Source organism: Leucopleurus acutus (genome assembly GCF_964270905.1).
Source record: "Leucopleurus acutus genome assembly, chromosome: 11".
In the NCBI taxonomy this organism is placed as follows: domain Eukaryota; kingdom Metazoa; phylum Chordata; class Mammalia; order Artiodactyla; family Delphinidae; genus Leucopleurus; species Leucopleurus acutus.
Window position 1 is genome coordinate 92,770,206 of NC_139152.1, and position 70,668 is coordinate 92,840,873.

Below are 70,668 nucleotides of genomic sequence, written 5' to 3' on the forward strand. Positions count from 1 at the left end.
CGAGCATGCAGCTGGGGAGCAAGGTGCCAGCCTCCTCTTCTCGGCCGTCTCGTCTTAGGAGGATTCTCCTGGGGTCTCCAGTGCCTGGTTCTGGGGGGGGGGCGGAGAGGGAGTGGTACCCATCCACCAACACTGTCCACCCTCACTCCCCCCTCCTCTTGACCACTCGATCTTCTTATATAAACAGCAAAGAGCAAGGAGTGGAGAGGCGAGGCACCTCCAGGATGCCCCAGGGAAGGTGTCTGGCCCCAGCCTTTTGTGATCTCTTTAGGAAGTGGGTTTCTTAGCATCTCTTTGGCCACAGCCTTGGGTCCCGGTAACCAATTCTGGGGCAACTGGAAACGTCCCCTCCGTGTCTCCTTGGTTGTTTACTGTAGATCTTCCCTTCCGGAACACGGGCCCAGAGACCCACAGCTTGACGTGACCAGTGCCTAGGAAAATGCCCGGCAAATTGCAGGCCCCTATCTTCCGAAAGAAATGACTCACTGGGAAGATGGCTGTGGCTACAGTGAGTTTGTGCTGAGAAGCAACAGGAGGGGGGATGGGAGGGGCCTGAGGTGGTCGATACGTGGCCGATGCCCTTCACGTGTTATCTCACTTCTCACAGTGACCTCCAGGGGCAACCGAGCCACCACCTCCACTTCCTCCCGGCCAAGCTCAGGCGGACGCAGGGAGGCGGCGGCTGCGGGCCGGGCTCTGGCGTCCATGATCCTGACTCTGGTTCCTCAGTTGTCAAAGTGGGACGGCGAGACTCCACGTTGTAAGGATTAAGTTAGCTGATACGTGTAACGTGCTCAGCTCATGTAGAGACATGGCAGGTCACAAACAGGAACCAGAGTTAATTTCCATTATGACTGCTATCACTGGGACAGACCCAGAATCTGCCTACCGCCAAAGCCAGCACCCTGCACGGCACCCCCACTCCCACCAAGAGGGCGACTGAAAGAGGGCGATGACCCTCTGGGGCCCTGGAGCTGAAAGGAGCTGAGACCCCCGGGTGAGGGTGACAGTCAATGCCAGACCTCGGCCTGCAGCCCTGATGTAAGGGGCAACGAGGAACTTCTACGGGTCTTCAGTCAGGGGAGTGAAATGATGAAAGTGGTGTTTTAGGAAGATTAATCTGGCAGCAGAGACAGGATGGAAAACAGTCAAGCTCAGTGCAAAGAATTATGACCGCTTCCCGGCTTGCTGAGAGGAGGGTCATTAAAGGAAAGTGGCCTCGTTCTTGGCTCCCTGGGTGCCAAGCTCAGGGTTCCCGGCAGCTGGGAGGCGCTGGGTCTTTATCAAGAAGAGGCACCCAGGGCAGCCGGCAGGGGGCACTGTTTTTGCCAGGGACAGTAGCCATCACCAGGGAGCTCTGGCTGAGGAGCAAGGTGGACAGCGGGACAGGCAGCAAAGTCGAATCTGCTAGAATAAGGAGAGGGCCATCAGCCCCCTGGCCACGTGGCAGATTCCAAGCTGAGCACCTCAACTACGGCATGGGGTGGGCTCTTGCGGGGAGGTCCTTCGGGGAGGGCAGGACACCCACTGTCACAAGCACCAGCTCCCACCACCGGAGGCTGCTCTGGAAGCAGCAGCCAAAGTGTAAAGTGGTACCAGGGCTGCCCCGACCAAGAGCGGAATGAGCTGCTGCTTCTCCATTTTTCTCATTTTATTTAAAGCTGTCACGATAGATTGGAAGGGCTCAGGCCACTCTATCTTCTCCCATCTCCCGAGGAGACGGAGCCCGCGGCCAGGTTCCAGCGCGGGGAATGGTCCAGCCAGCCCCTCACACCAGCGCCTGGAAAACCTCCAGCTTCTCCCGGTACAGGTGGTGAAACTGCGTGGCCAGGTAGTGGAAGGGGGCTTTGTAGTTTTCCATCTCCTTCTGGAGAGACAAATTGAAGAAGTCAGTTGGTTGGTTTTAGGACTGTCACAGAGAGCTGGCATCGCCCGCTCTTCCCTCCTGCCAGGTGCTCCGCCCTCTGCCCCAACTTCTCCTTCCCACCACCCCCACCACTCAGGGCAGCTACTACCATTCCTCCCGTTTTACAAGAAGGAAACTGAGACGTGGAGAGGTTAAGGTCACGTGCCGAAAGCCACACACTTGCCCGTGATGGAGCTGGGTCTGAACCTAGACCTGTTCCTGCAGAGCCTGTACTTTTAGCCACTCTCACTCTGTGTGTGACAGGATGTTAAAATGAGACTGTTTCTTGCTTAGTTTTGACTGAGGCCCCAAAGGTCAAAGCAAAACAACCGATGGCAAGGACCTCCACACTCTGGAGGGAGGAGCAGACGGGATGGAGGTCGGGGAGCGCTGTGGCATTTCCCCCAGGATGCGGGCGCTTCTCCCTCATCCTGAGGTCAGTGGGAGGGTCCCAAGAGGAAGCCTGCAGCCCGGGGACTCAGGCCAGTGCTGGACCCGGGCCTGGGAAGCATCAGGGTGAGGCTGGGGTTGGCTGTCTGGATGGCCAAGCAGGAGAGTGCAGACTGGGGATGGGCTGCAATGCCTCCTCTGGCAAACTGGGGCTGCAGCAACGCTTCCCTGGACCAGCGGCGGGCCCAGCGGAAGCCCAGCCTGGAGCTGTCTTAAAGGGACTCTGCGGGGACAGCCTCCAGGAGGGTGATGGGTCCCAACAAGAATGGACGGCCCGGAATTGAGGTCACAGGAAAGGTGAGGAGGTGTCCTAGCCTGAGGAGGTGTCACCTGTGAGGTGGAAGCCGCAGGTGAGAAAGCGCCCCTGATGGGCGCAGGGAGGGCATCTCTGACACCTGGCAAGTCCAGAGGGGCCACAGCAGGTCCCAACAGAAGTGAGCTGGTGGGGAAGCACAGGTCCAGAAACACAGATGCAGCAGCCTGGCCCTGCTTCCCACAGCAGGCTCAGGAGGCGAAGCTGACTTTACGAATTTTGACAGTCACTCAGGACTGGGCATTTTAATAAGTGAAATAATGAATAATTTTGTGACCAAAGGTGACCAAAGGATGTTTTTATTATCTGAGAGAGATCAGAAAAGTTCTGGAACTTGCCCTAGGTTTTCTTCATCTGGTAGGAAGAACCAGCCCTATAGGGTGAGCCTGACAGGCTCTGGGAGAAAGAAAATGGTACCCTCTCCACTTAGCTATCGTTTCTCACTCTCTATGTGCGCATCCACGGGTATTTTCAATTTTTTTTTAAAGAAGTAAGTTGGCAGAAGAAAGCACCCACTACTTTCAAGACAGTAGCTCAAACTATGAATGCACAAGAACATGTGTGTACGGATTTTCGAACAATCCGTAGCTGGCGGCAAAAGTGCAGCCTTGATAAGAGGTAATGAAATATCCCCAACAAAACGGAAGGATTTCCAAACCAAAGGATGGAACGAAGTCGTCAAGCTCAGTGCCTTTGTTTTATAGACAGCGGTCTGGGGCCCAGGGGTGCAGTGGCCCAGCTGTTTTACGCAGAGCCCAGTCTAGAATTCAGATGCCCCAAATTTGAGAAGAGCAGCCTTTTCACTCTGCCAGCTGGGGTGACAGAAGCGCGCAAAAGGAAACCAGTTCCTGCAGAAAGTTACCGGACTTCCTGTCCCAAGGGTGGAGGAGAGAAGTCACCAAGAGCAGAACCAGAGGCGGCAGTGCCGAGAGGGTGCTGAGAAATGAGAGGACAGCTGGTGGCCCAGACGAGTGTCTATACTCAACTCATGACTGCCAAGGACCGGAAGGCTGTCACTCTTCAGCAGGACATAAGAAGAATAACTCAGTTATATTCGCAAGACACTTTTGACTGTACAGAGCATAACGTCCTAGGCTACGCCAAAGTCAAAGAGCAAAACGTTACGTCAGTTGCAAGTATAGTTAAGCACTGAATGGGAAGAGAATGAGGACTGCAAGGCGCATGCACAAGGATTTCTAACCGAGTCTGAAAGCTCTTGAAAGCCAGATCTTCGGAGAACGCAACATAAAAAGTAGGGAATTCAATGGAGGCAAGTCTCTTTATACACATGGAGTGCTCCTGAAATAGCAGATGTAAACAGAACCATTTTCCAAATGCATTAGGAGGGCTTGCTAATGATAGGAATGCTTTTGTTAAATGATGAATCATAATCTTGCTGACATCGTTTGACAGCTGTAGAGTAGGTCTGCTCTGCGTGAAGAATCTTTAGAGCGGGCTCAGACTAGTGCTTAATCTGGCCTAGAATTCTGCCCCTGAGACTCCCAAAGTAGGCTCTGTGGGAGGCCAGAGCCCCTTCTAGAAGGTTATCGAGCTGGACAGGCTGCCCTGTGTTCTAGTTCTGGTTCCACTGCTCATTAGCTGGGCAACCAGGGAAAGCAACACAGTCTTTCTGAGTCTGTTTGTCATCAGTAAGATACGGATAGCAGCAGGACTGCTGGAAGCCTAAATAGATAATGTGTGCAAGACACTTAGCACACAGTAGGTGCTCAACAAACCTCAGTTCCCTTCCCCTCACCTTCCTGCAAGGGAAGCCATCCCTATGGATCTTCCCTGAACTCGCTGTTATTTAACACTGTCCGACTTCTTGCAGTAATAAACAGTGCATTTTAACTGCTGTTTAAAGAAATGCTCTTAAATTTTTTGGTGTGAAAATGCCAAATATTGAGGGGTGTTAGAAAGTCAAAGAGAAACCACAAAGACCTCGAATAGCCAAAGTAATCCTGAAAGAGAACAAAGTTGGAGGCATCACATTTTTTGATTTCAAACCCTATTACAAAGCTATAATAATCAAAACAATACGGTCCTGGCATAAAAACAGACACGAAGACCAATGGAACAGAATTGAGAGCCCAGAAATAACTGCCCCACATATATGGTCATCTAATATTTGACAGTGGAGTCAGGAATACTCAATGGAGAAAAGATAATCTCTTCAATAAATGGTGCTGGGAAAACTGGATATTCACATGCAAAAGGATGACACTGGATTCCTATTTTACACCTCCCAGAAATTAACTCAAAATGGATTAAACAGTTGAACTTAAGACCTGAAACCAAAAAAACTCCTAGAAGAAAACATTGGGAAAAAGATCCTTGTCAGTAGTTTTGGCAATAATTTTATGAATATGACAACAAAAGCACAAGCAACAAAAGCATAAATCAATAAGTGGGACTACACCAACCAGAAAGCTTCTGCACAGCAAAGGAAACCATCAACAGAATGAAAAGGCAACCTGCAGAATGAGAGAAAATATTTGCAAACCACACATCTGATAAGGGGTTGATATCCAAAACATACAAGGAATTTGTGCAACTCAACAGCAAAAACACAAATACTCTGATTAAAAAATGGCCAAAGGACGAATAACAGATATTTTTACAAAGAAGATACTCGAACGGCCAACAAGTACCTGAAAAGGTACTCATAATAATTAACCGTCAGGGAAATGCAAATCGACCACAATGAGATGTCACTTCACACCTGTGAGGATGGCTATCATCAAAAAGACAAGAGCTAAGTGTTGGTAAGGATGTGGAGAAAAGGGAACCCTTGTGCACTGTTGGTGGGTATGAAAATTGGTGCAGCCACTATGGAACACAGTATGGAGGTTCCTCAAAAATTAAAAATAGAGCTGCCATATGACCCGGCAATCCCACTTCTGAGTGTGTAACCAAAGGAAACGAAATCACTTCCTTGGAGAGAGAGCTGCATCCCCATCTTCACTGCCAAGAGAATAGTCATGACAGTAGTCAAGACATGGAAACAACCTGAGTGTACACTGACGAATGAATGGATAAAGACAATGTGGTACACACACACACACACATGAATACTATTCAGCCATAAAAAAGATGGAAATCCTGCCACTTGTGACGATGTGGATGAACCCTGAGGATATTATGTTAAGTGAAATAAGCCAGCCGAGAAAGATAAATATTGTCATGTTCTCACTTATGCGTGGAATCTAACAAAAAACAAACTCAGAAACAGAGAGTAGACTGGTGGTTGCCAGGGGCGGTGGGGACGGGGGTGGGAGAAACGGGTGAAAGTGGTCAAAGGGTACAAAACCTCCAGTTTTAAAATGAGTATGTTCTGGGGACGGAATTATAAAGAAAAAAGAAAGTCAAACGGCCATGTAGGTACCTCCTTTAGGTCTGCAGGACAATTATGGCTGCATTTAGAAAGAGAGGAGGAGATGGGCTTGGTGTCAGGACTTGGCTGCGTTTCAAATGGCATTTGGTTATCTCCTTTTTAATTACAGCTTTCTTAACCAAGCTGCCGGGTGGTGCTTTTGTTGGCATCAACTCAGGGGGGGACTAGTTAACCTGCACAGTTAATACCAAGTGCTTAACTGCAGCCTCGTCAGACATCATTTATACCCTCCCGTTTCAATCGTGTAGTGGCAAACACCTAACCAGAGTTTAAACATGCAGCCCAGTGGCCTTTGGTGATGGAAGTGTTGGGAGTGGGTGTTAATTTCTGAGTTCCGTCAAGAGTTCCACGGAACGTGGGATATTGGGGTAAGGAGGCAACTTCATAAATGTGAATGGAGGAGGACGGAATAGGAAGATGATGTTTGCTGCGGGTGGTACAGCTCACTGCTTTGCTCAGAGGTGTCCTGCATAAGAGATGGGCAACCCTCTATATAGTAAAAGCCTGCTAATTGGAACTTCACTAATTTAGCATTTGTGATCGTTGGACCAGAGGCAAAACTGACATTTATCTCTGCACGATCTAGGAATACAAGGATTTAGTGAGTAATAATAGCATAAATGAGATTACTAGAGGGAATATTTATATTTAAAAAAGCTAACATTGACTGAGCATTTACTATGCCTCAGACCTCGTGCTAAGTGCTTTTATATTCACCATCTGACTTAATTCCCATACCTATTACTCAATGAGGGATATATTTTACTATCCCCACTTTATAGGTGAGGAACCTGAGGCACCAACAGGTTAAGTAACACCCCGAGCGGCCCACAGCTAGTCCCGCTATTCACCATCGGAGGTCAGAGCACCTGCCTGCACTCGCTGCTTTCCCTAAGGAAGCATGCCGCTTTGAGGGGGCTTAAGAAATTCACGTCCATACGGCAACCGAATAGCAGCATTTGTCAAATTTCACAGATGCGACAACAAGGGTGCCTGTAGCTTAAGGAGAGTTTGAGTAGAAAACGACCTCAGGGCTATTTATTAAGTAGCCCACTGACTCTCTGGGAGGACCAAGGAATCAGTCAGGGCCGGAGGCCACAAGGCCAGGAATGAAGTCCACGTTACCACCATGGACGTTTCAGGCTGTGCCGGACATGGCAAGTCTCCCCAGCAACCCCAGGAAGGGGCACTGCAGCTGGCACCTTGGTCCCTGCTGGCTCTGAAGTGGGCGTTTCTGGGCGGCTCCCGCGGGGGGGGTGTCTTCTCTTGACCCCCTTCCATAGTAGCACACGAGTGTTTCTGATTGGTGTAGCCTGGGTCACGTGCCTGCACCCTGGCTGCAGGGAGGCTGGGACCTCAGAACTCCCCACATAGGAGGGAGCTTCCCACAATACTGTGAACATGCCCAAATCATGATTATCGGGTACTGAAGGGGCCGGGAACAAATCCCTCTGACCGTCCCCCTTCCCAAGGGCTCTTGCTGAATATACCAGAGACACTCTATGGCCTGGTGTCACCCTGGGGCTGCGGCACGGTGGGGGCAGGGAGCACGGGAACCAGAAGTCAGGGATCCTAGTCCTGGCTCAACCCTTCATGAGTCAACGTGACTCACGGGCCAGTCACTTCACCCCAACACAAAGTGGGGAACGGGGGCCAGCTCCTGGATCATGGGGCTGCTTTTGAGAGTCTATGAAATAATGTGCCAACAACACTGTAACCCAAGATGTCTCATGCCAACATCAAGTGTCACTGTAACTGAACACAACACACTTGTGTTTCTTCCTAATTGAGATGCAGCTTTTCCCAGGGCCGGCTGGCTGGCTGATCTGCTTGTTTGTAACCCACGAGTGACTCCTGCTATACTGAGAAGAGATCTTGGGCTAAGGGTGTAAACATCAGCTCCAAATTAGGCTCTGCATATGGTGGACTACCAACTCGATGCATGGGAGGTCATGTGAGAAACCGCTTCCAGCCGAGGTCTGCTCCAGACTTGGCTACGGTGCAGGCGGAAATACTTACCACGGATGTTTCAAAACATTCCAGGCCTTGGCCCAGTGCCCATGCCCGGGTCTGGGCCGACTCCACCACTCGCCTGCTGGCCAGGTCTGTCTTGTTCCCCACCAGTACACCTGCTCGAGAGAAACAATCGGAGCGTCGCATTTAACCGTGGCCGTCTGGGAGGACAGCTGGAGAGATAAAAGAGCAAGCAGCCTAATTCCGAGGTGTGTAAAACCTCATCTGAGAGAGGCTCCCCGATCCGAGGTGATGAGCACGACCGGAGACCCCGCACCGGCCCCCGAGGGCCGCAGCGGAGCGGGAGGCCGGCCCTTTGCACCTGCAGCTTTCGCTCAGCCCCTCTGCTAGACCTCCTGGGTACCTGTCCGCCTCCTCTCCCTAAGGCTGCAAACCGCGAAGGCGAGGACCAAACTGATGTGAGCATTTGCGATCACTTCTAGCACATGGAGCAAACTTTCAAAACGGTCATTAACGCTAATCTGAGGGCTGGGCTCAGAGTCAGGCATTCAGAGGTAATTTGGTTCTGTTGCCAGCTGCATCCGCTGCGGCTAATTTTTGAGCCTGTCTCTGGAGATCGCTTTCCCTGGTCTCTAATGAGGAGAATTTGTTGATCTCACATAGGGATGAAAAATAAACTGATTGAGAGCATTCAGAAGTGAAAACGGGCCTTGCATGTTTACTGGTGCCCCACATACAGGAGAAAATGAGGACTGCTTCCCTGGGGTTAGCTTTCCGGAAATAACAACTCATATTCCTATCACAGCACCTTCCCCCTTATTATCTTGAGTCACCCCATAACCCTGCTGGGGGGCGTCAGCAGGCCCATTTTACAGACTCACAGAGGGGGGGCAACTCACTGAGGTTTCCACGGTTGGTGAGGCAGAGCCAGGGTACAGTCTAGACCATCACACTCAAAGACCAGGGCACCCTTTTTCTGCACCCACAGCCATTTCTGCAGTGACCTTGCGCTCTTGAACTTGAAGGTCAGAGGTGCTGCTGGGAACCCCGGATGCCTGCAGCTCGTACCTGGGAGGGTGGCGCCTGGCATCTGTGACCGAGCCTTCTCCAGCCACTTGCTGCAGTTGGTGAAGGACTGCTCGTTGGTCACGTCGTAGACGAGACACAAGACGTTGGGACTCTCCCACTGTGCAAGGGGGACAGGATGGGGACACGTCACTGACAGCGAAAGTGACTTCTAGACTGGGAGGAAATGTGGCCTTCTAAGGGAAGGGACACGTGGGCAGAGGGAAGTGAAAAATTCTAAAGGGGATGTGAATCAGAAAACAGAGCCACATCCACAGAAGAAAAGGATTCACCCACAGGAACGAATGGGAGGGCTGGGCGAAGTGGCGGGGAAGGCCTAGGTCTGGGATGGTGACGGTGAGGGTGAGAGCTCGCATCCGTGCCAGGCGTTTTCTGGGCATCATCGTGAAACCCCCCAACTTTGCAGGGCTGGTCTGAAGATCCCTACTGTGTAGCTGAAGAAACTGAGTTCAGAGAGGGTGACTGACTTGCCCAAGTCACGCGGGCTTTAAACACCAGGGCGGGGCTGAGGCTTTTCTCTACCCAGAAACGCTTTGCCTGCCCCGGTTCCATCAACTCATTCTTCTACTCATTCTCATCGAGGGCCCACTATTACGCAAGGTGATATGTTTTCTGCTTTGCAGGCCTGAAAGAGCATCCTTTTTTCATTAGCCACTCACTGGAAGCTGGTTTGCGTACATTTTCCTAATAAGGGCCGGCTTTTCAAAAGGCAAAGGGCACTTCCTGCTTCTCCTGCAGTGTATCAGCCCTAATCCAAACCAGACCAGCAACTGCACAGGGTTCGCTGTCCCAATGAAGAACCAGTGCTATGCTCTCAGGGGCTGGCACCTTCAGGGGCTGCTCAGACCCCTGGGCCATCCTGCTGCCTGGCACGGGGCCGCGGGGCAGCCCTGCTTAGGCCGTGAGGCTAGTCCTGGTGCGTGTGACTCTTGGCGATGCCCCGGTCTCTGGGGACCCCCATCCTGCACAATTAGAGGCTGGTTCATCTCTGGGGTGTTGTCACCTCCCAGGGTGTGAGGGAGAATCCTTTTCCCTCCAGCTGTCCTTGGAAGGTCAGCCCAGAACTGGCTCTGGAGGCCTCACCCTCCTGCCCCTGAGGCAACACTGCCTCCCCTCCTGGAGGTGCCCAGAATGGGAGGAGCTTGGATTAAATTGATGATCCCTTCACACCTTCACTCCACAGACCACAGAGCTCTAGCTAGAGTCACACTGACCACCCCTGTGCACATGCAGGAGAGATCTCCTTCCTCCAGGCCCCAGTGAGGGGACCCAGCATGGGCAGCGTGTGACCCTGACTCGTCCAGACACATCATCTCTTCCGCTGGGCAGCGCCGGACAGTGTACAAGGGAGCCGCGTGGGAAAACACCAAGAACTGATGTGTGAGGCCAGCCCTGTGTTAAATTACCATCATTAGATCTATTTCTCTTAGGCGAAAAAAAAGGGTGGCAGCAAACAGTTTCTATTAAAATGTAGCTGTTCTTGGAAGGCAGGGGAGGGCTCTGGAGACCTCAAACCTTCTAAGTAGCTCACTGGCCCACATTAGCGGAACCGTTACCTTGGAAGGAACAGCAAGCTGGATCCTAAGAGGAAGGCTGCGCGGGCTGGAGGAGCCTGGGATGGCAGCAGGGGCAGGTCCCAGAGCAATCCTAGGTGGGACCAGGGGGTGGGCTGGGAAGGTAAGCCTCACTGTGGGGCCTCTAGGGCACCCCCTAGCGGGGAAGGAAATCTTTGCTCCAGACCCAGGAGGCGGAGGAGGGCTCAAAGAACACCCTCAGGAGGGGGTTGCTCCAGAGAAGGGAGGCCCCGGAGTGGGGGGCTGCGAGGACCGAGGTGCACGGCTCTGGTGCATTGGGAGTCAGCCATTCCAGGGCCGGGGGGGGGGAAGCAATCACGAATCACATGCAAGAGCTGCTCCTACCTGCCAAGGGGCCCCCAACCCCAAGGCTGGGAGGAACACCCCTTACAGGATGTTGCCATGGTAGCTTCTCCTGGTGGCTGTAGTGAAGTGAAATTTCTGTGAGGGCATTGTTAAGGGGCAAACCTTTGGCGGGAGGTGGTGGTGATAGGAAAAAGACTGAATGCTACTTGCCAGTTTATCCAGCATTTCAGAAAACAGCTCCTTGCCGGCCGAGTCAAGAATGAAGAGTTCCTGGAATCAGAAAGACAGGTCCCAGGAAAGCCTGCACATGGGGAAACCCCTGTCTGCAAATCCCCGCTAGGACTCCCGGCGCACCTTCAGGGTGACACACGCATGCACACGTGCACACACATTTGTCTTTTGTCCGAGGCACGAGGAAGACGGTGGGAGGAGGAACAACGGTTTCCCACCCCAACTGGCTCTTTCTGGGCGGCATCTCACCCCTCCTAACCCCGAGTGCAAAAATACCAGGAACAAGCCGACTTCCCACCTGGCAGAACAGAATGCCAGACAGGCTGACAAGTGCTCTGTTTTCCAAAAGGGCATTCTGCACTTTGTTAACGAAATTGATTTTCAAATCTTAAAATGATCCTTTTTAAAGGAGGTCACCGAGGAGGCCTGGGGAAGGCATTTGAAGTAGGACAGTCTGTCGTGGTTCTGGGTGGCTGAGGTGTGATTCTAGCAGAGGGCGCAGGGTGACCCTTCCTGCCCGTGTCCGAACCTTCACCGGCCCAGGTGAGAGCCCCTCCCCAATGCTGCCATTCCAGGAAGTCTCCCCTAAGTTCCCCGTTAATTTCCTGCTGGCTCGGGCCTCTGGCTCATGCCGTCTGAAGGTCAGCGGCCTCCTCTGCTTTGCACGCTGGCTGCGGTGCATTCATCTTACCCCTTCTCACTGTATCCAGGGTACTTAAAATTGCCTTTTGCTCATGGACCTCCTTAAGAATCTAGCAATTCTCAAGGCTTCTCTCCAGAAAAGCACATGCAAACCTAGCATCTTGCAATTCAATTTCAAGGGTCGAGGCTTCCCACAGAGGGACCCAGGTTAGGAACCTCAATACTCGGTAAGTTCTGAGGGTAAGACCCAGAGCCCAGTCTTCCTCACGTCTTCTTCCTCATCCCTTCCATACAATGCTTCCCGTGTTCCCCCCAGCCTGTTCCTGAATGCTCAGACAAGTCTAGGCCAAGTCCTGGCACTTTTAGGTAGCTAGTCAGACATGAGTGGGTCTTGCCCCACCCTGGACGGGGTCATCTTTCCCTCCCCAACCTGGACACTAGTGATCAGAACCCACCCAGAGATCCTCCCTCTTCTAGTCAAGGACCACCAGCCTTATCAGGACCAAGCAAGATAAACCTACCAGCACAGGTCGGTGCAGGTGCACCAAGACCTAAAAGGTGCCTCAAGGTAACCTGGGGTTCATTATGCCGTATTTGTAATACATTAGCATTGCGGTTTGGGTGCTCGTGCGCAAGCGCCTGTGCACTAGGAGAAAAGTTACGGGACCTAAAGCTGTCAATCAACTTGTCAGTCAAATGACGCAGGACACAGGGAGGGACCACCACTCTCAAAAGCCCAACCCTACCCCACTGCGGGCTGCTTCTGGTTTCCAGACAGCCCACTCTCATTCGTTCTTGGGAGTGCACTCTTGCTCTGCTTAAGAAAACTCTTAGTACTTAAAACCATTCTATGTCTCTCGACTGAAATCTCTCCCTGGAGAAGGCAAGAACTGAGGAAATCACTGCCCTGGTGACAGCACTGCCTCGCTCCGTGACCACGGAGCCCTCGGGCGCAGCTGGGGCAGCACTGAGCCCCCTTGGGGCGAGGGCACCACTCACCACACTGTCCCCTGTGTCAGGGACTGGCACCGTCTTCACCACCAGATCCACCCCTGTTGTCTGTGGAGGAAAAGGGAGAACACGCACGTCAGGGGTCCCAAGGGGACGCATGTCCCCGGCTCAAGTGTCTGTGCTCTGGACTCACTTCTGATGTGGAAGTCAGAGACGCCCTAGTCTCGTCCAACCCCCTGCCCACGAGCGAGCTGTACACGGTGACCAGCCAGCCACCGGCCAGTCTGCTCCACACACTGCCCCGTGCCCCGTGGCTTATGGCCATACGGTCAGGCCTCTTAGGGCTTCTTAAGGACCTTTGGAAAGTCACTGCCCCAGGGTTATCTGATCACTTGTCTTCAAGCCTCCGCCAGGCCTATGATGCCCACATCTCACCAGGGTGTAGTTCTTCTGGAAATGGGCTCCGTCGCTGCGGAAGATCTGGGCCAGGGCGGTCTTGCCCACGGTTGGGTCTCCTGTGAGATCAGAGTAGAAGAAAAACACCGCTTTCATCCTAAGCTGACTGGAGGCTCTCCCATTCCAGAACACTGGTCTAGAAACCGAAAACCTCAATGAGTTCTCAGGGAAAAGGTGACTGATTCTCAAGGGTACTTGCTTCGGGGTCGCTGGCAGGGCAGCGGGTCTGTGAGACCGATCTTCCAAACCCATGATGGCCAGTCTCTTTTCTTCCGGGCTAATCCTTTCATCTACAGAAACCCACCCAGAAGGTAACAGAGCTGAAGGAGGGCTTCTGAGCATTGGAAATAGAACTGACACTCTTCCACTGAAACACACCCGACGGGGAAAACCTGTCCCTTTCAAACTTGAAATTACTTTGAAGTCTTGAAGGTAAGGAAGTGTGACCAGGTACAGACTTACAGGTTCAGCTCTCTAATGGAACCACTTTGAGTCTACAGCGTCCATCCTGAGAATCCTGCATACTTTTCTGGGGTGGGGGGGAGAGGGTGAGAGTTGGGTGGGTTTCTACATTTAGGAGAAACAAAACGTCAGGGGCTGCATTTGCCATCCTGAAGCCCATTTCCAAGTGACATTTTCCACCTCCACCTCCTGGTAACCTGCGACCACTGCGGGCCCATCTTCCCAGGGCCTCTCCTCTAAGTCTATCGGCAACAGCCACTGGTTCCTCTAAGCCCGTCTCATACCTACCGGCTCCATCTTCTCGGCTTTCCTTTGTTAGTGGAGAGCCCCATAAACGGGTACCTGGAAACTAAAGATCTATGTCACAGTTTCAAGTCTGAGACCTGGACCTTTCACCAGGTGGTCAGGGGCAATTTATTCTGGAGTTCTCTCCGGACCCCCAAGGGTGCTGGAGGCTCTCCGTGCCCATCCTTAATTCTCCTGCACCCTCCCCACGTCCCCACCGGTGGCTCTGCGTGGCTTCCTTTGATGCCACACTGTGTTCATCTGCAAGACCTTTTCCACCTTGAGAGTCTCACACTGATTCTCCCTCCATCACCCAGCGCCCTGGCACAACACCTGTCTGCTGCTTTCTCACCCCCTTGATCCTCAGCAAAATCACCACGCTCGCATCCTTCTGCCTTGCGTCCCTCGATGCAATCGTCTCACCTTCACCCCGTTTTACAGGCGGCTTCAACTCGCCTCTTTACTTGACTCCTCGATAGCCTGCCGCCCTGTTCACTTTTCAGTTTTGACTTTTCTCACCTATAATTTTCTCTTGGGAGACAATTATTTGCCTACTCGTGGCATTTCATTTCACGTTAACTCCTCCAGGTCTGAGTGAGCTAGTCAGGTCTTGCTTTTCTCTTTGCCTCTGTCATGGACCCATTCATACAATCTCCTTCGCTCCTTCCCAGCCCCCAGGTCCCAGCCTCCACCCCCTGCCCCCCCCGGGGACTATCATTAACCTCATTTGACAGATGAAGATACTGAGGCTCAGAGAAGTTGGGTAACCTGCCTAGGATTCCAACATGGCCCTCTCTCCCCCAGATCCCACTCCTCTCCTAGAGCTCAGGGACCCTTCTGACCCATTTCTAACACTGCCCCTGCAGGTCTTCATCCCCGCAGCCTTCCGGGACACCGGGGGGGGGGGGGACCGTGGGCTGGACTTTCACTGGGTACCCATCCATCTCAGGGCAAACAGAGCACATCTTGTGCAATGACTGCATCCACCCTCCCGACTTCAATTTTGCTTCTGAATCCGCTTGGAAATTGGCTCTTCCCGCTTGTGAAATTCCCTACAGATTTGTTCCGGTTAATTTCATAACTCTTGCTTCCGACTGTCAGTCAGAGTCACCCACACTCCTGGAAAACCTCCTGTGTCGGCTGAGGAGGGATCCGAGCGAGCCCAGGAAGGCGAGACCACTGAGAAAACACATCTGCAGGGCAACAAGATGACAAGTGCAAATTCAAGGAGCACAAGCTGAGAATCGAGGCGTCTGAGGGTGCAGGGAGGAGAGAAGCTGATGAGGGCTTTCGTCAGCGGGGAGGACTTCCCTGGAGGAGGCTGAGCCCAGGGGTGGCGGCGGGGGGGGGGGTGCTCTGCTTGCTGGAGAGGGTACCATCTGCAAGGGCACGATGCGAGGTCACCTGTGACCTCAGAGTCGCCAAGCCCAGCGGTTTTTCCTCAGCTCTCACGCTCCCCAGTGCCTCTGAAGCAGCATCCCGCCCCCGGCAGCCCTCCGGCCCCGGGGACCCTGCACCGGCCTGGTCCTCCGGCTGCTCTGCCTGCCTCCCAGATGTGGACACTCCTGTGGGCCTGTCCTTGGTCCTCTGTTCCCACCTACTCGGTCCCACTTACTCTCGTTACCTCGACTGTCACTTCTCGTGCCAGGGTCCCTCTCCCAAGCTTTGTGTTTCCCACACCCTATGGGTGTTTCCACTGGAACGTCAGGCTTTCCACCGGATCTCAGCGCCCACAGCCAGGCTGGGTCCCGAGCAGGCTCACCCATTTATCTTCCTTGTTCTCTGCACCAATCTCGATGTCCCCAGACTTCACCCACGGTCACCTCTGAAGGCTCCTTTTCCTTCCTCCCAAGTCCAGTCAGCCTCTTCTTTCCTTGCGTCATTCTCTGTGTCTCCAGCCCGCATCTCCTTTGTTGTCAGGACCAACACTGCCCTGGTCCCCTCAAACTTCAGCCTGGGCCCCGGCCTCAGCCGCGAGCCCACCCACCCATGCTCTGCCTTGTGGCGCTGGAGCCGGGGCTCTGCACACGCTTCTCTTTTGCCAGGGACTTCCCGTCAGGCTCTGCCGATGTGAGTTCAAGAGTCAGGCTGGAAGGCTGGGGGCGGGGCGGGAGGGGGGGCTTGCTCCTTCCCCCTGGCTTTGCTGTTTCTCTTAGTGTTATCCTACTGATGGCCTTGACCCAGCAACAAAGGTTAGTCGCTGCCTCCAACTGGGTTTTGTGTTTTTGCACTTCTGGACCAGCCTCAGAGACACCAGCGTCAGCGGGCAGCGTCCCCTTCTCAGAGATCTGCGGCTCAGCTCCCAGCACCCTCCTGCGCTTTGAGGTTCTGACAACCTGCCGTCTTCCCTCTTGTCCCGCAGCCCTGGGATGAGGCTCCTTCCTGCAGTTACTCTCCGTGCTGCCTTACTGTCCCCTTTGGTCTTTCCAGTCCTCCAGTACCTGTTTAATGAGCACCCCACGCTAAATCCTCACTGTCGAGATACCTGTGTAGTTTCGCTTTTTGCCTGGGCCCTGCCTCGTGTGGCGCTTGGTACCAGGAGTGGCCTCACGACGCAGACCCTCAGGATGGTCTGGAATTGGTTTGGCGGTTTCCCACCCTAAACACGGGGCTGGGCTCCTGGCCAGTGGGCAATGGGTCCTAGTGATGGGGGGCACGTGCTGGCATCACACACTGGGCACCACCCCAGCCAGGCAGTGCCCCCTCCTCAGAGGTCTGGATCCCAGCCCAGGGTTGGGGGAGGTTCTTCTTCAAGCTTCTGACAACCTGACCGCCACCCACCAATTCTGTGTCATCACAACGTTGTCTTCCGGCTTTTTCAGTTCTCTGACACACGCTGAACCAATTCCATACATTAAACTCTCTCTGTTGAAATGCCTAATGTATTTTCTGTTTTCTTGACTAGGTCTGGACTGAAAACACCTCCCAACTGGCCCTCTCTCCTTTTTGTTTTTCTCCCTCCTCTAACCCACTCTGAGCTTGGCATCAACAGACAGATCTTCATAAAACAGTGCTTTCCTCCGGCGACGCTCTCACACAGAGCCTGTCAAAGGATTCTTTCCGCCATACGCCCCTCCCCACCTTCCGACTCTGTCTCTGACTATCCCTTACACAAAATCTGGGCTCTACAGTCCTGTTCTCTTGATCCCTGAAAATTCCTCGAAGATAACCTCCTTTCAGGTCACCCTAATCCAAATCCTAATCCTGCCCAGTCTCTGCCAGGCAAAGCTCCAACGTGGCCTTCCTGCCCAGCCTCTGAAGGTCGTTTCTCGCTCCTTTGTCTTTACCTGCATGGCGAGTGCAGCTCACTGCTGGTGGCATGAGACTTGACATCAGAGCAGCCCTCCAGGGAGCCAGGTTTATCATCCCCATGTATGTCAAGAGGCAGTAAGTACAGCATGGCACTCAGGGCACAGAGTACAGCTCCATCGCTTACGAGCTGTATGACCTTGGGTCAGTAATCTCTCTGGGCCTCAGTTGCCACATCTACAAGATGGGGATAACAGCTTCTATCTCATAGAATTGTTATGAGGATTTAATGAGTTAACATGTACAGTGCCTGATATATATTAAGTAATATTTACGTGATTTGGAAGCACATAAAATATAGATAAATGTTAAGTGTTGTTTTCTCTCCATCTGAATCAGAACAACTAGCAGCTGTGCCTTGAGGTATTTCTCTGGGATCAAAGGGCATTCGATTCCTGTTTCTTGCGTTATAAGCTATTATGCACAGCTCAGCACTTCCTTGAGTGCGGGGGCTGGCCGGGTTCACCCTTGTGCTCCCAGTGCACCTTGCGTGGCAACTCACATATACTAGGTGCTCAGTAAATATGTGGACTGAATAAGCACTTGAATTATCAGGTCCCTCGGTGACTAGTTATGTGAGAGAAAAAAGGCAGATTGACTCCATTTTAAACAGTCGGGGGACTTCCCTGGTGGCGCAGCGGTTAAGAGTTGCGCTCCCAATGCAGGGGGCCCAGGTTCAATCCCTGGTCAGGGAACTAGATGCCACGTGCATGCCGCAACCAAGAATTCACATGCCACAACTAAGGAGCCGGTGATCCACAACTAAGGAGCACATGTGCCGCAACTAAGGAGCCCACAAGCCGCAACTAAGGAGCACACCTGCTGCCACTAAGACCTGGCACAACCAAATAAATAAATTAAATAAATATTTTTTAAAATGTGGTGTTTGTTTTAAAAAATAAGATAAAATAAAGAGTTGGCCAGTGAGGGGGCCTGTGTGGTGAGGGTGGGGTGAAGAATGAGGTTTTGATGGGTGGTGGAGGTAGGGCTGTGTGCAGTGATTCATTCTGCTGAGGTCTTTTGGCCCCTGAAAACTTCCAAGAGGAGATAGATACCCTTGAGGCCTCAAAAGGAGGCTTCAGATTGAGGGCTAGGTTGGAGTTCAGGAATGACTTCCTAGGCAGTGGATGAAATCAGGTAAAACTAGTACCTGAGGGTGTGGGTATAAAGAAGGGCAAGGAGTCTCGAGTTGAGGCCTGAGGATGGTAGAGTGTGGGGCTAAGAACAAAGCCCTGGAAATCATATCACCTGAATCTAGATCCCAGCTCAGCCAAATCCAGCTGTGTGACCCAGGGCAAGTGTCCTAACCTCTCTGGGTCTCAGCTGCCCCATCTGTAGAGGAGAATGACAATAATCCTGACCACATAGGGTTGTTGAGATGACCCGTGGTGAGGGTCTAGCACAGTGCTGACACATAGATGGTGCTCAGTAAGTCAGCCTCGTGATGGGAGTTGATTTAAAAAAGAAATAGGAGAAAGAACAGTCAGAGAGAGAGGCCCATTTAGAAAAAAAAAAATCTAACTTCAGAGAAAAACGATCCCACCTTATCCATGAGGAAACTGAAGCTCAGAGAAGTGCTTTGTCCAAGAGGACACAGCCAATCTGAGGAACAGCAGAATTAATTTTGTTACACAATACTGCCCCCACTGGAAACTAGAGACTGCTCTTGAGAACCACTAATGTCTTTTGCTCAGTATGATACGATTGACTATGGTCAGTCAACTTTCTGTGTGACCCTTTTATTTCCAAATTGGAAAAGTCATTAAAAATACCATCCTTTTTGGTCTGGAAGAGAGGAATCAAAAAAAGGGATCTCTTTCTCCTCTGCATAATTTCTCACTGCTTCTTTCCTGAACTGGTCAGATAAACCAAGAAAGGTCACAAGTTTCAACAGTAACACAAGTTAAGAATTTTGGAGGTAGGAAGTTAGGAATTTTCGGCCGAGCTCGGGGTTGAAATCCTGCCTATGACCTTCCTTCGCTAGGGGGTGACCTTGGGCAAGAGACTTCACCTCAGTGCCTCGGTAAAGTCAGAACAATCCGGCACTTACCCCAGGGTGCTACCTACTGTGACAGGATTAAATGAAATGCACGAGCCTGACAAGCAGTAAGGACTCAGGAAAGTACATCTGTGCTCTGTGGTCCCAGGTCCATAATGCAGGCAAATGTTTTTCTAAATGAGCAGTGTGCATGCCGCACAGGCATTCATTCGACAAACATTTATTGAGTACTTACTATGTTCTACATATATGTCCTGGGTGCTTGGGCTGTATCAGTCAGCAAAACAAACATTCCCACTTTGGGGGGATTCAACACTTATGTCCTGCTGACCATGAGGCAGCACTGTAACTTTGGATCTTAAAGTCAACACACATAGCTTTTTGTAAACTCTGGTCAACTGTACATTACTGTCTCCTATCCCTGTCTGCATAAGACTGGGGTCAGGAAAAAAAATCCCACAAGTAAAGACCACCAAAGTCATGATGCCTAACTTTGGGGTACAGCACCTGGTTTAGTTGAAGCGCTTATGGTGTGCTTAGCCTCATTTTCTTAACAAGTCTACTCGTCCTGAGTACAGCTCTAATTGGTGACGGTGGTCTCAGAGTATGACAGGGAGCGAAGGAAGCCACCTGGAGCTACCAATGTGCTCTGGAAGACAATTCTTCCACGCCTAATGAAATTTACTCTATCAGTAATTGCATTAACTCGCCTTTGCGAGACACAAAGGGAAAGAGGGTAGACGATTTACGTGAACAAAAGCTCTCGACAATTTATGAAGTCTCTGGACTCCGGAGACTGTATTCACCCGCAAGTTTTCAGACTCACCTGCCAGGATGCATTTGGCTGCCAGCTTCACCATGGTAACCAACCACCTCCACGGACCAGACAGAAGAGCGGCTGCTGGAGGCGTTGGTGGCCCTGTCTGGGAAGGAGAGTGGGGAGGGCTAGCGCTCAAGGGGCCTGTGGCCGCGGTGGGGACAAGGACAATGGGGCCTGGACCCTCCGGACAGCCCGCGGGGAGGATATCGGGCGCTAGGGTCGCAGAGGGGCTCACAGGAGCGCCAGATGGGGCCAGGTTTAAGGCCTCAGAAGGCAGCCTGGAAGGTGCCAGCGAGGCGATGCGGCTCTCGTACTCGGCCCAGCCCCTGGCAGTGAGGTCCGGGAATAGTGACCCAGCAACCCTCCAGCCGCAAGCACGGAGACAGACGCGCTCTCCAGGAAACCATAGCCCGCCCGCCCCGCCTCCTCATCGTCGCCCTCCTCCTCGTTGACCGTCGATTGGCTGCCATCAAAAGCTCCCACCCCGAAGGCTCACGGAGACCAGTGGGAGGAGGGGGCGTGGCTAACAACATTTCCTCGCAGGATAATTCGTAGTAGTATCTGCTCTTCAAGCTTATCTCGCTTGACTAATAGTTGTAGGAGATGTCAATCATCTCCGCCTCCCGCCCCCGCACAGCCTGAAAGTTCAGGGAAAAGCAGTTCCAACGTCGTGTATCCAGAGGCGGTGTTAAAAGAAGCTTTCTGATTGGCCAGAGACTGGCTTGGACCATCTTCGGGAGGAATGGGGACTCGTCGTATCCTCCTGCCCTTCTGGAGGTGGGTTCGCCCACGAAGTGGGCCGGTCGGGAGCGCGGGAGGCTGGAGCGTCGCTTGCCCCGTGGACAAGGTGCTGTTGCCCAGGCGGAGCTTTGAGCTGGTTTGACTTCGCCGAGGTTCTTGTCGCTCCCCCAAGTCCCAGATTCCGGGGAGGGCGGCCGTACGGTGCATCAATCTCGCAGGGGAATCTGATTTTTAAAGCCCAGGGATATTATGCGCTTTAAAATGTAAAATATGAAAGTGTTAAAAGTGACGTCTGTGGAACAAAGACAAGTGAGGGATGTAGAGGAGTCGTTGGACTCAGGAACTGGAGGCTGTACTTTCCTCTGAGTCCAGCCCCTCTTGTAAAATGGACGATGTGTCGCATACCACATACGGAATGAAAGCGAGCCTCCAGGACACTTCCCATCCCACAGGGAGGCTCCGGATATATCTGTGGACTTTCCGGGGAGGCCCCTCTTGCTGGCGGTCAGGAACCCCAGTCTGCAGTCACTGCTGTCTTCCTGACCTGGGCAAGTCGCCTCACTCCTGAGCCTGGTTCCTCATTTTTAAAAGAGGCTAGGGGAACCCACCTTCTGAGGTTGTCCTGAGGCTTAGAAGAGAGAACATCTGTAGGTGCCTGGGACATAGCTCAACGGTGACGAATGGATGAATGAGAAGAGATTTATCTGACAGATTGGGTTTATCATCACTGTCATATGTTGGCCAGATGCATGCACCCCTCTTCTCACTCTCGCTGGTTCCCCTGGGATGGCTGGTGCTGGAAGGGAAGAGCAGCCCCTCAGGGAAGACGCCTGCCCCCAGGATTCGCCATCACATGCCTTTCATTTGGCTACCAGCCTTGTGCAGGGCAATGAACACACACACGCTCTATAAATCGCTGTGAATGCTTCAGCCTTGAATGGGGAGTGAAACAGTGCGAGTTGTCTGGAATTTTCTTTCCTTGGCAGTCATTCGTGGTGGTGTGGTTAAGACCTGTCTCCTGCATTTCCCTTACCTACTTGTCTTCTTTGGAGACATCGGGCAAGTCTGTCTCAGACACCCCAGGCCTCGGTGAGTCACGAAGTCTCTGCCTGGTCTTCCTGCCTTCCCCTCCATTCTGTCCTGTCAATCCCTTAAAGGACCTCTTGAGTGAGTCACCCTCCTGAGGCAGCTCATGGGGCTCAGACGCTGAGATCTGGGAGCCTCAGTTTCCTCATCTGCGAGGGGCGGGGGTGGTAATAATCGCACCTCCCTCCTAGGGCTGTCCTCCTCGGCACCACATCTGCTCGGGCCCTTTCCTTGCTGCTCCTGTGTGCGACTTTGGTCAGCACCATTGTAAGCATTTTGGATCTTCCCAGAGAGGTGGTAAACCCCATACGATGAATTCTACTACCTCACTCCACCATCCCAAGGGCCTTCTATACACCATTGATGACGAAACGAAAGCAGCATGACTGTCACTGGGTTCTAGGTGATCAGAGAGTTTGGGAGCCCTGAGGGCCCTTGAGAAATTCTAGTCTCACCCCTCCCTGAGCAGCTATAACACAGCTGGCGTTTGCTGAGCACACACCGAGTGCTGGCCTCATTCTGATTGCTTTAAAGAATTCATTAATTTAATATTCATGTGCTTATTTGATAGTCACAGTAACCCCTGTGAGGCTTGCATCATCCCTGTTTGATAAACAGGGAGACTGAGGCCCAAATGAGGTGAAATCCAATGCCCAAGGTCACAAGGCTAGTGAAGGGCAGAACTGGGAACTGAACGCAGGTAGACTATCAACCTCCTGCCCCTGACAGGAACCTCTCCTGCTTCTAATTCCCTCGCACTTCTTCCCATCCTAGAGAGTAAATATTTATTGAGTTCACTGCACTAAGAGCTCCTGCTGATTGAGCATTAGATATGCCAGGCACGTACTAAACCCTTCACATCCTCTCTCTTGTTGGATGCAATGACTCTAGGAAGTAGAAACTGTCATTCCTTTCATTTCACAGGTAGGGAAACTGAGGCCCACAGAGAGCCCAGGCTCGTGCAACAAGCCAGCTAGAAGCAGAACCAAGCACAGGTCTCCTGATCTTGGAACCGGTGTTTTTTTTCCCATGGCTTGATGTAGTCTTTCCTGTTTCATTAATAAGCTTTCCTTGAGTGCCTACCCTAGGCCAGGTCCTGAGCTAGTCGCTGGAGCCACGAAGTGAAGGTGACAGAGACCCAGGCAGCTCTGGCAGATCATGGACACGTGGGAGTACCGGCCCAGAGCCGCAGGACCCTGCGTTTTCTAGAGGAGCCAGGAATCTGGATTTTTTTCTGTGAATTCCCCTCTCAAATTTTGGCAACGAACTTCAATTTAAAACACCACAGCTGCGTAGAATACGTCTATTGTCCTGTTCACTCTGGGGGCTGCCCGTTTGTGACATTTAGTCAAGAAAGACAAATGTGTGAACAAATCCTCTGACAAGGATCGATACAAGACCCCAAGGAGCACCCGTAACCCTGGTTAGGTGGAGGGAGTTGGGAAAGATATTCTGGAAGGAGAGCCTTGAAACGTGGGTAGGAATTTATGAGGCAGAGACAGGGGAAGGGACTTCTTGGGCACATGGAACAGCACGTGCAAAGGCATGGAGTTGTCAGAGTGAGTTGAGCATTTGGAGAATGGCAGGTGACTCTCTTGTCTTAGGTGTGAATGGGAGACTGTAAGAGATGGGTCTGACCCAGGCCTTTGCTCGAAGCCAAATATACAGCGGAATGGCAAAAGAAAGTGAGGCAAGGCCTAAAACCTTCTTTGAGGGATTCATTCAACAAGGATTTTCTTGAGTACCACTTACTAAGTACCAGGGACTGAACCATCATAGTGGCTGTTCTCAGGAAGTATCCAACCCAGTGGGGAGGCAGGTAATCAAGCAGTGATGATCTATGACTGCTTGTGGTCAGGGTTGAGTAGGAAATGACTAGTTGCATTAAGAAAAAACATTCTATTCTGTGGTGCCTGGACCACACAGTGAGTTGTTAGAAATGCACATTCCCAGGTCCCACCCAGACCAACTGAGCTCTGGGGGTGGAACTCATGATCTGTGTTTTTATAAGATTTTCTGGTGATTCAGATGCATGCCCATGTTTGGGAACCACTGCTCTTAGGTCATGCCAGGACCCACTTTTTTAACAAAAAAAAATTTATTTTCCTGTTTTTTTTTTTTTTTCGGCTGGGTCGAGCCTTAGTTGCCGCACATGGGGTCTTTGTTGAGGCACGCCGGATGCTTTCCGGAACGTGGTCTCTTCGTTGCGGCGCTCGGGTTTCTCTCTAGTTGTGTCGTGTGGGTTTTCTCTTCTCTAGTCGTGGCACGCGGGCTCCAGAGCCCATGGGCTCTGTACTTTGCGGCATGCAGGCTCTCTAGTTGAGGCTCACCAGCTCAATAGTTGTGGCACGCGGGCTGCCCCGTGGCATGTGGGATCTTAGTTCCCCGACAAGGAGGGATTGAACCCGTGTACCCTGCATGGAAGATGATTCTTTACCACTGGACCACCAGGGAAGTCCCTGCCAGGACTCACTTTTATCCACTTTCTCTGGTTGCTTTACTATTTCTTAAACTCCCCAAGACCCTTCCTGCCTCAGGGCCTTTGCACTTACTGTTCTCACCATGACTGCACAACTTTCTCACGACCTTCAGCTCTTTGTTCAAATGTCATCTCCTTGGAGAGGCCGTCCGAAGCATCCAGTTGAAAGAATCGCCCCCAATCTGTCAGACTCAACTCTTCGTCTTACTTTACTTTCTTCATAGTATCCACCACTACCTGGTATTACTTTCCGTATTAATTTGTTTATCTAGTATCTGTCTCCCTCCACTAGAAGGTAAGCTTCATGGGAACAGCGACTTGGTCTCTTTTGTCCTCCCAGCATCTGGGACAGTGCCCAGCATGGCGAGATGCTCAGGAAATATTTTTGAATGAATGAATGAATCTCATAGAGTTTACTCTTCTGGTCATTCATTCATTCATCCAACAAGCACCGATTCTAGAACCAACTCTTGTGCAGGTAATAGGCTTACTGTTGGAAGGGGTGCCGTGGCCATTTGGACGGGGGCAGCCTGATGCCTGGGTCTTCCACACCCCCACCTCCCCCGCACTGCACAGCCAGCTCCCAACCCGTAGAACCTCCAGACCTTCCAGACCTTCCAGACCTGAGGGCTCCGTGGAGGAGGAGGGGTTAACAGCGCTGCTTCCCAAAGCCAGGGACTAGGCTGTTTGGGCTGATTGGGAAGCGAGGGCTTTGGGTGAGAAGGAGGCGGAGAGGCAGCTCCTGACAGGTCATTTCCAGGGAATGTTCAATCATCCTGGGGTTGAATGCTTCCTGACAGCCCTGACAAGCAGCGTGCATCTGAGCTGCGGCTCGGTGCCAGGGACACCTGCAGTATGCCACGCACGGCGCCCTGGCCAATCGTGCCCACTTCAGGGTGCGAGTCCCTCTGCCATGGTTCCAGAGGTTTCTGCGCTGCCTGGGCTGCTCCTCAGAACCCCATGCTTGTAGAGTGTATTAGCAGGACTGTTGGATGCAAAACAATCCCACTGGGGACATAGAGGCTTTAGGAGAAATTAGTGGGGAAAGGCCTCTTGAGGGTTATCCGGCATGAATCCTCAGGAAGACTTGCTCTAATGCCCTCATGTGAGAGGGCAGTGCCAAAGAGAGGGCTAGTAGATGTGTAGGAATTTTATATACTTGGATCAGGCTTTCTTCATCTTGGTACTATTGACATTTTGGATTGGCTAATTCTCGGGTGTAGGGGCCGTCCTGTGCATTATAGGGTGTTTGGCAGCATCTCTGGCCTCTACCCATTAGATGCCAGAATCAGGTCCCTCATTGTGACACCCCAAAATGCCTCCAGATATTGCCAAATGTCCCCTGGGGGGGAAAAAATTAACCATGGATGAGGACCACTGATGTATGAACGCAATGCGTAGGGAATATTGATTTTAAAATTGAAATCTGAAAGGATTGGGACTCAGTCTTTCTGCATTGGAATCCTGCTTTGCCTCTCAAGCTCAGTTTCCTCATTGCTGCACGTCTGGGTGCCACGAGGATCAGCTGAGTTAACATACGACAAGTAAGGGTTCTAGACTGGCACCTGACAAGTCACAAGATTCAGTAAACACCTGCTCTTATTAACAGCCATTGGGATGCTGATGAATCCCCCTAGGGGGACCTATAATGCAGCGGTGGCGTCTGTTGGACAATTCCCTATAACGCACTGTGTCGGAGCTGCCTTCTGGTACACTGCTTTCTCATGGTAATGACCTTTGCTGTTCAGTTTTCCACTGTTCACGTGGGCCTGGTGGTTTATGTCTCCGCTGATGCAGTACCCGGCGGTGGCCATCTCGGCAAAGGGCAGAGGAACTGTGACTGACTCACCTTCTGTGTGCCCAGAATGCAAAGTGGAGCCCTGAGCTGTGGCCTCGGAATTGCACAGAGGCTGCGATATCCCAATTCTGTCAGCAGGGGGCAGCAGCAGCTGGGAAAATGCCCGCTGCTGCAGGAGGGCGCCCAGGGGCTGCCTCGCTGTTTTGACTTACTTCGCTGCTGCAGGTATTTCAAGTTGAGCAAATCATCCCTCCAGGGCCACCCGAGGTTTCCTTTACCAGCCCATGGTAGTTGATCTGCGGGAGCCAAGAGTTGCTTTTGGAGAACATTCTACATTTAGCTTGTCTGTCCATTTCCAGATGGCTCAGTCTGAACCTAGGCCAAATTGTGCTAGGGACAAAGTTAAACTGGTTCCTGTTGTTCTATGTTCCTTTCCCCCTCTGCTCACCGCACCCCATCCTGCCCCTTATCTGAGTGACACAATGCCCTTCCCAGAAAGCACCCCAAGCAGCTGCACCCTATGCTCAGGCGCCATCTTACCTTGTTCCCCATCCTGCCCCCACCATAGAAACTCAGCAGTCCAGAGTCTCATTCTCTCATCATTTCCCTGAGTCCACTCTTGACCTGTTCCATTGCATTTTCTACCCAGCAGCCAGGGTCATATTTAAAATTTTTAAATTTTGAACAGTCTCTTCCCTAACTTTAAAATTTAAAAGGTGGAAAAGAGTACACAGAAAACATTTCCTCGCACCCTTGACCATAGGCCTGCAGTCACCATCCCCAGGGGCTACCACTCTTAACAGTTCCTCGTACAACCTTTCAGAGAGATGTTATGTACATTGCAGCAAATATGCATGAACGTTCTTTCTTAGCCTTTCTCTTCTCCTTTGCCCCACAAATAGAAGTGCCACACACTCTTCTGCACTTTGCTTTTTTCCATCTAACCATATACTTTGGAGAGGTTCCGTGTCAGTACCCACAGGGCCCCTGGTTTTATTTTTTAATCGCGGTGTCCTCTTCAATTGCAGAAAGTGGTTTTCTAAATCTTGTCGTATCGCCACTGCAACCTCCTCAAAGGCTTCCTACTGTCCTGGCTGGGTAAAGTCTGCTTCCCCCATAGAGCTGCCAAGCCTGGGGAGCAGCCACTGCCTATCTCCAGCTTCACCTCACTTTCTGTGCCCTGGGAAGGCTGGCTTTCTCCATCCTCAAACCTGACCTGCTTCTCCTGCCCCAGGACCTTTGCCCCTGCTGTCCCCTCCTAACCTAGCTTACTCCTACTGTGTTTTTCTCAGCTTAAACATCACTTGCTCCATGTGTCCTGTACATTTCATTACAGTGGTGACCATTGTCTGTAGTTATTGGCACTGTAGCATGGTGATTAAGTCATGGGCTCTAAGGCCATACTCCGGAGGTTCAAATCCCAGCTCAGCCGCTCTGTGCCTGGGTGACCTTGGGCAGCTCACCGCACCTTTCTGACAAGTGGAATGAGAGCAGTAGATCCTTCGTCCTGGCTTTTGTGGTGAGGATTCAGTGGCTAGATGAGCAGACACAGAGCAAGACTCCGTGGCTGTGGGGATTGCAGCACATCTCTTTTGTGACTGAAAGTGGGGTCCAGCTGCTCACAGCTCAAAAGCCAATAAAGAGGCAAGGTTTGTGGAAAGGAAAGTTTGCTTTATTTCAGATGCCACCAACCAGGGGCTGGGGGGAAGGGGGAGGGCAGACTCCTGTCCAAAGGCCGACGCCCCCCATCCCCCCCACTGACAACCAGGGGGCAAGAACTTTTATAGGTGGAGGGAGGGGGCTACGTGCAGAAACAGCGCAGTCAGCTCTGACACTCATCTTGATTGTTTTAGGTACAGTTAATCTTCAGTTCCAGGGTCAGTTTATGCCCATTTCTTTGAGGCCAGTTCTCGGAATTGTGGCAGCTTGTGTCATGGCTACAGTCTGGTCATCATGCAGTTAACGTCTTCCATCTGGTGGGAGTTTCAGTATCTATAAGACAGCTCACAGGATATGGCTCAGAATATTATCTATAGCCCTTGAGAAGAAACTGAAGTTCCTTGACTTTGCTTAATGATTAAACTAGTATTATTTGGTCTCCTTTGACTGTTTTCCTTTGTTTCTGCATTTTCTCACTTCTCTGATTAAACTTATTTTTTAGCTAAAGTTTTTCCACAGACAAAAGGCAGGTGGAGGACATGGGGGGCAACGACCATAGGGTCCTGCTCTGTTTCACTTTCACCTGCTGCATGCAAACCCTGACAGTGAGGGCTGTGTCTCTTTTTCAGGTGTCAGACCCCAGTGCCTGGTGCAGAGCAAGAATTGTAGAAATATGGGCCAAACCTACGGGGCGTATTTACATATTAGAAGGAATCTCTGGAGGAATTGTTGTCTTAACCCACTAGTTTTTGAACCACGCCTCTTGTGATACTAGTTAATAATAACAGCCAACGGTTGTTGACCCTGGTGCCAGGCTCATCCTTAGATTATTTCATCTCTTCTTTACAACAATCCTGACAGGTAGGTAGCATCATTAGCCCTATTTTCCAGGTGAGGAAACTGAGGCACAGAGAGGTTTAGCAACTTGCCAGAGGTCACACAGGAGCAGAGCTAGGAGTCAAACCCAGGAAGCCTTCTAGGAAACAATAAATGTTTATAAAGAACGTTGCCTTCACTCAGAGATGGCCGTCTCTGTGACTGAGTGTGGGCTGTGCTCGGGGTACCCTTCCCATCCATCACTGCCTGTTTCAATTCTAGGCAGGTTTCGAGGCCCAACTCCAGTACCCGCTCCTTCCTCCAACCTGGCAGCCCATGTCCTGATCTACCTCTGGACTCCTGGAGAGAGAAGGTGGCCAGTCCCTCCACCTGGGTTCAGGCCTCCTGCTGTCCCCTCTGGTAATTATACCCTCTTTCTCCTGGGCCCTCTATTTCCTCTGCCCACTCTGCCCTACCCGCCTCCCCCCATGCTGCCTACACAAGCTCAGGCCGTTCCTAGCTCTCCAGAGGAGACCATCCCTCAGTCCTGTGTTGTCCACACCTCCCCTCCAAGGTCACTCATGGCCGAGTGGTCCACTGCAATGCCAAGGCTGCAGGAATGGGGGACGCTGTGCCCTTACTATGTGCCAGGCCCGCGATAAGCACTCAGGCCTCATGGTACCACGTGAGGTGAGGATGAGAAAACCGACGCACAGGGAAGTAGAGCAGCGTGCCTAGGATCACACGCTTGAAACAGCGGGGCCGGCTTCGAACCCAGGCCGGCGTATGCCAAGAGCCATGGCCGCTGTCTGCGATAGGGCACCTCTGCCGGTTGGCAGGCCTCTCCTCCCTCCTGGCCCTCTCTCCGCCTTGCTTGGTGACACCTCTTCTCCTGGCCCTCCACCTGCCTCCCCAGTGTCTTTCTCCAAAGCACTGGCAGAGGCTCTGCTCCCTGCAGCGAGACGGTGGCCCCCAGGGCTGTCAGCCTGCCCTCCAGGCGCTCCCTGGCGAGTGTGCTCAGGCCACGGCTTAACTCCTACCACAGGCCACATGATGTGGCTGGACCTGGAGTCACGATTCCTCAACCCTTGCTCTCAAAGGGTTCCTGTGCGGCTCAAAACTGACTCTGCCTGTTGCCTCAGACATGCTTGGCAAACTGTAAAGTGCTGGACAAAGTTAAGGGCTGTCACTCTTACCATGATTGGCTCCCTTCCGAGGTCGATTCCTGATCTCTTGCTCCAAGGGTTCACGGGACATGTCGTCAGCACCCGAATGTGGCATCCGTGGGTTGCCATCTGGCAGCCTTCGAACAGACTGGAAATACCTGACAGCCGTTCAGAATTCAGCGTTGAGGGGCCTTTTCTACATGGAACCACGGGGCTAAACATGGGCTGGTGAGCGTGTTGCCCTACGGGGTGGCCTCCACGTCCACCTGCCAAGCCTCTGGTCGCTGTAAACAGGCGTGATCGCCTGGAGACACAGGCATCCCTCGCTTTAGAAGAGGGAGCTGGCAGGACACGCGCCACCCAGAGCCTCTTGCCTTATGCTGCCCAGGGGCTGTGTGCCTGATGGTGCCGGAGTGACAGGGGGATGGACTTTTAAGTCAACAGATCTGGATTCAGAGTCTGATGTGAACAAAAAGACGGCTCTGGTCTCGCCTCTCAGTGAGATGACCCTCAGTTTTCCCAAACATAGTTCTGACGCCCTGCTTGCTGGGAAAGATTTTTAAGATCTCATGAGGAGAGAAACAGTTTGGGGGTATTTGAAATGAACAGTAGATACCAAGTCATGTGGAGTCGCCCTTCAAAGGGCTGGCGCTTCAAAGCTCAAAGCTCTGCCCTGTCGTCTCAAACTTCAAAAGTCAGTGCGTCCATTTTCCAGAGGAGGAAACAGAGGCTTCAATAAATGATTTCAAAGACGTGTCTGACGCCGCATGGCTAGTGAGAAGGGAGAGTGGAATTAGAATTCATACCTTCTCTCTCCCAATCCAGCTCCACTGCTTACTGGCCTTGGGAGAGCTCAGGAACTCGGCTGAGCCTCTGTTTCATCATCTGTAAAATGGGACCAATGACCTACCTCAGAGAGCTGTGAGGATTGAACAGGATAATGTAAACCACTTGACACAGCCACAGAGTACACACCCAACAAATACCGGCAGTTATCACTACTTTAGGACTTGCTCTTATTAATGAATGAATGAATGAATGAATGAATAACTTTAATGTACTTCTGCCCTCTCCCGGGCCTAGGAAGCTTCCCTTGCAAGAAACCCAAAAAACGAAGGAGATTTCCTTTAGATGGAAATAAAGGCCCACTGAAGCCGTGTACGGTGGCAGAAGAATTGGCCCTCATTTCCTCTATGTCATTCACCTTCTTGAAGGACCTTTCCCAAAGCCAAGAAAGGGCTGGCCCGCTGCGCAGGCCATCCGCGATGATCTCTCCAGCGATGCTGACAAGGTGGCCTTTTGTGATGATTATGCAGGAAGCCTTCCAATAACTGACCCTCCGCTCCAGCAAAAAGCTTTGAATTTTGCAAGACTGCGGCGTAGCAATTTCTCATCTGACCCTGGCTCACCCTGCAAGTCTCACAGCCAACCCAGAATAGTCTCTGAAGCGCTCTGCCCGACTGACTGCCCTCTGCTCATTTCTCAAGAGTTAACAGGTGTGAGATTTAGAGGAGAGGGTGACAAGTGGCCCGGGACCTGGAGAAGCTGGAGTGGTAAGAGAGGGGCCGGCTTCTCGCTGGAGCACATCCAAGTTGGCACTGCGGGGACCGCAGTGAATACAGAAAATGCTAGAATGTTCAAGGGCCTCCGCAGTCAGAGCAGCTTCCGCGCTGGTCCCTTAGCTGCTGCTTCCCTGCTGCATCCTGCTCTTGGTGGCAGGTAGCCAGCTACTTTTTAATTTGTGTCCCTAAATATGGGACACCCATCATTTACCTATCCCATAGGGCAGAGGACTGTAGTGGATCTGAGCTGGGGCTCTGGGGTCAGATAAACCAGGGATGGTTTTTGTTTTGTTTTGTTTTGTGTTTTGGCTATGTTGGGTCTTCATTGCTGCGCGCGGGCTTTTCTCTAGTTGTGGCGAGCGGGGGCTACTCTTCATTGCGGTGCGCAGGCTTCCCATTGCGGTGGCTTCTCTTGTTGCAGAGCACGGGCTCTAGGCATGTGGGCTTCAGTAGTTGTGGTTCACGGGCTTTAGTAGTTGTGGCTCGTGGGCTCTAGAGCGCAGGCTCAGTAGTTGTGGCTCACGGGCCTAGTTGCTGCGCAGCATGTGGGATCTTCCCAGGCCAGGGCTCGAACCCGTGTCCCCTGCATTGGCAGGCGGATTCTCAACTGCTGCGCCACCAGGGAAGCCCAACTCCAGCACTGTTTTGGTTTGGGGTTTGCCCAGAAGCAGACCCTGACCAAGGACTTGAGCACAGTGTTTTATGGTGAACAGATTCCCAGCAGTACCACTCGGGGGGTGGGGACATGAGACAGGGAGGGAAGAGGAACCAGGAGGGCTCAGCACTAAGCCACCTGCCGCTGTGGGCAGCTCAGCCCCCTGGGGACTCAGGGACGCTGCGTGGAGCATGCCTGCAGTCACCCCAGCTCGGCTGAGGGACCTGGCGAGTTCTTATCCACCCCACCGTCCGGCACTGGTCGGAACTGCACAGCTGTTACCCTCCACACATCCGCCTTGCCCTGTGCGGGGGCTGGACGTCCACAGCCAGGAACCAAAACCCCTTGGACAGCGAGTCTCGGGTCTTCAGGGTGAGAGGTGAGGGCACTGCAATAACTGCTGTGACCACTGCCCCCACCCACACTCCTCTAACCTGTCTCTGCCTCAGTCTCCCAATCTTTTAAAAACGGATAACAATACTCACTAGGGAAAGGAGATGCAAAGCGTGCAGCAGAGGAAGTGCTCACTACTGTTGCCATTCTCATTATAGTTTGCCGCCCGTCCTTCTGGAAGGCCCTTCTCCTCTTTGTTAACCAACGAACTTCTATTTATCCTTCAAGTGCCCAGCGTAGGTGTCCCATTTTCGATGGCACCTCCTTTTCTGTATGTATTAGCATCCTGGGGCTGCCATAACAAATGACCACAAACTTGGTGACTTCAAATGGCAGGGATTTATTCTCTCATAGTTCTGGAGGCCAGAAGTCTGACATCAAGGTGTCAGCAGGGCCACGTTCCCTCCAAAGGCTAGGGGAGAATCCTTCCTTGCCTTTTCCACTTTCTGGTGGCCGCTGGCATTGTTGGCTGCAACCAGGGACGGCAGAGGTCTCCATCCTCTGCCTCTGTCTTCACGTCAGCCCGCCTCTTCCCTGTGTATCTTCTCCTTTTCTGTCTCTTATAATGACACCTGTCATTGGATTTAGGGACCACACTAATCCGGGATGATCTCATCTCGAGACCCTTAACTTAATTACATCTGCAAAGACCTTTATGCCAAATAAGGTCACATTCAGTGGTTCCAAGTGGACATGCAACCCACTGCACTACATTTTACAAATTTTCTTTAATTACGATTGCACTGGTTTGAGTTATATTTGCTGCATGTACTAACCACAGCAACTTAACCAATAGGGGTTTATTTTCTTCCTGTCACAAGCACTCTCAGGGTTGACAGCTTCCAGCTGGTACGATGGCTTCAAGGAGCCATGAGGGACCAGCGTCCTAGCTTTCTGAAGGCACCGTCACCAGCTGCGTCTTTAATCTCCATGGTCGTAAGAACGCAGCTCTGTCTTTGGACACCAAAGCTGCGTCCTAGACAGGGTGAAGGAGGAAGGCAAAGGCCAAAAGGTTAAGGGGATCTGCTTGTCCGGAAGCTTCCCTGCAAGCCTCACCCAGGGATGTCTGTTTATATGTCATAGACCAAAACCGTGGCCCCAGGTCAGGTATTTTTCTCAGGGTACGTTGCTGTCCTGCCCCCAAATGGGATTGTGATAGAAAGAAAGAGGTGAGAATTAGTGAAAAGTAGGCAACTATAATGATGAGTAGGCAAATTATAGTATAATATAATATAATATAATATAATATAATATGATACAGTAAGTCCCCTATATATGAACCTTCAAGTTCTGAACTTTCAAAGATGCTTCGAACTTTCAAAGATGCGCGTTCGCATGTCCAGTCACGTAAGTTAGTTCATGTGTCTGGCATACATTGTCAGGTGCACGCATCTGACAACAAGTGGTTGTGCTCTTGTGTACTTTACTATACAGTACTATATAGAGGACAGTAGTACAGTATCTTTATTTCAAGCCCAGGAAGTCCAGAAGCAAACGTAAAAGCCAAGGTGATGTAGCTGGTACTGTCCTTTTCAAGGTACTGTACTGTAAGACTTTAAGTGTTTTCTTTATTTTTTGTGGTTTTTTTATGTATTATTTGTGTGAAAAGTATTATAAACCTATTACAGTACAGTACTGTATAGCCGATTGTATTAGCTGGGTACCTAGGCTAACTTTGTCGGACTTACGAACAAATTGCACTTACGAACGCACTCTTGGAACGAAACTCATTTGTATATACGGGACTTACTGTATAATATAATATAATATAATATAATATATTATAATATAATATAATATAATATAATATAATATAATATAATATAATATAATATAATATAATATAATATAATATAATATAATATATTGCCCGTAAGCAATTAAAATTCACATCACAGATCTCTCCCCATGTTATTATGGAAAATCCACAATATCTAGTTTAAAGGACACATATAGCGTGCTTGTGGATGGCCCATAATTTTCTCAACCTCGTCCCTCCTGGTGTTGCAGCAATCTCCTTTCTGCACCAAGGCCTGGCGCCAAGGGACAGAGGGGCCAGGATGTGAGCATTCTGGGAGGGGCCAAGGCGAGCCCTGTGGAGTGGCATCAGGCACAGCTGTATCTGGCAGCAGTGCTGTTAGTGGGAGTCGGCACCAGGGCCAGAAGGTGGTGAGCACACCAAAGGGACAGCAGAAATCTGCAATGGACCTGGTGACATCGGCATGTCACCTTCCCGAGGTGGCGTTCTGAACACTGGGTCAGGTCGGGAGGGAGAAAATAAAAAGAGCAACCTGGAAACTTCTCTGCTTCTCTAGGACATGGTACCCTCTTTGGATCCAGCCGCCTGACATCTGTGCTCAATAAATATCCAGTGGGTGATTGCTTTAACAAGGTAGCAAGCAGCCAGCAGGAGATTAAGAGGATTTTTAATGCCCCATACGTCAGCTTAGATCACAGCATCTCAGAGTTGGAAGGAACACAGTGTCTAGGGAACTCTCCTGCTGATGCATGACTTCTTTCAGCCTGTTCCCTCCTCTCCACTTGCATGCCTCTCATGACAGGATGCTCACTGCCACACAGGACAGCCGGCTTTACTGCCCAGCAGCTCGAAGGGTAGACGGGGCTTCCTGAGTCAAGAGTTGTTGCCTTGTAAACCCCCCTGGTGGGTCCTGGTTTTGTGCCTGCGGAATCACACAAAATGAACCCAGTCCCTCCGCAGCCTTGGATGTAGGGGAAGCAGGAGAAGAACGTGGGCTCTAGCTCTGGATCTGGGCCCCTTGTGGTGTGAATCTTGGTTCTGTTCCCCGTCAGGTGAAACGTGAGCGAGTGGGGTCAAGCAAGCGGGTCCTGCAGCCCCAGCCGAGATACTTTCCTCCATCTCCTCATCTACAAAACAGGGATAATGAGGGTCATCTGGCTCGGGTGCCACCACGCACGCGGCAGCCTGCCCTCGGCCCTTGGGAGCCTCAAAGCTGATCCCCATACAGCCCCACGTGCAGATACATCTGCTGCTGCTTCCCCGAGAAGGTACAGGAAGAGCAGAAACAGAGGCAATACAGGTGAGGGCCCGTTGTGATGCCGTTTGGTGTCCAGGCTGGCTGCTCCAATGGAGAAAGGTGCAGAATGGGCAGAGAGTCCTACTCTGCCCTTCATTGAGAGCCCTTCCCAAACGACGTCCTGATTCCTATATAAGCCCTGTAGAGTGGGCTAATGTCCCCGTAGAGTGGCAGCCAGGGCACTGGGGGTCCAGCATCTTTACTGTAGGAGACAGGGCCAGGAGACTGAACATTTTGGGAAGAGTTCTCGCAGTTACTGTGATGACTTAACAAGGTAATGCTTCTAAAGCGCTTAGCTGTGCAGGGCACAAGTAATGATTCAAAAATCATTTGTTGAATGGATGAATAAGTGTTATCAATTTTCATTTTCTGTTTTCATTTTTATTAGCTGTGTGGTTTGGACAAATTACCTAACCTCTCTGAACCTTAGTGTTTTTCACCTGTTGTCTTCCTTAGAGGGTCACCGTGTAGATTAAGAGATGGTATATTATATACAAAACGTCTGGCGCATATTAAGTGCTCAAAGGAGCAAGAGGCAGATGTGGACGGAGGCTCTGTCCAGCCCCAAAGCTGGAGCCTGGCACAGTCATATTCTCCAAGTCCATGGCTGAAAGAGAAGAGCGTCTCCAACCCCAACTTTCCCCATCCATCCTTCTCCACCTCTGGTCCTTCCTCGCTCCCCCCACCCCACCCCGCCACCATCTGCATGCTTTCCCTGCTCTTGGCCATCCAGTCCATCATTCAGCTCTCTGCCCAGGTGCAGGCTGCTCCCGCTCTTATCAAAAGGCACTCAGGAGGGCTTCCCTGGTGGCGCAGCGGTTGAGAGTCCGCCTGCCGATGCAGGGGACACGGGTTCGTGCCCTGGTCCGGGAAGATCCCACATGTCGCGGAGCGGCTGCGCCCGTGAGCCGTGGCCGCTGAGCCTGCGCGTCTGGAGCCTGTGCTCCGCAGCGGGAGAGGCCACAGCAGTGAGAGGCCCGCGTACCGCAAAAAAAAAAAAAAAAAAAAAAAAGGCACTCAGGAACCCATTTGCCGGCTCCTCTCCCAGCCCCGAGCTCCCTCCTACCTGCTCCCGGCCTGTCCCAGACAGAAGGGAGACAGAGATCACAAGTGAAGCTCCTCTGAGCATAACAATGAAGAAAAGGAGTCGGTTCAGCTGATGAGCAAACGAGGAAGGGGGCTCAGAGCGTGACGAGGTGTTGGGGCGATGGATGCTGGGTGGTCAGAGGCGGGTGACACTCGGCCTACAGCAGGGGATGCTGGGCAGGCAGGACTTCCCCTGTGCCCCTCCCTCCTTGCTGAGTTAGAAGGTCCCTGTGGATGAGGCACCCTTTGGATGGCAGGGTGGGAAGGCAGGAGACAAGTTCAAGTCCCCGTTCTGCTCTGCACTTCTGCGTGGCCTCGAGTGACTCACTGGCCACGTTGGGCCTCTGTGGCCACATCTGCGTCATGCCACCTTTTTGTGTGCCAGGCCCTGGGATCCATCAGGGAACCCCACAGACATGCCCTCGGCATCTTACGATCTCTGGGACACATGGCTGGGAATTAGCTGGTCATACTCCCCCTCCTTTTCACCTGTGATGGGGAGAGTTTCTGACGCCAGCTGGGTGCATCGTCCAGGTGGCTTTCCTGAGGATGAAGAGGGCTGAGCCAGGGAAAGAGGGGTGAGGAGGGCAGGGAGGGTAGAATGGTCCAGGCTGAGGGACCAGCTTGGAGGGAGAAGGCAAAGATGGAGGATGGGATGGGGGAGTGGGAGGTCAGGCCGTCCCTGGGGGCAGGGAAGGCTGGGCTTGGCTTTTTTTTTTTTTTTTTTTTTTTTGCAGTACGCGGGCCTCTCACTGTTGTGGCCTCTGCCGTTGCGGAGCACAGGCTCCGGACGCGCAGGCTCAGCGGCTGTGGCTCACGGGCCCAGCCGCTCCGCGGCATGTGGGATCTTCCCGGACCGGGGCACGAACCCGTGTCCCCTGCATCGGCAGGCGGACTCTCAACCACTGCGCCACCAGGGAAGCCCCTGGACTTGGCTTTTTATCTTATAAACTGATCTATAGAGTACTTTATTATAAATATATTACAGAATTATAAATAAAATAGGTTTATTTTATTCTATAGAAGGGGCAGTCACTGGGTAGTTTCAAGCAGAATGATGTGACCTGGTGTGTTTTGGAAAGGGCCCTTGGTGGCTCTGGGTGGAGAATGGATCGGGGAGCGGGAGATGAGACCAGCAGACTGGGTAGGAGGCCGTTGCAGTGGTCCAGTGGCCGGGGCATCTCCCACCAGCGTCTCTCAGAGCCTGGTTGAAGCCAAGTCATGCAGTAAACTGCCCCGTTTATAAAAATGCCAAACCTGAGTTACCAACAGCGACGGGCAGAATCACCTCACTGGAGGAGATGCCAAAAATGCTAATTGGAGGCTCTTCACAAGTGTGAGACCCAGGCCGCGTGGCTCCGTGGAGTAGGGCCCCTACCAAGCCCACGGTCAGGCGTGGCCGCCAGGGACGAGGTGGACTTGGCAACGGATGGCTGGGGTGTTACTTGTCATGACACCTCCTCTGACTGCACCACTGCTCCCCCCGCCCCCGCAACGTACCCCTACCTTGTCCTGCCCAGGCTCTAGGCAAATCCTTTCCCAAACAGGGCCCTGGAGCCAATGTCCTGGGTCCCCTACGAGGTCAAACAAACGCGCTTGGTGATTGCATCATGTGCTGCCCCGGGCCTGCATCGTGATGTGCGGGCTGTCGTTTGCGTGCACGGCGGGAGGCGCTGAAGGCCACCCCAGACCAGCGGCAGCGGCAGCTGTCACCGTTCCTGACCCGTGTCCTTCTCGCGGGGCCCTGTACTGGTTTCTGTGGGAGACGCTCCGGCTCCCCAGCCCCTCTCCTGTAATCCACATGGGCCACACGTGGGTCGGCCCCTTTTCATCTGTCCTGTCCTCAGTGTCCAAAATTGGGCCCCGTTAGACTTCATATGGAAACCCAGGTCGGCCCTGGTCCTGACTGCTGTCACGAGCGCGTGTGCACACACGTGCCCTCACACCCACCAGCTGATACACACCGTCTCTTGCTCACACGTACTCACACGCTCAGGCTCACGCAGGCCCACTTCCAGCCACTTGACCTCTGGCTCACCCGCTGCCTTCTCAGCCCCCGAGGCCTAGTGCCAGGCTGATCCCCGGCAGGGCGGCCCTCCGGGGCTTGCACCTGCTTTGGCCCAATTTCCGGTTCTGGCCCCAAGTCCCCTCCCAGGCCTGGGAGTGCTGGCTCTGTCCGGCTGCTACCATGGAAGGTGGCCCATCCCTGCCTCTCATCCTGGATGCTGGTGGGTTGCCTGCCCAGGCCTCATCCTCAGTGAGAACCTTCCCTGACAGCCCCACCCAGGGCAGCACCTCAGGGCCCAGGGGAAGGGTCAAGAGACACCACTGGGCACGGGGGCTGGAAACATGGCACGGGAGGGGAGAACACTGCTCCAGTTCCCGCCCCAAGGCTGTTGTGGGGAAGAGCAGAAGCCATCCTGCAGGGCCGCTGCCATGCTTGCCCACCCGGCTTCCCTCCCCTCTTCTGATTTCCACGGGGACCCCTCTCCCCTACTCTTCTCCAGACTTGAGCTTTCTGTGTCACTGACCCTGCCTGTGTCCATAGATGGGCACCTTCCAGAATGGGCCAATCAGGGCTCCCATGCTTCAGGTGGCCGTGACTGGTCCAGGGAGGGATGCAGGCTCTGGAGGTGGCTGTGGGGTTGGGGTCCTGGTCCCACCACTTACTCACAATGTGATCTTGGGTGAACGTGTAACTTCCCAAGCCTCAGTTTCCTCATCTATACAATGGAGAGAATAATAGTCCCCACTTCACAGGGTTGTTGTATAGATGGAATCATATACAAGGGCTCGGTGCAGAGTAGGTGCTCAGTAAACCTGAGCTACTGGTATTAATAGGATTAAATTTGGGGCCTTCTGATGGAGTGATTGCAAAAGAGAAGCTCTTTTCTTTTTTTTTTTTAAACTGATATTCTGAATATACACCTTGAGTGGCTGGAGGAATCTTGCCATCAGGAGGGAGAGCCTGCCTGATAATGAATCCAGCACAAAGGAAAGCAGTGCCCAGAGACGGGGAAAGAAGGACTTAATCCTGATGAAATCACTTAAGCTCCTTGATCCAGCTGTTCCTGAAGATCTACCCCTGGACTATTCAGGAACATAACCAAGTCTTTGTTTTTTCTTCCTTGTTTTCTTAAGTTACTTTGAGTTGGGTTTCTGTCATTTGCAACAAAAAGAGTATTAATGAGTATCCATCTGTCCATCCGTCCATCCATCCATCCAACCAACCATCCACAAGTCCTAGCTGTGTGGGCTTAGACACGTCACTTTCTGCAAGACTCAGTTTCTGCACCTGTAAAAGAGTTTCAGCACCTACCTTATGGGTGGTTTCAAGGATGAATGGGCAACCCACGGGCCAAAGGCCAAGGAGGGGCTCAGTAAACTTCCCTTCCATTTCATCTTTTCTGTCTGTATCCTGCCCCATCCCCATGCAAGTGTGCCTGGAATGCCAAGGCAGGAGGCACACCCCACCAGGCCTGGTTCGTCTCAAGCAGCACAATCTGATTGGTACAGCCTTTATTGTTTCTCCATCATTTTACAGAAGAATGGTGTCCTTCAAGGGCCACAAGGGACGGGGGTAGTAAAAATAACATAAACAAACTGAACAGAAAGGCAGGAGGGCAGCAAGTGGGGCTGAGATCAGGTGTTTGGGGCAGAGAAGGACAGACCTGGGCAGTCAGAGCCTCTTAGCTTTCAGCCACCAGAGCAGTGAATTCTGCAAAAGAAAATGACAGAGGTGAGTCAGAGGTGGTCCGTGCAGCAGAGACTGGCCAGGACCTGACTGCGGCCCCCTCACCCCACACTGGTGTTTTCTCTTGATTCTCGAATCTGCTGCAGAAGGGAAAGCTGAAGTGATGGAGCAAGGGAGCGTGGGGATGAATGAATGAGTGAATGAGTGAATGAATGAATGAGATGGGAAATGATGAGCCTACCATATCTTTCGCTTCACGATGTCATGTCACCCACAAATTATTAGTAATAATAACTATAATAATAGTGGTGATGATAGTTTTCTGAAGGTTAATCATGTCAGTCCCTTTTCTAAGTGTTTTATATACAATATCTTATTTGACTCTGACAATAATCCCATATTGTACATTTTATCATTATTCCCCTTCCACAAATGAGGAAACTGAGGCTCAGAGTCCAGCAATGTCTAGGACGTCACACAGCTAGTAAGAAGCAGAGCCAGGCTTCAGACCCGGGTGTGTCTGACTTCGGACCCTGAGCTCTTTCATAGCCACTTGTCTTAGCCCATGAGGGTCACCAGCGGGATCTAAGAAGATATAGAGTCCCCTTGCCTTGAACTTTCTGACTTAGAAGGTCCGGGGAAAGGGATCTGGTGAGCAGCCAGGAACCACTGTGTGTTCCTCCTCATCTGGGGGACGGAGCCAGACCCTGGAGCCCGTGACCTCAGCTCAGAGGGGTGGCCGCATCCAGGTGCTCAGAATGAGCTGGGCTCTGTCTCCTCATTAATCTTTGCAAACACTCAGGGATCTGGGACTGATTGTCCCCATTTTACAGAGGGGAAAACTGAGGCCCAGGGAGGAGAAGTGACTTTTCAGAGTGTCCAGGTTGTAAGTGGCTGAGGATTCAAGCTCTGGGGTCCAGGCCCCCTCCGTGTGGGCTCACCTGCAAGCCACAGTGGCCCTCCCCCATCTCTCCAGCAGTGTCCATCTGCTCTGCTTAGCCTTAATATTAATTAAGGAGGTCAGAGACTGGTGTCAGCACCAGGGGTTGATCAGATGTCCCTCTATTGAACCCAACTCCACAAAAACGAACAAAGGGATGTCCCAACCAGGTGAGGGGAGACACAGGGGAGCCAGAATTGGTCCCTGCACCCCAGGAGCTTCTGGAAGAAGATGATATCAGGAAATGCTCTGTGCTGCTGGCCTTTTCTCTGAATCTCAAGCACGCCGATGGCATTCGCACCGCAGGATATTTGCACCTGCCGTTCTCACTGCCTGGTACACTTTCCAGGCTGCCTCACAGCCAGCTCCTTCTCACTTACCTAGTCTCAGCTTAAACGTCACCCCTCAAGGGGCCTTCTCTGACCACTCTGGCACAAGCAGTGACCCACCCCTACTGCGACCCTCTTTGCTTTCATCATTATTTATTATATTCCCAGCACTCACCACTCTCGAAACACTTCTGAGTATATTCTTGCTTATTTGCTTGCTGTCTGCCTCCCCCATTGGACCCTAAGGCTGCAGCCCCCACTTTGTTCCCTCCATCCCACCTCCTGGCTCCACAGCTGACACCGAGGGGACCACATGTGTTTGTGAAAAGACGGGAGAGGCACAGAGACTTCGCATTCACAGGAGAAGAGGTGCCTTCTATTTAAGGGATGAGCAAAACCTTCAGAGGAAAGGTGGCTTCTGATACAGGCCTGTAAGAAGATGCAGGATTCCCATAGGAGAAAGCAGATGGAGGGTTCAAAGCTCAGAGGGCAGGATGCAATGGGGTGTATTTAGGAAAGACCCAATATCCGTGCTGGGCTGGCCTCTTGTGTGATAAGATGAGCTCAGCTAAAGAGGCCTGGGCCCCCGAATCTGGCTCTTCCCTTGACAGGCTGTGTGACCTCAGACAAGGCGCCTAGCCTCTCTGAGCCTCACTAGCATCGTCTGTAAAAGGAAGGAAAGTCGGCTTTCTTTTTTTTTTTTTTTTTTTTTTGGCGGTACACAGGCCTCTCACTGTTGTGGCCTCTCCCGTTGTGGAGCACAGGCTCCGGACGCGCAGGCCCAGCGGCCATGGCTCATGGGCCCAGCCGCTCCACGGCATGTGGGATCTTCCCGGACCGGGGCACAAACCCGTGTCCCCTGCATCGGCAGGCAGACTCTCAACCACTGCGCCACCAGGGAAGCCCGGCTTTGCTTCTTGATCCAGAGACAGTCAGAAGAGAAGTGCTGGTGCACAGGAGGCCTCAGCCCGCATTGGGAACCCCTCTGCACCCCCTTCCATGTCCTCTCAACTGCGGGGCCCTCGTGTGCTGGTTAGAAGGGGTGCTGCTCACTAGCCAGGTCTTTGGAGACCTTTATTTGGAAGATTTATTTTAGGAGAGTTTTCTCTGTTGTTTTCTCTCCAGGGGACAAGAGAGGACAGAAGGAGCTTGCCACCCTCTCCTGGAGATGCCAGGTCCCCAGTCTGCCAAACACTGGGGGGCGTCAGGTAAGTCACCATCGCCTCTGGAAACGCAGTGTTGTGATGTGGGGACAGCGCAGGTGGGGATCAAGAGCTAGGCTTTGAGGCCCAGCCTGGCCCTGTTTGCTGGGAAAGGTCCCTCTCTGGGCATCTGCTCCCCCATCTGCCCGTGCAGTGAAGGAAGGGGGCGGTAACAATTCCTAGTGAGAGACAAACGAAAAACTGAATGTGCAGAGTCATGTACCAAAATGTTCATTGCAGCTCTATTTACAATAGCCAGGACATGGAAGCAACCTAAGTGTCCATCATCGGATGAATGGATAAAGAAGATGTGGCACATATATACAATGGAATATTACTCAGCCATAAAAGGAAACAAAATTGAGATATTTGTAGTGAGGTGGATGGACCTAGAGTCTGTCATACAGAGTGAAGTAAGTCAGAAAGAGAAAAAAAATACCGTATGCTAACACATATACATGGAATCTAAGGAAAAAAAAAAAAAAAGGTCATGGGGGCTTCCCTGGTGGCGCAGTGGTTGAGAGTCCGCCTGCCGATGCAGGGGACACGGGTTCGTGCCCCGGTCCGGGAAGATCCCACATGCCGCGGAGCGGCTGGGCCCGTGAGCCATGGCCGCTGAGCCTGTGCGTCCGGAGCCTGTGCTCCGCAACGGGAGAGGCCACAACAGTGAGAGGCCCGCGTACCGCAAAAAAAAAAAAAAAAAGAAAAAAAGGTCATGAAGAACCTAGGGGTAAGACGGGAATAAAGACACAGACCTACTAGAGAATGGACTTGAGGATACAGGGAGGGTGAAGGGTAAGCTGTGACAAAGTGAGAGAGTGGCGTGGACATATACACACTACCAAACGTAAAATAGACAGCTAGTGAGAAGCAGCCACATAGCACAAGGAGATCAGCTCGGTGCTTTGTGACCACCTAGAGGGGTGGGATAGGGAGGGTGGGAGGGAGACGCAAGAGGGAGGGGATATGGGGATATATGTTTATGTATAACTGATTCACTTTGTTCTAAAGCAGAAACTAACACACCATTGTAAAGCAATTATACTCCAATAAAGATGTTAAAAAAAAAAAAAAAAGGCCACAAGAGGTATCTGGGGCTCCCCTGAGGTACGTCCCACCCTCCCCAGGCTTCGTATGAAGCACATATTGTAAGAACCTCCCAGTGTAATTTCTTCAATGCACATGGTTATATAAAACGTTAGCATTAGGAGATACCGGGCGAGGGGGATAGGAACTCGCTGTACTATTGTTAGACCTCGTCAACAGAGCTAGAAGTATTTAAAAATTACAAAGTGAAAAAACGAAAACCACCCAAACCAACACGTGCTATCGTCATGGAAATGACCTGCCACTGACCCCCGCCAGGTGGAGGGCTCCTCACCTTTCTGGGCTTTGACCCGGGAAATGGACACCACTCTCTCCTGTCCCCAAGTAGTCCCTGAGGCCAGGAAAGGCAGGTGGCCTGGATGTAGGGGCCTGGGTATCGACTCAAGGTGGGAGAGGGGAAGTGTTCTCCTGCTGGCCCTGAAAACCCTTGGAATCACTGGCTGAACCATCACAGTGTCAGGCGTGCAACCCGAACACGAAACATTAAGAATGCCTCTCACGGGCCAGTGTCAAAGCATCCACTTTCTCAGCCACGAGCTCCTCTGATCCTACAGCACCTTGCTAAGCCAGGTGGTTCTTTTGAGATGTCTTTTATCGGTAGTACTTTGATTAGTATTGCCGATTTTTATAGAATTAACAAATTCCTCTTTTCAAGAATCACTTCCTCCATGGGAGAGACGCTTTTGTCTGTGTTTTACAGATCGGGAAACAGGCCCAAGAATCAAGTAGCGTGACCAAGATCACACAGTGGACGTGATTCAAACTTCCCTCTTTGCCCTGGAGGTTTCCGACCTACCTTGACCTAGGTCTAGAGTGACACAGGAGCTAGCTCAAATATCACCACCCCCATGAATGTCATATTAGCTGTTTTTTATTACTTCATGGTACTTAGCACTCTGAGAATGATCTTATTAATGTACGTACTTACTTTTTGTCAGTTTCCCCCTACCAGAACATAAACTCCAGGAGGGCAGGGGGCGCTGTCCATCTTGTTCACCACTGTCCTAGCAATAGAACACCCCTGGCCCCCAGCAGGTGCCCATAAAAAAAATGTCAAATGGGTGGACAGATGGGTGGACAGATGGATGGACAGATGGATGAATGGATGGCATGGCTCAGGAGTCTTCCTCAGGGTTCATAAAGTACCGACTTACTGCATATAATTCAGCCCCTGGAGGTGAGCGGGATGGTTCCCATTCTATAGATGGGGAAGTGGAGGCCTGGAGAGGTTAAGTGGCAGGGTCACGCGGAAAAGAAGGGGCAGGGGCAGGAGTCGGCCTGAGGTCCCATGAACACCCCCTACCTCAAGGTGGAGAGGCCATTCCTGATGGGGCTAGCATCCCAGATCGGGTGGAAGCATGAACTCTCTCCAGCTTTAACCTGCCATTTGATCTGGAAAACTGGCCAGAGCCAGTAAAGCCTGTCCTTGGGCGCTGAGTTGCTCTGTCCTGGGATAAAGGAGACATGAGTCCGTCCACCAACACCGGCTCATGGGGTGATTGGCAGGAGGGGAAGTTGGTCCTTACCGTTTCCTGACTTCCATCTACCTGCCTCCTCCCCCCAACCCTCACCCTAGAAGTTTCGGGTTCTTGGATACTGCTTAGCAAAGAACCTGACCATCACCTTCACACCGGATGGCATTTGGGGCAGTCAGCATGAAGGGGACCAAGGGACACCAACCAAGGGACTCTCCAGCGGTGGAAGGTCAGACATTTGGGAGCCTGACTATGGGAGAGGTTTTGGACCTGTGGGGTTTTCAAAAGCCTCTAAAAACAGACCCCTGGGATCCACCGTGAAGCAGCCGGGTGTCACAGTGGCACATGCCCTGGCTTTTTGAAGAGAACACAGGATTCTAATTTTGTCCACCCAGAACCTGGAGCAGGGCACTTTGGAGACAAATTGAAGGCAGGAGTCACCTCTTTTGTACCTTTTGTACACCTCTTGGGGCAGAGCTCAGGAACCAGCCAATTAACTAATGCCCTCCTATCAAAAAAAGTCTCCTCTAAAACATCTAGGTCTCTCCTGAGAGAAAAACAAACGAGCAAACATACAAAGACCCTGTAGAGTCTGGGTCAAGTGATTTAGCGGCAGGATGCGGGATGCAGAATGGGCATCAGAGGATGGGGCTCTGGTTTTGCTTCTGCTCTTCACTCGTGTCCCTGGACAAGACACCTCACACTTCCGCGTCTCTGTTTCCTTATCTGTGCAGCCTCGGGTCTAGAAGATGCCTTTCTAGCTCTCCTCCGGAGTTTGGAGCAAGGGAGCTGGGAGTCAACCCTCAACTCCCATTTCTTGCTTCTGTGACCTGGGACTAGATACTTCACCCCACTGTGCCTGTTTCCTCAACTGTAAAGTGGGCCTCCTTGGGTTTTGCAGAGGAACCAGCACTAAATTCCTTGTCGCCGGCCTGACCCATAGCCAGCGTGCAGCGTTTGGTGGCTGTTATCATCAAGATGCTTCTTTAGCTCCAGCCACTTGATTTATTTTTAACATCTTTACTGACGTTTAATTGCTTTACAATGGTGTGTTAGTTTCTGCTTTATAACAAAGTGAATCAGCTACACATATACATACATCCCCATATCCCCTTCCTCTTGCATCTCCCTCCCTCCCTATGCCACCCCTCTAGGTGGTCACAAAGCACCGAGCTGATCTCCCTGTGCTACGCGGCTGCTTCCCACTAGCTATCTATTTTACGTTTGGTAGCGTATATATGTCCATGCCACTCTCTTACTTCATCCCAGCTTCCCCTTCCCCCTCCCCGTGTCCTCAAGCCCATTCTCTACATCTGTGTCTTTATTCCTGTCCTGCCCCTAGGTTCTTCGGAAATTTTTTTTTTTAGATTCCATATATATGTGTTAGCATACGGTATTTGTTTTTCTCTTTCTGACTTACTTCACTCTGTATGACAGTCTCTAGGTCCATCCACCTCACTACAAATAACTCAATTTCGTTTCTTTTTATGGCTGAGTAATATTCCATTGTATATATGTGCCACATCTTCTTTACCCATTCATCTGTCGATGGACACTTAGGTTGCTTCCATGTCCTGGCTATTGTAAATAGTGCTGCAATGAACACTGTGGTACATGACTCTTTTTGAATTATGGTTTTCTCAGGGTATATGCCCAGTAGTGGAATTGCTGCTCCAGCCACTTTAAAACCAAGTCCATGAAATGCCTGGCTGCTTCCCGGCACAGGGGAAGGATGCCACCAACGGCACTGTAACCTTTATTTCCTGGCCTTGTTGTTGCCATCCCCCTCCACTTCCCATCCTGCCTGGTACCTGCCGACGACGTTCCAGTAATCCTGGAGTTGTATCTGAATCTTGTTCCATCACTTTCTGGCTGGGTGGCCTTAGGTCACCACCTGACCTCTCTGAGCTTCAATTTTCTCTTGTGTAAAATGGGTATGATAACGTCAACGTGCACAGCTATTGGGAAGACCAGATGAGAAAATACAGAAAGATGCCTGGCACATAGGAGATGGCTTATAAATGTTAGCTCCTTGGATCTCCTCAGCACCACCGGCACAGGCTGGAACTTTGAAATAATAACACCAATAGCCACAAAAATCCCAAAACGAAGACAGGAAGATGTAAACAGACAGAGGGCACGGGACGCCCAAAGAGCAAGTTTCTGACACTGTCTATCCCATCCGAGTTAGGATTCCATCCCTAACATGCCTGTCCATGGACGCTCAGTCTCTGCCCCTCAGTTTCTGCGTCTGTAAAATGGGGACGATGAGAGTATCTCCTCATACGGCAACAGTGAGGACCACATGAGGTACAGTGGTGCCTGGCACACAGAGGGAGCACAGTTCAATCAAGTCTTACAGTTGAGGTGTGAGGGAGAGTGTTCCTGGGTAGACGGGGGCGGGATCCAGAGTCCTTCCTCCTATAAAAATGCAGGCACACCTCTACCTTTGCCAAGGAAGCCTCACGTGAGGCCCCTGGGGCCAGCTCGCTGGTATCTTCATCATCCAATCAGGAGGAGACAAGGGGTGGGGCTGGGGATGGGGCGCAGTCGGCAAAGGGTCAGAGGATGGGCGGACTCACTCCTCTCCTTTCCCTTAAGATACTGAAATTAGCCTAATGAGGTCTGTCCCCGTTCCGGGCGCTGTGGGAATTGGACAAAATTAGAAGCTATTGACAGGTGAGAGCATGGCCGCTGATAGCCCGAGGTGAAAATGAGATGAACTTTGAGTCAGCTCCTGGAAGACTCTCTCCTCCCCTCTGTCGTGATGACCAAGGTGAAGAGGACCGGCCCCCGGTTTATCACCTCACTTCGAAATAGCTCCCAGGCTGCGTTTCTTACAAATTGGTCTTGCAAACAGGGATCACTTTCCCACCCCAGAGAACGGGGAGGCCGGGTCATTTGGGGTCTAGCCGGACGGCCGCAAGGAGCCGGTAAACAGTCCTGGGGGCACGCTCTGTGCCAGGCACCACCCTGCGAGCTGTCCCATTTCGTCCTCGCCAGCTCTCTTATCCCCATTTTACTTACAGGGAAACTGAGGCCGAGAGTCACTCAGCCAGGAAGATTGTGACTCGGGCCTGGCTCGTGGCAGGATGTGTCTCTTTCTCAGAGCTTGGGTTCTTGAATCAAGCTGTAACCTCCAGAGGCAGGAGAGGGATAAATGGAGAAGGAAAGTCTTCTTTCTGCCCTCACTACTGCTCCTTTTCTCAGGAGGGCAGTTATATAAGGAGGGCTGCTTTCCCTCCTTTGGCTAAATCTTATCTAGTGCAGCATAAGGTCGGGAGTTAGGGGGAGTCCACACGGGAATGAGAACGAGCATCCTGCTAAGCACAGAAACCATTTATACCTCGAATGTCCCAGCTCAGCCTGGTGGAGGGAGTGGTAGACTCAGGAGACCTATAGGTTCCATCTGGCCAAGGACTCGCTGGTGACTTTGGCACGTCACATCTGCTGGGCCTCACTTTCCACGTCTCTCACTGGGGACCACAGCCTCTGTCCCCCAGACCATGTTGGGCTGGGATGAGGATGTAACGAAATAGGGCAAAACACTGCATGACTTGGGGCTCTGCCGTCAGGGCTGCGGGCTGGCCCCGATGTGCATATCCTGCCTTGCTTGGAAATCAAACCCCATAGGGGCTGGAGGGCTGGAATTACAGGGAGGCAGGCATGACTCTCCTTTTGTCCCTCTCAGTTTCTTCCCATCTTAGACTCCATTTCATTTCCTTTGAGAGTGGGTATTCCACTACTTCCAAAGGGTTTTGAGGTAGCTTACAAGAGAAAGCACACAAAACAAGAGGAAAGGAACCGTTTCCAGAACACTCACAGTTCTTGCGACAACCTTTGAAGGTGGTTATTTTTAACCCTGCTTTGGGATGAGGACGTCCAGAGAGAGGAGAAGCCTTGGCCATTCACACTGCTGGTAGCGGCACTCTACAGGTTGTATTTTCTGCCTGACTTCAGGAGTTTCAGCCCGAGGGCTTACTCCCTCCCTCCTGCCTCCCATGTTAAATATGCTACTTAAGGATAAAAGAGAACAGATTTTTGCCAGAAGGAAGCAGAAAAAGCAAATGCCTTCAGGCATGCAGAAACGACTGCAAGGGTCAGGCAATCATTATGACTAAATTTTCCAGCCACGGAAACAAAAGCAAACCACAGGCTCTTGAGTTGGAACAGGCTTGAAGCACAGGAAACGGGATCTGCCACTGGGATCAGGTTTCAGGGAAACTAACTAGGATTGCATGACTGCACGTGTATATGCGGGGTATGCAGTTCCTGTCGACAGCATGGCGGGGCAGAGAACGTCGAGGTTTGAAGCAGCGCCCCAATGCTGAGTAGCTGTGTGATCCTGGGCAAGTCACCCCACTTCCCTGAGCCTCAGTTTCCTTGCCTGTACAGTGAGGGCATGTCTTGTGATGCTCTTGTGAGGACGGAAGGAAATGCCACACGGATGGTGCCCGCTGTTCCCAGCAGCCTGCACGGTCCATGCGGGCAGGTATTGGGTACGGAGAAGCCAGGCTGGGGACACATGCAGGGTGGCAGAGGGTCCTGCCTGGACCTCTGAGTCTCAATTTTGGCTCTGCTACTGAGTGACCCTGGGCACGTTCCTTAACCGCTCAGTGCCTCAGTTTCCTCAACTACAAACCGGAAGAGCGATGGCATCTGTTTTCTAGGATGATTATAAGGCAGTGGTTCTCAGAGTGTCATCCCCAGACCATGAGCACCACGTGGGAACTTTGTAGAAATGCAAACGCTTGGGCCCCACTCCGGACTTAAGGAATCAGAAACTCTGGGGACGGGGCCCAGCCATCTGTGTCGTGAAAAGCCGTCCATGACTCTGATGCCAAGTGCTGTTGGAGACCCGCCGTGGGGAAGGGCAGGTACTTGAGAGAGAACCTGCCACTTACTAGTCTCGCCTGTTACCGATCGCTGGGTCTGGGGGCACCCTCCACCTTTGATCACCTTCTCCCTCCTTTTCTGCTTTAAATCCCCCCTTTACCAGCTCTACACCAGGCTTCCAAGGGTGGCCATCGAGAATCAATCGACCACATCTATAAAAGCCTTTGAGCTTCCTGGAAGTAGTTGCCCAGAAGTGGGAAAGCAAAGGGGTATTATTAAAACTTTGTCTTTCTACCCACTCCCATCAACCTGTGATCCTAAAGGACCTGGTAAATATCACTCACCTTCAGAAGGGCAAACAGCTAGAGACGGAGGCAGTATCCCTGGTTCTAGAATCCCCCAGCACCTGCAAGCCCCAGCCCAAGTGGGTCTCCACCCTTAGCCTGTGGACCTCTCCCTATACACCATACTTCCTCATCATTGCATCCCCAGCACTGGACACATTCATTCATCAAACTTTTCTTGTGCCCCTACTATGTGCCAGGCCCTATTCTAGGTGCTGGGGTCAGAGCTGAACAAAACAAAGTTCCTGCCCTTGTGGACATGACATCCAACCCAGTGGGAGAGAGAGAAGCAAGCAATAAGTCAGTAAATAAAATCGTCTCCAGTAGATGCTCTTTGACTTTGAATGAATGGATGAATGAATGAAGCAGGCGGCACAGGGCACGTGCTTTGGATCTGGACAGACCTGAACTCAGATCTTGACCTTGTTTCTTCCTAGGCAAACTCTTAGCCTCTCTGAGACTCAGTGTCCTTATCTATAAAATGGGGATAGTAATAGTATCCTCAAAGAAGCTGGGAAGACTAAATGAGTAAAATGCTAAGCACAGTGCCTGGCACACAGAGACTCCATGAAGTTAGATGTCATTGCTGTCGTTATTCAAGGTCACATAGCTGAGCCTAGATGCCAACCTGGTCCCCTGTCTAGAGGTGTATGCACTGGGGCACCTGGAGAGTTCCAGGGCTGGAAGGGACCCTAGTGATCAGCCAGTGACCTGACCCCTGATTTTAAAGAGACACCTGAAGGTCAGAGAAGTTCTGTGACTCGTCCCAAGTCCTACCGGGAGTTGAAGGCATCCTCCAGCTGGTGGACAGGGCTCAGCCTCTTTGGCCTTTAGAGGGAGTGGGCAGCAAAGCAGAGAGTCTAAAATAGAAAATTCTGGGCCCACGAAGGGCTCTTCTTCCCATCCCGCTGTTTATTAGGCACCATCACACCCATCCTTCCTGTCGCCCTCCGGATAAAGGACTGTGTTTGGGGGCGGAAGCGGGGAGGGGGCGTGTCTGCATCTTCCCACCTCAGAAGCATGAGGTGTGGGCCCCCCTGCCTCGGGTGATCTGTTCTCATTGCCCATGTCATCTCTTGCCCCCCTGTTTTGTTCTGCCCTGATTTCCAGACTTTCACCAGGTTGGCCTGAGCCTGGACTGTGCTGGCAGACAGACCTGGGTTCGGATCCATGTCACCTTGGGCACTGGAGCTGCTCTTTCTGCATCTGCATCTATGTTCTCTGATATCCTAAGGTCAAATGAGGTGACATGTGTGCGGAGTCCAGCATCGGGCCGGGCGCACGTTACTCACCCTGGTAATAATTCTCTCTCCCCTCCCACCCTCAGCAAACCAACCTTCTTGCCCCTTTCTAAACATGCCCTAAACTTCCCAGCCCTAGTGCCTTTGTTGATTGATACCAAGGCCTCGCCTGGACCTCCCTCCACTTGCCCTCCTGGCCTGTGGCAGCCCTGCCCGTGGTCTCCAGATCCGCACAAGTGCCCACTGTCTCCCTCTCTGAAGAGCTCGTCTGCACCTCCTGGCCTCTGCCTGGTATTACTGTGTGTTTGTGTATAAATCATAGAGCTGTAAACATCGTGCAGGTAGAATAGAAATAGTGTTGCAGCCGCTGTTTCCTGAGCATTTACTGTGCGCCGGGCACTGCACTCAACACTGCCATACATCGTGTCACGAAATCCTCAGAAAATCCCAGTGAGCTCTGTGTTGTGTTGTGATGCCCCGTTTATAGATGAGGGCTTTACAGTCGGGGCTCAGGGGCCCCCGGCCAAGAAGTGGTGCCTCTGAGGGTTGGGTCTCATTCCACTTTGCTTCCCCCACTGCCCAGCACAGGGTTGCTACTCAGTAGCAACAGTAAAGATCTGTCGGGTCTGATGGAAGAGTTGAGTTAGTGCTTTAAGATCTGAGTTGGGCAGTTAGGGAGGCAGGGAAGCAGGCCAGGATCTGGCCTGGTTTTCCTTCACCGTGTAGGTTCCTTCTGAGCTCTAGCATATTGGCTGCAAATAAAAAAGGAAGGAAGGTCCAAAGGCCTGAGCTGGGGTCACAGGGGGAACCGAGCTCGGGGTGGAAGTGTCCGATAAGTGACTTAGTGAGGATGGGGGTGTGGGAGAGACACGCCTCTCACTGGAATCACCTAGACCAGCCACCCTTTTCCCTCCAGCGCCCTCTGCTCCAACTCCTTTAAAACCACCTCCCTCTTTCCCAGCCACAAGAAGGGCAGCTGGCATCAGAAGGTCAGGCGGCTCATTGCATCTAACCTTTCTAGAGTTTCTCCGTTCTCATTTCTGCCATAAAAATTTAATAAACGATGCCCACGTTCAGATTCCTTGTACATTTCCCAAGGCAGTTTTGTGTCTGCAGCCGCTTAATTTTCACAACGAGCCCAAGCAGGTCTTACGATAAAACTGTGCAGCCCGTTTGTCAGACACTGGAACCTAGGTATGGAGAGGTGATGGTCAAGGTCACAGCTGGTGAAGAGCAGAGAGCAAGTGGAGCATGGGGGCTGGACTTCACACTCCAGCTACAGGTATTTATTAAATGCCTGCTTTGGGTTGGGTATGGGCTAGACGCTGGGGATACAAGGATGAATACAACCTAGCCCCTGTTAAAAAAGTAGTTAACAAACATGTATACAGCAATTCTTCTGTGCCACCGTTCTACACACGTCACACATTAACAAACGTAATGCTCTGACAATCCTATAAGAGCAATCGTTATCCTCAGCTCAGAGATGAGAAAACGGAGGCCCAGAGTAGTTACTTGAATCACCCCAAATCACACAGCTAGCAAGTGGCTGGGCTGGAATTTGAACCCAGACAGCACGGGCCCAGAGGCCGAGCACCTACACATAGTTTTCTCTTAAATCGGCAGAAAGGATCATCACGAGGTCCAGCACTGATATGGCATAGAATATTGGACAGAGATATTCAGAACTGGTTCTAAATCCCCGCTCCCCCACGTATGTCCTAGCTCTTTGAACAGGCCAAGCACCTTCAACGTCACTTTGCCCATCTGCAAAATGGATATGATTCCCAAGGATGTTGTGATGCTAAGAAAGATAATGATGCTGGGATGTGAATGCTGGTTAGATGTGAATGGAGAAGGATGTGGGATGGTGGACCGCCAGCCCCTCGTCTGTTCTGAAAGCAAAACTTGAAAAGCAAGGTCAGGCCAGATGTTCCTTTTCCTAATTCCCAGCTCATCCCTGGCCGGCTGTTTTTTCCTGGCTCTCGTGCAATTCTGAAATGGTATATTTGGGTGAAGCCGAAACAGGTTTTGAGGCTAAGTTACAGGACACCCAGGACAAGATGCTGAGGAGGATAGGAGATAACGAATTTCCATCCCTGGAATCTGAGAATGTGAGAGTCAGTAGGTCCTGGCAATATACCAGTTTTTTCTTTGCCTGGCTTACATGAGAGAGCTCTCAGACCTAACGGATTGGCTTTTTTCTTCTAATCTTGGGGAGTGGGGGACGCCCCCCAATCCTTCTCCCCTTCCCAGGGTGGAGGGACATAGCTCTGAGCTTTTAGCCTCCAAACATCCTGAGATCCACCGCGTGCCCAGGCCATGGCTACTCACCATCGACCCCAATCTTGTCATCCCCATCCTTGTCTCCAGCAGCCAGCAGTATTTTGACTTCCTTAGCAGATAGGTCTCTGGCATCTGGGGAGAAGGCTTTCAGAATGGATCTGGAGGAGGAAAGGGAGAAAGTGGGGAGGGAGTCAGGCCAGGGTCGCCTTGCAGGAGCACCGTGTGGGTGGTGGGCTGGCGTCTGCACAGGGGAAGCAGGCGGCCGGGACGGGGGGCGAGCAGCGAGCAGCCAGCACGTGTACAGTTGTGCTGGGCCGGGTGGCCCCGCCACGGCTAGGCTTCGCGGGTAGGCGTGCAGGGAGGGACAGGCTGTCCTCTGCGAAGGGTTGCCCTCACTTCAGCCAGGGCACCTACATTTGTTTAGTTATTCAGGCAGCACAATAAACACAAAAGTGTCTTCTCTGTGCCACGGTCATGCTGGAAACGGGGGGCACAGAGATGATCTTAGGAAGCCACCTGAAAAAACAGGGAGGAGGCCGTGTCCTCTGGGAGAGACCACACAGTGTGATGGATGCAATGATGGGAAAGTGGAGAGCGGTGCTTGAAGGATGCATCCATTCACCTGGGGGTGAGGGGAAGAGTCAGGATGACTTCCTGGAGAAGGTGATGCCTGGAGGATAGGTAGAAGTCAGCATCTGTGTGTGCGCGTGCGTGTGTGTGCACATTGGGCATGGGAGGGTGGAGGAGAAGGTTCTAGACAAAGGTTACCCTTGTGGGATGGTTTCAGGGAGAGACAGGATGGATGGGGAAGTCCCTGCTTGAAAAGTCCCTCTCCACACCCTCTCCCTTCTCTTACTGACAAAATTCGAGGCAGTCTTGGCCAGTGTTACATAAAGCACAGCAGGGTTGGCAGACATGGGCCAGGTGGCCAAGAGGGTGATGGTGGGAGGTTTTTTTGGGGATGTCATCTTGCATTTTCCTAGTCATAACCTTCTCTGTCTTGCTCCTAGGACTCCTGAACCCCCAAAGCTGGTTCTGCATCCCTGACTTGCCCAGAAACTGTTCTAGCTGCTGGTACAGAAGGGTAGGGGTCTGCAGGATGGCAGAAGTTGCCTTTTAGCGGAATGAAAATCAATGAAATTACTCAAGAGAGCGCTCTCTGCCTTGCCTATGGTGCTAGGCAACGAGAAAGCTGCCTCTTGGTTTGTATTCAATTATTAAGTAGCATCATTCCATTAGCAATATTAAGTGGCTATAATTTAATCTCATTAGTTGCACTTTCTGCTGAGGATTTTATTTTCTGGAAGCAACAGCGATCAGGCATGGATGGTTATTTTCTGTGAAGGGTGCAGAGGGACGGGCAGCTGGACAGGAACTCCAAAGCAAGAGCCCCAGCCCCCAGCCCCTCTCCCAGAGCCACAGGCTGGGCAGCCCCTGCAGGTCTCAGTTTACCCCAGTTCCTCCTCCTCGATGAAGCCGCTCTCGTCTTTATCCAGGATGTGGAATATCTTCTTCACCTCATCTGGGCTCTTTTTCTTCAGTCCGACCATTTGGAAGAATTTTTTGTGGTCGAAGGAGTCGACAGCTGTTGGGGGGTGGAGAGAGGAGGTGAAAATGAGGACAGACAAGGGGCCTGGGGAAGGGTGGGAGAATGTGGGTGTCACAGCACTTTGATCACCTCCGCAGGGCCAGTCCTGTGGGATAGCAGAGGCACACCTCCACGGGAGGGCTGAGGGAGCCCAGGCCAGGCGAGGGGGCTTGGCCCAAGGTCGCACAGTGGCAGAGGTGGCCTTGCACCCAGATCACCCTGGCTCTCCAACCGGACCCCACCCTCCACTGTACCCTTCACTAATGGCGGGGGTAGCATTTGAAGGCAGAGGGGCTTCCTGGTTTCCATGAAGCCTTTTGGGTGGCGGCTGAGTCGGGGTGGGCAGGGGAATTGGAGGCAGTGGGAACATGCTGTGTGTATGCTGCAGGGGAGAAGGGAGGGTCGACCTTTTTCTTGGTCATAGATTGTGTCGCCAGAAAATCAACACAGAGAGGACAAATTTCTCTCAAGGTCACACAGTGGGAGAGGGAAGGGGACGACCCAGATGTCCCGGCTTTGCTGCAGAAATCCATTCTGGTGGGAATGGGGGCGGGTGTTGGAAGGCTCCCCAAGAATTCCCAGTTAGGTTTCTTCTCCGAGGGAGCAAGATGGGTCAAGGAGAAGTGGGGGGGCTATCGCAGGGCCCTGGGAGGGTGGCTTCCCAGAGTTTCTTCATGTCCAGGGGAGGGGTTGCCAAGAGAAAGGAAATGGGAGCCCTCCTCACATTTTCTACATCCCGAGCTCCTTTTTAAGGACACCTGAGAAAAGAAACTTTAGACCAAGTAACTTATGTGTGTGTGTGGGACGGGGGTGGCGGGATAGGGGCGATCCCGCGAAAACTCACTGTTCCCTCCCTGGGCTGGAGGGGAGGAAAGCTGCTCTGTCCACCTCAGACACTAGATGGGGAGGGGTGGCATCGGCAGGGACAAGATCCGGAGGTGACCCCCGTGCTAATTCCTCTGCTGCCCTGCCAGGTAACCTTGGGCAAGTTTCTAGCCCTCTCCCTGCCTCAGTTTCCCCATCTGGGTGACAGGAGGGAGAAGGAAGGTAAGCAGCTAAGCGCTCAAGTCCAGGGCAGCTCAGAGACATGAGACTGCCGGCTCCCCTCCCTCCGTGCCTGAGGAGGCTGGAAGTTGCAAGCGCGGAGGATGCTTCTCGCAGGGCTGAGCAGAGCAGAGCGCCAGCTACGGGAAGGTCACCTCGCTCCCTCGCAGATCCGTTGCGGGGGGCTGAGCTCTGAGCCCCGGAGAAGGGGCTTGGACATTCAGGGAGCCAGGAAAGAGGCCTGTCTGGAAAGCGGTCGCGTGGAGAGAAGCATGCGCACCTATAGTCCCCTCCAAGTGCCTTACAAAGGAAGCCCCGAGCGCCCACAGGACCCAGAGATGCAGCTTTCCACCCCTCTCTTCGCCCTTGGTCCGGGACCCGGGTCCTCGCAGCGTGGCCACCCGGCCTTTGGCGCCCGAGAGTTTCGGTTGTCCGGCAGGGCGCACGGCCTCCCCGCCCGTTCCCCGTGCCAAGTCCGGCCCGGGCAGAGTTTGGGAAATGCCGTGGACCCCGCTCCACGCTCCACCAGCGCCCCGCGGGATGCGTGGGCAGAGAAGCGCTGAGGAAGACTGGCCGTCCGCGGGAAGCACGGGGTGCAGGGGCCAGGGTGCTGGATGCGGGGAGAGGGGTGCGGAGGGGAGCGCGCTGCTCACCGGTAAAGGCACCCACTGCCTTCATGATGTCCTCAGCGTTGAGAAAGTCTGTCATCGACATCCTGCAACTGTTTGAGCTGGCAGAGCAAGTGCGAAAAGATTAAAAAGTGCTTTTCTCATCGTTTCTGCTCATATGACCTGCGCTGCAGTGCCGCGCGCCGGGCGCACGCCCGCCGGCCTGGCGCAGAGCCAGGGGGCGCGGGGCTCTGCGCGCAGCCAGAGCAGCTCAGTCCAGCCGCGCCGCCGAGCTGCGCGGTCCGGGCCGGCGGGCTGGCGAGCCGTCGCGCTGCCGCTGCCGTCCCGCCCCGCCGGGGGGCCTTGGGATCCCAGGGGCTGCGACCAGGGCTCCAGGGGAAGGGGCAACCTCTGGAATTTACCGGGCGCCCGAGTCCCCAGCCGGGTCTGGAGGGTTCTCCTGCCGTCAAGGGCACGCAGAAGGCGCCGGCCTGGTGCGGCGCAGGGTCTCGGGTCAGCGCACCTCCGAGGATGTCCCGCCGCTTCCGGGAGGATACCGAGGGTGTAGGAGGTCTACACCCTCCTGGGCCCCTTGGCCCTGCTCCCATTCTCCCTCCACTCCTACCTCAGCCTCCACTCTGTCTCTCCTGGATGCAAATTTATGCTGCAAAATCTGAACGCTGAGGTCTGGAAACCTGACCCACTGGACGGGGTGGCACGGATAGGCCGGTGCTGCTAGGGCCCTCAGCGGGTGCCCCATCCCACATCTGGCCAGGGGAGCACACACGGAAACCGAATTTTTTTTTTCCGTAGTCTGACTTTTCAAAGAACCCTTCTCAGATCCCCACTAACTACTTGCTTTCCTGGTCCCCTGAGCCAAGGAGAGTATAGTGCGGGTCCAGACTCCTGCCCCCATGAACCAACGTGGGTGGGGGGTGGGGGGGAGGGAGAGGCTACTTGGAGTCTCTACACCCTCCCCCCACTTGGAGACCAGAAGACCTATGCCTGGGGAGAGGGTGGCCTCCTCAGACTACACTTTCTAGACAACCGAAGCAGGTTTTATGCCCTGAACTTCATCTCTGGGAAATGTGACACCTCCTAATCTTTATGCCGCCAGAGACCAGTTGCATTCTTTCCCACGGTCTCCAAAGGATTCAGGCTGCAACCAGCTGTCTTGAAAGTGTGCAGAGCACTGGACAGGGAGTCAGGAGGCCTGGGTTCTAGATCTGGGGCTGCGCTAAGTCCCCATGTGACCTTGGGTTGTGACCTGCCCCATCTCTGGGCCTCAGTCTCCCTCTGCTGTGTTGATGGTATGGGAGGTCCCTTGTGGCGGGATCTTGAGACTCCAACTTAAGGTGAGGGCAGGTGTGGGTGGGCTGAGATGGGAGTCCTTGATGGGGGCGCTGGGAAGAGCAGCCCAGCTGCCGTGTAGCTCAGGTTCCCTCGCACTGGCTGCTGTCAACACTGTCTCCCTCAGCTCGGCCCTGGACGGCTGCCCTTCCTGGAAACCTTAGGTTGCTGCTGGCTCCAGCTGGCCCCCTCCCTGTGAGTCAGCTCCCTCAGGTGACAGCCCACCAGCTGGCTTCCAAGGCACCGAGGCTGCAGCTCCCAACCTGATCTCTTACAGTGTGAGGCCTTCCCCGGATCCCTCAGCTGCCCCTGCTGCCCCTGCCCCAGGCTGGGCTGTTAACTTGGAGTTGCTGGGCTTCTGTGCTATCATTTCAACCCCCAGGCTCAGCTCACTCCAGGGACCTAGTTGGAGAATCTGCTTCCCCAGCGGAAGGATCCTTATGCTATGCTAGTGGGGAAACTGAGGCCAGAGAGAGTCAGTGAATGGCCTAAAAACACACAGCAAGGCAGTGGCTCAGAGAGGCCCGGATGTACTAACTTCAAGTTCAGCGACCCCCTCCATGGAGCTCCTCCAGTGCTCAGGACCCAGCCTAGTCAAGTCCCACATGTCTGAGCCAGAGACCGGCTCCTGCAGAGTCCCCAGACACTGACCCCTGTGGCAGAGACTGGAACAGCAACAGAGGCCCCATCCTTCTCCCTCCTTCCTCCATCTCTCCCTGCTGCAGAAGCTTCCTATCAACTTGACACCCTCTCTGGGCTGAAGTCCACCCAGACAGAACATCAGATGATGCCATCAGGTCAGCCCATCAGCCCTCCTACCCCTTCCTCCTGCCTCCTCTGCCCAGGCAGGGGCCTCCTCACCTGAACCCACAGATTTCTGCCTCCACCCCTCTCGTTCTATAGGTGGGGAACCCGAAACTTAGCCAGGGGGAGGGCTTTGCTTCGGGTCACAGCAGGAGTTAGGATGGAGACCCCAGGAACTGTACTCTCAGCCCTAGACTCCACGGCTGCCCGCCTCACAGCATCCACCCCCACCCCAGCCTGTGTTACGGGGGAAAGGGGACGTGTGGCTGTCCCTTCCAGCTGGCCTCCTCCCTGCTGCATACCTCCATCCCCCGCAACCCCAGTAGCTGCCACTCACCTCGGGTGGCAGTGGAGGGCTGCAACCTGCGCTGAAGGGCTGGTCCAGTGGGAGGTCCCGTCAGGAAGTGAGCCTAGCGGTAGGACGGCCACCTATATAAGCTTCTGCTCCGGCTATTTTGGGACGTGGTACTCCCCTCTGCCCCCGGCCCCCTCCCCTTCTGGTGTCGGGTACTCCCCAGCCATGGTGCTGGGTGTCTGTATCACATTCGCCCTCCCTGGGCCCCTCGAGCCAGGCCTATTAATAACCCTTGGTCCCTGACTCCCTCCAGCACCCAAAATTGAGGCTCAGGCAGGGCTCTCCTCTTCCACGAAGGCTTCTGTGACCACTCGAGATGGCAGTAACATCTCCAGCCTCCAAAAGCCTACAAGGAAAGGAAGAGAGAAAGCAAGCAGAAGGATGGAACAGGAATTGTCTTCCATGCACGGGGCTGGGCTAGGTTCCTATTCCTACACCATCTTCTAACTAGAGCCTTGCAGTGCAGGCCTGGTCCCTCTTTCGTGGGTGAGGAAACAGAGATGTTAGGGGTTCCGTGATTGACTACTCAAAGCTATGGACCCGGAGCTGCGAGCGGACCCAGCATTTTCCTAAGATGACCTAGTGCCTCCCAGAAACACATGGTCTGCATGTTCTCTAACAAATTCCTTCCTCTCTTTGCATCTCACTCTCTCCATCTGTAAAATGAGCTCAAACAGGGGTAAACTTGGCTCTATGGATGGACTGCAGGACTAAGAACCGTCTGAAACTATATTCCCAAAGTCACGTGCAAGAGCTCTTTTGTGAAGAGAATGGCCACAGCTTTCATGACACTGGGTCTCTGGGCTGATCTGTCTTGGATTGGAGATGACCATCCAAGGGGTGTGTTTTGGAAAGCGTGAGGGAATGAATGAATTTAACACATATTTACTGAGTATCTACTATGAACACCGTGAAAACTTCCTCTTCTCGTCCCCAGCCTTAAAAAGAATCTTCAGGGCTTCCCTGGTGGCGCGATGGTTGAGAGTCCACCTGCCGATGCAAGGGACACGGGTTCGTGCCCCGGTCCGGGAGGATCCCACGTGCCGCGGAGCGGCTGGGCCCGTGAGCCACGGCCGCTGAGCCTGCGCGTCCGGAGCCTGTGCTCCGCAACGGGAGAGGCCACAGCAGTGAGAGGCCCACGTACCGCAAAAAAAAAAAAAAAAAGAATCTCCAGGCACTGACGTTGTCAGTAGGGCAGTCTAGTTCCTGACAGTGACATTAGGAGGCCCAGCCTCCACGCAGAGGTGGATTGGGAGGGAAGCTGCCCCGGTCCTCCACTGACCACTGATTGGCTCCAAGGTTGGAAGGAGCAGAGAGGGGACTGGATGGGGAAGCCAGTGCTGGACCGGATGTGTAGGACTAGGGATCTGGACTAAGGTGGTGGTAGTGGCATCAGGGAGGGCTGTAGAGATAGGGTAGCATCTCTGAGGAGACTCTCCCAGACTTGGGGGCTGTGATTAACAAGATGGACAAGACCAAGCTGACTCTAAGTTTCCAACCTGGGGTTCATTGGAGAATGGCGGCACTGCTTTTGAAGGTGGTAAGTCTGGGGAGGAAGTGGTGTCAAGCTGGGGGGATGATACATGACAGATGAGAGTCCTAGGATGTTAGGGCTGGGAGAACCTCTGTAATGATCTACTACAACTGTCTCATGTTATAGGTGGAGAAACCAAGACCGAGGTGACAGACCCACATCACACAGAGAGTAGTGAACCAGCCAGAACCTTGTGCTGGGTTTGGGACGCCTGGAGGACATTGTGGTGGACGTGCCCAGGAGCTCTGACCTCTGGAGAGAGGTTGGGCTGGACACAGAGCTTTGGTGGTCATCAGGGAGGTCAAGCTACAGGCACAGCTGAGCTCTGGGGGGCGGGAATGCAGCATCTTGACGAGCCCTGGAGGAAGATCCCTGGCTAGGATCTGGGGAAATAATCACACTCATTTGTTGAGTACTATGCGGTGTACACTGCATCATGCTTTTGTCCTCGTAACGCTCCTTACAAGGCAGGCACTGCTTCAGGATTTTACTAATGAGGGAACAAGTCTCAGAGAGGTTAGGTGACTTGCCTAAGGTCACAGAGCAGAAAGAAAAATTCTATGCCAAAAAAAGGCAAAAGGGGCATTTATTGACTCATGTGACTGATAAGGCCAGGAAGGCTCAGGTATGGCTTGATCCAGACCTCGGCTGCCACGAGAATGCCGTTTCTCTCTATTTCTCAGCATTGTCTTGTGCTGCACTGGCCACCTTCTCAGACTGGCTGTCCCCTGAGGATTACAGCACTGCCCTCCCCTGCAGTGCTATAAACTTTCAGGTCCAAGTCCTGTGGGGAAAAGGGAGTCCAGTGCCCTAAGATCTTGATCAAAATTCCCAGAGTTGAGTTTCACTGGCTGTGATTAGCTTGGTTTGGTCATATACCACCCCTAAACTGGTCACTATCAATTACAAGGATTGCACAGACCTGGGCTGCAAGGCGCCTTCAAGGCGCCACACCATAGGAACTGTGTGGGGAAGAGGTAAGGGATTCTGGGCGGTCAAAGCCATGAACTGAGCTGGTCTCTGGGGTCGGGGGATGCCCAAGCATGCCAGGCACTAAGGAGGTTTATGCCCTAAGTCCTTGGTGAGTTTGATGACAGAATACATCTGAACTTCTCAAGAATGATTCACTCTGGGACCCAAAGTGGCCTTTCTGAACTTGAGATCTCCAACCCCACCCTGATCCTTATGAGGCCTGACAGGCAGCTACTCCCACCCCCTTGGGCCTCTACTTAAAGGCAGCAGCAGTGCCCAGTGGAATTTTCTTCTAGCTTCAGTGTTTCTTACGCTGAACAGTGATGAGGTGGGCTGGGTAGATAGATGGATGTCACATCCCCACCCTGACCTCGCCTCTTCCATCCCCTTGGTCCCCAAACTGTGTCTGGCCTTCAGCTGAACACTGCCATGTATATATTACTGAAATCGATCCCATTATCTTCTTTTTATAGATGAAAAAGCTTAAGTTCAGAGAGGTCAAGTCACTTGCTCAAGGTCACACAGCATGCAGAGACCAGAGCCTGGTGTGTCTGCCTCCACCCCTGTCCAGTGTTCTTCCTAAAGCCCGCTCTGGCCTCCCAGTTGGTGGAGGGAAAGAGGCCAGTGTGGGTGTGTGTGGGTCAGCAGTCTCCTAGCTGCCATCTGCCAGGAGACGAGCATTCAGCTTTTAGCTTGGCTGGTGATATTTCATTAGCTCACACTATTTCCACGTGCTGTGGCTGGGAACAGGATACAGAGTTCCTCACGTCCAGGGCCCTGGCAGGCTGGGTGGAGGCTGCAGGATCTAATGATATTTATGAGGTCAGCCCTGTGAGATGATGTGTATTAACTCGAAGGAATCTTGGCCCCATTCCTGAGAGCCAGATCTTGAGCGTGTGGCCTTGTTTCCCCTCCCGCCTTTCACCTGTTTTTAAGTACAATTTCACCACTGAGAAAGAGGCCAAGGGGTAGAGAGTCCCAAAGGTGCTAAAGGCATGCAGATAGACAGCCCTGGGTCCCTGCCACTTACCCACTGTGTGACCTTGAGCCAGTCGCTTCGCCGCTCTGGGCCTCAGTTTCTTCATCTGTAAAATGGAGCTGAAGAGGAAGCTGTGTTGAATACTAAATGAGACCCTCTCTGAGTAAGGGCTTTGGAGGATACAGAAATGATAATCAGGGTCGTTATCATTGTGAGGAATTTACCCTTGACCCAGTCCTTCCACTGAGAGGACCCTAGAGTGGCTTTGTGAATGGAAACGTGGGGAACCAGGGAGTGCCAACCCTGGCTTTCCCAGGATGGTCTCTGAGGCTGGACTCAGTGTCCTTGCTGGGGAAGTCAGGAGCTACCGACAAGGGAGAAGGAAAGGTGGAGGATGTGAAAAGTGCAAGGGGCTGAGAGCGGGTTCTGAGAGCCAGGGTGATCCTAGATGGAGCTAGGACTCTGACAAGTAAGCCAGGGTTGGGGGTCTGTAAACCCAGGTGATTAGGGCTCTTGGCCACCTGAGTTTGTGTCCCTCCCTTGAAAATTCCGTCCCATCTCAGTGGTGCTCAGAGAAAATCAGGAAAGGGTTTGGTCCCTGTGAAGCTGGAGTTATAAAGGGAAGCAGGACACCCCAAGGTCATGACTGTGAAAGTCGGAAAATCTGGTAGAAATTGGGCAGCACCTGGGACTCTCCCTTCTGGGATCGTGCTGGAGGATGCGTGTGGACAAGCAGAGAGAGGTTGGTCTGCAGAGTGTTTAAGGGCTCTCTTGGCTCCCAGACACCTGCTGACATCAGGGGAATGGACAACACCCTGTCTTGAGCCCAGCTCAGATGGATAAAGCCATCCTAGGTTCTAAAGGCAGCAGCTTTTCTCACATTATCATCTCTTCCTCAATCCATTTCTACCTGCATCTGTCCTGGCTCCCAGCACCAAAACAACCCACATCCCATAACGAAGAGTTAGAATGATCGTTGAAAGAGCTTGTGTATTTCTGTGTGTATGTGATGTGTGCGTTTGTGTGTTTGTTTATGTGGTCTGTGTGTGTGTGCGCACACTCATGCATGCACGCAGGCGCACCCACAGGAGAAGGGTGATAAATTTCCATGTGTTTTTCCAGGACTCCCATCCGGTGTGCTCTTAACTGGCTCTTGGGATGGACGGTGGTGCCTGGTACTTCCCCACAGGTGGGCCCAGGAGCTCTACCAACCCACATGCGTCCTCTCCAGCATCAAGCATCCTTGCATAAAAATCAAGTAAATACTATCGTTCTGAACTCTCCCACAGCGATGGGGGAAAACAAAAGACTCATCTTGAACTATTTATCTGTACCCCAGTGTTATGGACTGAATTGTGTCCTCCGAAAATTCATCTGTTGAAGTCCTAACCTCTAGGACCTCACACTGTGACTGTTTTTGGAGATAGGGTCTTTATAGAGGTAACTAACATGAGGACACTAGGGTGGGCCCTAATCCACTGTGACTGCCGTTCTAATAGGAAAAGGAAATTGGGACACGGACACACAGAGGGAAGACCATGTGAAGACGCAGGGAGAAGATGGCCATCTGCAAGCCAAAGCGAGAGACCTCAAGAGGAACAACCCTGCTGACACCTCGATCTTGAACTTGTAGCCTCCACGACTGTGAGGAGGTGAATGTCTGTTGTCTAAGTCCCTCAGCCTGGGGTCGTTTGTTGTGGCAGCCCCAGCAAACTATTACGCCAGCAACAGAGAGGGGCTGCTGGAAGGGGTGCAAGAGGGAAGGGGTCTCCGTTTCCACCACCAAGACATGGACCACGTTCTCATGAAAACTCTCCAAGTCTTTTGAAATGGTTACCTTTACTTTCTTAAAAAATGTTTTTATTATAAAAGCGATATATACTCTTTATAGAAACAATGGAAAATAGAGGGGCTAGGGTAGGGGAGTCACCCATATCCATTGCTACCCAAGTACAGCCACTGTTACCATTTCTGGAGGCTTTTTTGCCTTCCCATTCCTGCCAGGTCATCCACCTGCCAATCACCCTTGGTGACTCAGCTTGGATGCCACCACTTACTGGAAGCCCTCCTTGGTTTCTCCCCCCTGACCATATGCCACTCCTAGCCCCTGCATTGACCTCTATCACTACCTTGGTAATGGCCCCATTATTCCACTTGTTCTCTCTGTGTTTCCAGCTGCCGTTGCAGCTGGGAGTTTGAGGCACAAGCACCGGCATCCAGCTTCTCCAGGAGGGTCTCCAAGGAGAATAATTCAAACTGATGTTTTTATTGTGGGCTATGTGTGGACAGTCGCTGTTCTCTAAAACATTCTTGGATTGCTACTTATAAAGCCATCTAAATCCACGTATTCACCTGTACTTCAGGGGCACCTGCTGGTGTATAATTAGTCATTCAGGAACTGCAGCCTTCCCTTGGGGTTCAAGCCTCATATTCATGGGGCTGTCACTTATAGGCCAAAAACTGTAGTTCATATTCTGATAAGAGAGGGTGCTTTGGGGAACAGGGAACTGGATGTTTGAAACCAGACTAAGCAAATCTGGAATATTTGGTGCCTCCTACACATCTTGGTGTCCCTTCAGCCAATGGGGGGAGGCCTGATGTTGGCCCCTAGTGGGAAAGCCCCTGGTGACACGACCAACGTGTTTTAAGGACATGGTTGAATCATCGCTTTTTCTTATCTGCTCTATATTGCTTTCATTCTGGTTCTGGGTCAAATTCTATTGAAAAGATATCGTAAATCACAGAAGCTGAATCTATTTGAAAACCCTGTGGTTCCCATCTTGCTCCAGTACTGTAGACTAATCCACAGATTGTATGAGAGATCGGACTGGAGTTCGGAGAGTGACAGTGACTGACAATAACTGAGAATCTGGAAATAAACATATGGGCAAAGCAAGGCAGAGAAAGACTGCAGGACAGCCCTCCTCCCCTCCCCCCTTCCCCCTGTACATCTCCTCTCTCCCTCTCCCCCTTCCTCTCCTTCCCTTCTCCTTCCTTCTCTCCCCTCTCCCTCCTCTCCCCTGTCTCTCCTCTCTTACTATCTCCCCCGTCTCTCTCCCCATCCCCCCTCTCTCCATATCCCCTCCTCCTTCCCTCCCTCTCTCTCTCTCCCTTGACTGGACATTTCCTTTCCTTCCTTTGTCTCCTTGGCCAGCCTTTCTTTTCCACGACTCTCAATCATGAGTCCTTGGCCTTATTGTGCTATAGGACTGGGTGGCTTTTAGCCATCAATTGATCAATTCAACCATCTCATTTTTAAAGTTCTTTCCTTGTATTGCTTTTTTAAAAATTGTGATAAAAAAATACATAACATCCACCATCTTAACCACTTCAAAGTGTAAAGTTCAGTTGTGTTAAGTGTGTTACGTTGTTGTGTCAACCATCTCATTTTACAGATGGGAAGCCTGAGGCTCAGAGGCAATGGAACACGTCAAGGGACACAGCAGAGTGAGGACACACACCCAGGCCTGTGGATCGCCTTCTGGCTCCTGAAGGAGGATAGGACATGCCAAAGGGAAGAAGAAGGAGAGATGTGGAGGGAGAGGGCCCAGGCAGGGGCTGGAGACGCTGGGTCATATTTAGACCACGATCCGTGCTCTGTTCTCTCCTTCTTAACTGGAAAAGACATAAATTATCAAATGAAACCTTGAGAACACGCTCAGTGAAAGAAGCCAGTTACAAAAGGCCACGTACTGCACCATTCCATTTATATGATATAAAATCAAGAATAAAATCCATAGGGACAGAAAGTGGGTCGGTGGTGGCCAGGGACTGGGAGAGGTGAGAATAGAGGGTAACTGCTTAATGGATAAAGGATTTTATTATGGTTGATGAAGAGGTTTGGGAACTAGATATAGGTAGCGGTCACACAATACTGTGAAGGCATGAAACGTCACTGAATGATTCACTTTAAAATGGGGAGCTTTCTGTTGTATGACTGTCACCTCAATTAAAAACATGTTTTTCACAAGATTTTTAGTGAATTTGCAGATGACAAACACGACAGCTGGTTTCACAGGTGTAGTCATGGTGGTTCACACTCATCGGAGACACTGCCCTCCGTTTGCTTTGAAGGATTTCCTAGGCCACCATAACAACGGCTTGTAGGAATGGCCAGGCCTGACACCGTGCTCCCTCTCTGGATGTTTCCTCACCCTCTCCCTCCTGCAGGCCCATGACAGCAGCCACTCATCCCTCACGACTTAATTCAGGCGTCACCGCTTTCCAGAAGCCCTCCTTGATCGCTCCCCTCTGCCCCCTGATTACACGCCATGTTCATGCTCCCTGCGTTTACTAGGACAGTTCCTGTGGAGCAATTATCCACTGACTTGCCTGCTCCCACCCTGTCTGGTCCCTGCTGAGGTCAGGGACCTTTTAGCGGCAGAATGCAAAGGAAACCATGTAGATCTTCGTGCCACATCGACCTGGGTTCAAAGCCTGGCTTGGCCGACTTATTAGCTGTGTGACCCTGGGGCAAATTGCTTAACCTTTAGGAACATCAGTTTCCCATCTGGAGAATGAAGTTGATATTTTCCCTATAGGACGGTGCCAAGGTGTCTTGATTATATGATCTCATTCCCTGAGAGACTTTTATCTTTTCCTTTTTCTTGTCCAACTCCTTCTCCTTCTCCATTATTATTGTATTGCTTTTCCCTTAGTTTCAGCTATTTCCGAATATTGTCAGACTATCTCCCTTACCAGACGGACCATAGAAGGGGCAGCCTGGTGTCCACGAGGGAGGGCTGCAGTGGTGCAGGAGGATCGCGCTGGGGCAGCGAGGAGGTGAGTCCCGGGGGTGAGTGTCTGGGGACAGCGATGCCTGCTACCATTGCCCTGGGACAGGAAAGGATAGTATTAGCTTGAGCTGCCAGCTCTTCCTGTGTGATGTGGCCAGAGAGTCACCCTCTCTGAGCCTCCATTTCTGGTTGTGCAAATGGGGACTCATGAGAGGACTTCCCTAGAGTGTCACACCAATGGGAAGACCTAAGGCAGAGAGTGGCCATAGGAATGGGTCATGCACTCGATAGCTGCACGTGCGCAGAGGTACCACCAGGTTGCCTTGCTTGTGTAGCATCACTGTGAGATGGAAGAATGATGTCTTGCACCAGAAATAGAAATATACTCAACTCTTTGCTGGGTTCTGAACAGATTCTTCAGCAGTGAACTTTCAGGAACTCCAAATTCCTACCCAAATTCTTAAAATGATTTTCAGATAAGCAAGAGAGGAGAGAGTCTTTCTTTCTTTTTTTGCTTTTTAAAAAAAATTGAAGTATAATTAATTTACGATGTTGTGTTGTATGTTTCTGGTATACACCAAAGTGATTCAGATATACATATATATGTATATATATATATATATATATATATATATTTTCATATTCATTTTCACAGCAAAGGAAACCATAAACAAAACAAAAAGAAAACCCTCAGAATGGGAGAAAATATTTGCAAATGAAGCAACCAACAAGGGATTGATCTCCGAAATATACAAATATCAATATCAAAATCAAAAAAACAAACAACCCAATCAAAAAATGACAGTTTGATCTAAATAGACATTTCTCCAAAGGAGACATACAGATGGCTAAAAAGCACATGAAAAGATGCTCAACATCACTAATTATTAGAGAAATTCAAATCTTTTCCATTGTAGTTTATTACAAGATATTGAATATAGTTCCCCATACAATACAGTGGGACCTTGTTGTTTATCTATTTTATGTATAGGAGTTTGTATCTGTTAATCCCAAACTCCTAATTTATCCCTCCCCCTCCCTTTCCCCTTTGGAAACCATAAGTTTGTTTTCTGTGTCTGTGAGTCTGTTTCTGTTTTGTAAATAAGTTCATTTGTATCATATTTTAGATTCCACATATACGTGAAATCATATGATATTTGTCTTTCTCTGACTTACTTCATTCAGTATGACAGTCTCTAGGTCCATCCACATTGCTGCAAATGGCATTATTTCATTCTTTTTATGGCTGAGTAATAGTCCATTGTGTGTGTATGTGTATATGTATGTATGTGTGTGTGTATATATATCACATGTTCTTTACCCAGTCATCCGCTGACGGACACTTAGGTTGCTTCCACGTCTTGGTTATTGTACATAGTGCTGCTGTGAACACTGGGGTGCGTGCATCTTTTCAAATTAGAGCTTTAGGAGAGTTCCATTCTTGTTGGCACAGCTGGTACCTGGTGTTGCAGGCTGAGGGGTGAGCAGTTAAGGCCCAGAGGCAGGAAGTGATGCCCCCACTTGAATTCTCTCAGACCACAGGTGTGGGCTAAGGCCCCTCCACTTCTGGAGGGTGAGAGGGAGGGGGGAGGGCCATGACCAGGACTGTCCTCCAGGGCGAGTGAAAGTCAAGGCCCACAGTTAAGGGATCTTGGAGAAGGGGGGAGGGGGGCCCCACTCTCCAGGCTGACGGGGCTACAGCAGGCAGCCCCCTAGAGACTCCAAACGCCAGGGCAAGAGTTCAGTTACAGTCTTAGATCCACACATGACAAAGAAACGTCAGTAGGATGAATCAGACACGTGGGCTGATCCCTGAATGCCCTCCTCTCACTTCCCTCCCTGCTCAATGTGATGGAAGGGAAGGTGTCGCAAGTTCTAGGCTGCCTGAGAACTCAAGGAAATACTCTAGCCACCTGAGCTTGGTTTCGCCGCCTGTCAAATGGGCACAAACCACCCACTTCAGCAGATTCCTGAGATGCTACGTTAAGGCCCCAGTTCGCACGGGCTCAGCAGGGTTGTTCCCTCCGTTCCCTCTCACATGGAATGGAACCACTTGCCTCTCCAGACCTCCATTTCCTCCTCTGGCTAATGGGGTAAGTGTGCTGCCCCTTTTCCCATGGAGGGAAGCCTGTGAGCTGTAAAGGCAGTGATGGGACTCCCCAGTCCCCTCTGAGCCCAGGAAGTGCTGAGGGGGGAGTGCGGAGGGGCAGAAATGTCCCAGGAGCCAACCCTGCCCCAGAGCATGGTCACTCGTCCCACGGCTGCACTCCAGGTCTGCTCCCTGTTCTCCTGTACTCTTGAGCTCTGAGGAAACAAGAGATCCCAGCCTGGCTCCATCCTCACCTGTCTCCTGTGAAGCTCCCTCAGAGGTCCGCAGACTGACTGCCCATCCTGGGCCGAAAGGAGTCTTCTGTGTCCTTCTCCAGGTCCACGTTCTCTGCATTAAAGACAGACCCCAGAACCTTTCTCTCCATGATGGGAAATCAGTCAGTGGGTCCCTAGCAGGGGGAGCAAAACACCTAGGAATATATTTCTGCCCTCAAAGAGTATACAGTTACAGTATAGATAGATATATCAATATAACTATAT

General features: G+C 52.0%; 2 protein-coding genes across 2 annotated transcripts; both read right to left on the minus strand.

Moving 5' to 3' along the window:
• Positions 1-1,651: 1,651 nt before the first annotated feature.
• On the minus strand, positions 1,652-20,567 carry IFT27 (intraflagellar transport 27). The gene is made up of 7 exons (XM_082850361.1): positions 20,165-20,567; positions 13,263-13,342; positions 12,876-12,935; positions 11,214-11,273; positions 9,106-9,223; positions 8,083-8,192; positions 1,652-1,867 (listed from the first exon to the last, which is right to left on the minus strand). The coding sequence occupies exons 1-7, from the start codon at positions 20,196-20,198 to the stop codon at positions 1,769-1,771; spliced, it is 561 nt and encodes a 186-aa protein (XP_082706487.1). The 5' UTR covers positions 20,199-20,567; the 3' UTR covers positions 1,652-1,768.
• PVALB (parvalbumin) lies at positions 20,291-57,455 on the minus strand (the record flags this gene model as incomplete). Its single annotated transcript, XM_082849504.1, has 6 exons — positions 20,291-20,299; positions 20,394-20,484; positions 20,547-20,649; positions 54,158-54,267; positions 55,562-55,694; positions 57,395-57,455. The coding sequence occupies 6 exons, from the start codon at positions 57,453-57,455 to the stop codon at positions 20,291-20,293; spliced, it is 507 nt and encodes a 168-aa protein (XP_082705630.1).
• Positions 57,456-70,668: the final 13,213 nt, after the last annotated feature.

Excerpts from the sequence above, each read along its gene's own strand:
- IFT27 (XM_082850361.1), bottom strand. The coding sequence starts at position 20,198 with ATGGTGAAGCTGGCAGCCAAATGCATCCTGGCAG. Across the intron at positions 9,224-11,213 it reads CTGAAATGCTGGATAAACTG|TGGGAGAGTCCCAACGTCTT; the intron begins GCAAGTAGCATT and ends CCCCTTGCACAG. Across the intron at positions 8,193-9,105 it reads GCCAGGCGCCACCCTCCCAG|GTGTACTGGTGGGGAACAAG; the intron begins GTACGAGCTGCA and ends TCTCTCGAGCAG.